We start from the raw sequence: 71607 nt of genomic DNA, 5'->3' as shown, positions 1-71607 counted from the left end.
ACTCCAAAAATGGGTATTTTAGGTTCAAATTGATTCCGGCGGAATTCCGGCGACATAACGGAAAATCTAACCCGGCAGAAGTGATCTTGGGCACATATAGAAGAGGTTTAGAATCAGAAATGAAAGATTCAGGATAGTTTTACAAAAACCCATAAACTATCCGCTCAGAAAACTCTACAGAAAAGCTATGGAAAAAGCGATCAGAGGTAAGGATTAGCGACTATACCTCGAAACCTTGAAGCAGCAACTGATTGATCGACGATCAAGCAAGGTTTGAACAAAATCTTCTTCTCCTTCTTCCTTGATGAACTCGCGGCCTTGAGAGAGAAAATGGAGGAGTTTTGTGTTTTTTTCTCACTTGCTTGCTATATATAGAAAATGGTAATTCGCGGGAAAATGAAAGTTTCGCGAATCCGATTTTTCCGGCGTCATTCTCCGTGAATTAATAGATATGTTTTGGCAAAAGAATTCCAAAACTATAAAGAGGTCTCCTTGTATTTTTGGCAACTAAAGCATAGTCGGTATAAAACTATTTTACCCGATAAGTTGCTTTTTGCATCGAATGTCGGAATGGAAAACTTCCTTCGGAAGAAAGATTGAAATCATCAAGAGAAATGGGTGTACGCGTGTGGAATATTCATTTGCAGCTCTGAATAGAAAAAGTCTTCATTGTCGAGAAATTCTAGGGTTTTGAAATACCAGGGTTTCGGTTTCGGCAAACTTCCGATGATTGGAATCGGACGTTCGTAGATCCTAGAGTTTCGCCTCGAAACGATTGTGACATATGGAAAAAGAGAAATTCTAACATTTCTCTGAAGATTTTTGGAATTAACTGCCATCGTGCCTAAAAGTGAAAATTAGCTATATACTAGGGTTTCTGACCTAGGTTTAAGCGTAAAACGTTCGTGCTATAACTTTTATCGATCATGATGCAATCCTTGAACTTTTCCTGAACTTTCTCCCTCATAAATATATTTCATTTAATAAACTTTCGTTCAGGTTTCCCTTCACATTACATCAACCCTAATCGTGAATAAGAAGTTTATTCACTTAGCATAAACTTAAAAACTCGGGCCTTACAATGACCAGTGTTATCAGTGTAAGGCCCAAGTTTTTCAGTTTATACCAAGTGAATAAATTCTTATTCACAAGTAGGTTGATGTATCGTGAAAGGAAACCTGAACTAGAGTTTACCAAATGAAATAAATTTATGAAGGAGAAAGTTCAGGAAAAGTTCAAGGATTGCATTATGATCGATAAAAGTTATAGCACGATCGTTACACGCTTAAACCTAGGTCAGAAACCCTAGTATATAGCTAATTTTCACTTTTAGGCACGATAGCAGTTAATTCCAAAAATCTTCAGAGTAATATTAGAACTTCTCTTTTTCTATATATCAAAATCGTTTCGAGGCGAAACTATAGGATCTACGAACGTCCGATTCCAATCATCGGAAGTTTGCCGAAACCGAATCCCTGGTATTTCAAAACCCTAGAATTACTCGACAATGAAGACTTTTTCTATTCCGAGCTTCAAATGAAGATTCTACACGCGTACACCCATTTCTCTTGATGATTTCAATCTTTCTTCAGAAGGAAGTTTTCTATTCCGACATCCGATGCAAAAAGCAACTTATCGGGTAAAATAGTTTTACACCGACTTTGCATCGACTATGCATTAGTTGCTAAAAATACAAGGAAATCTCATTTTAGTTTTGGAATTCTTTCGCCAAAACATATCTTATAATTCACGGAGAATGACGCCGGAAAAATCAGATTCGCGAAACTTTCATTTTCCCGCGAAATTCCATCTTCTACATATAGCTGATGGTGTGAAAAACGACTAGAAGGGGGGGGGGGTTGAATAGCGTTTTCAATATAAAAACTTTCCCTTTAAGATTTAAAGTAAATCTTTTCGGTTTCTCTAAGATAGATGGTGCAGCGGATAAAGATAGAGAGAAGAGAGAAGCACACAAGTATTTTATCCTGGTTCACTTGATAAATCCCTCAAGCTAATCCAGTCCACCCGTTAAGGTGATTTCTTCCTTCTTAGAATGAAGGCAATCCACTAATCAGATAATTGTTACAACTGCACTTGAAACCTACAAGTGACTAACAATACACTGACTTAGCTCACACTAAGATTCACTCTCTTAGTCTTCTCTAGGATCCGATCAACCTTGATCTCCTAAAGGAATCACCACTAAGATTCACTCTCTTAGTCTTCTTAAGGATACTGACCTACCTGGTCCCTTAAGGAAAATCAAACAACTGTTTGAGGTTGGTGTTTACAAAGGTTTGCTTCTAAATAAGCTGAGTGTAAACTAAATAAGAATAGATGAAGAAAGTAGATGCTTGAATCTTTTCTTGTATTGCAGCTCTTGATCTCTCTCTCTTAGCTTTCTTCTTTTCTTCAGCCTTTTATAGTCCAAGGTGCAAAGGATATTTCTGTTGAGAGAATATGACCGTTGGAGGGCATTTCTGGAACTTCCAGAACCTGCTGTGGCTGAACCTTGGTAGGTAGGCTTTTCAGAATAGTACACTGCTCTTGTACTTCTTGATAGAGACATTTGCCTTTAACCAATGACTTCTGATCAGAGTTATGCTTCGTGTTGGAACTTGTGAAGCTTGGTGATCAGAGTCAGAGGGATGCTTGGATCCTCTGACCTTCGTAACTTCTGCTTCTGGACCTTCAGAGCTTCTGGACCTTCAGAGCCTCTGGTCCCTCAGAGCTTCTGGACCTTCAGAGCCTCTGGTCCCTCAGAGCTTCTGGTCTTCAGATCTTCTGATCCTCAGATCTTCTGATCCTCTGATCTTCTGATCCTCTGATCCTCTGATCCTCAGATCCTCTGATCTTCAGATCCTCTGATCTTCAGATCCTCTGATCTTCAGATCCTCTGATCCTCAGATCCTCTGATCTTCAGATCCTCTGATCCTCAGATCCTCTGATCTTCAGAACTTCTGACGAATATATCTTCTGGTGTCAGAATCAGAACCTGTTTGTCAAAACACTCAAGACAAACATTAGAGTATCATAGTTGTTCATCCACAAATAAATACTTGTTATCATCAAAACATAGAGTTGTACCACATGACCAAATCTTGATCTTACAATCTCCCCCTTTTTGATGATGACAAAACCATGTATTTTGATGAACAACTCTAAACAAATAAACTGAATACACTCAGAGTATAAGGTATCAGAGTTAAAACTTATCCTGATGTGTATAGTTTATCTTGCTCCTTCTGAATCCAAGTCTCGTGCTTGATTCTGAGCTAAGCTCCCCCTGAATCTAATACTTAATATCAACGTTAGTAAAGTCTAGATTCTGAGCTAAATGATGTAGGAGTTGAGTTGTCAAGATACTATAAGTTCTCCCCCTTTTTGTCATAAGCAAAAAGAATGAAGGTGGAAAAAAAATAGTAAGAGTAAAAGACGAAATACTCCCCCTCAGAAGTAATACCAAGGGATACTTGGCTTCTGATTAGCATATCTTCTGATGAGAGCAGAAGTGTGGTTCTGGTGACATCTCCGTTCTGGACAAAATTTCATCTTCAGATACTTCAGAATGAGAAGCTAGGAACCTACTCTTCTTCTGATGACGCAAGTCAGAAGTTGTAGTAGCATCTTCTGATGTTGTTGCTTCTGGTTCGTCAAGTTCTGAGTCTTTGTTTCTTTCTGAAACGGTCATGCTCATCTCTGCAAGCTTTTTCAGCTAGCTTTGACTTGTCAGAGTCAAGCTTATCATTAATTCTAACATGAATAGCGTTCAGAATATCAACAGAGGGGTTCATATCAAAAACCAATGATTCCTTGACCAAATCTTGCTCTACTGATGCCTCCAAGATCAACTTCACCTTCAGGTTCAAGTTTTGGATCTTGGGACATATGCCTTTCTCCCGTCATGTGTTGCTTGCATCCACTGTCCAGGTTCCACGGTTGGAGTTTCGATGGACCTATTGAAGATATCTGCAACATATATAATCTTATCCCTAGGTACCCACTTTCTGGGTCCTTTCTTGTTAGTTAGCCCAGAAGTTCTGACAACTTTGGGTCTTTCAGCAGGATAATATACAGGAATTTTTGCATGATATTTAGACATGGAGAAAGATCCCTTTTTACGAGGGTTTTTAGCAACTTCAGCAGGTACAGGGTCAGGCAATATGGTACTAGAGGGAACAAAGCATTCATACAAAGATTTAGCTTTAGGCACAGAGGGCTCATTTCTAATTGGTTTAGAATAGCCAATGCCATGCATTCCATTTCTGCTTACGCCACAGATCATAGAAGCCATTAAGCTTCTATCTACGCTTTTAGCTAGGAATCTTTGAAAAGATTTTTCATACTTAGATTCATGCTTACTATCAGAGGCATCGCAGGCAATAACTTCTTCTAACTTAGCAATTTGATTCTTAAGCACAGAGTTAGAATTAACTAAAGCATGGTTATCATTTTTCAAATCAGATATGATTTTCTCATGTTCAGAAGAAGTTTCAGAGGCAGCAGAGAAATTCTTTTTCAACCTTTTATGCTTAGTCAAGAGAGAGTTATATTTATCCATAATTTCAGACAAAGCATCTTTAAGTTCAGAAGTTGAGAAAGAATCAAATACCTCATTTTCATCGTCAGAGTCTGGATCTCCTTCTGATTCTGAGTCAGAGTCAACAGCTTCCTTTGACTCTGCTCCTTTGTCTTTGACAATAGCCACGAGTCCTTGGACTTTACCATCAGAGTCAACATCCTCTGATTCTGATTCATCAAAAGTCACCATCAGACTTTTCTTTGGTTTGAAATGCTTCTTTGACTTTTCGTCCTTTGATGAACCTTTGTATTTGCTCTGCCTGTGCTTCCAGATGCAGTTGAACTTTCTGGATATCAGAGTCAGCTCATCTTCATCAGAATCTTCTGATGCTTCTTCGGATTCTTCTGTTCCAGCTTGGAGAGTCTTAGCCTTTTCAGATTTGGATTTCAAGGCAATAGACTTCTTCTTGTGATCTTGATGTTCAGCACGCTTTAATTCATGACACTTCAGTATGCTTATGAGTTCTTCCAAACTCATCTGCTCAACATCTCTAGTTAGCTCCAAGGAAGTTATCAAAGGCATCCAGCTTTCAGGAAGACCTCTAAGGATCCTCATGACATGATCCGCAGTGGTGTAGCTGTTGCTGAGGGGTCTTATTCCAGCTACGAGCAACTGAAATCTGGAAAACATATCCTCAATGGATTCGTCAGGTTCCATTTGGAAGGATTCATACTGCTTGATTAGAGACAACGCTTTTGTCTCTTTCACTTTCTTGTTTCCTTCATGAGACATCTGCAAGGATTCAAAGATGCCCTTGGCGGAATCACGATCAGTAATTTTCTCATATTCTTCATATGAAATGGCACTTTGCAGAATAGATCTTGATCTGTGATGATCTCTGAATTCCTTCTTTTGATCTTCACTCATCTTCTTCCTTGGGATCTTTACACCATGTTCATCGACAGGAGGGGTGTAGCCATCAACAACAAAATCCCAAAGATCAGGATCAAAGCCAAGAAAGAAGCTTTTGATTCTGTCTTTCCAGAAATCAAATCTCTGACCATCAAAGATAGGTGGTCTTGCACTGTATTGATATTTGCTTGTAGTAGTGGTGGCATCCATGAGTTTTTCACACTGGCCCGGATCTACTGAACACTGTTAAGTGTGGTAATCAGAACTTGCGCTCTGATACCAATTGATGGTGTGAAAAACGACTAGAAGGGGGGGGGGGGTTGAATAGCGTTTTCAATATAAAAACTTTCCCTTTAAGATTTAAAGTAAATCTTTTCGGTTTCTCTAAGATAGATGGTGCAGCGGATAAAGATAGAGAGAAGAGAGAAGCACACAAGTATTTTATCCTGGTTCACTTGATAAATCCCTCAAGCTAATCCAGTCCACCCGTTAAGGTGATTTCTTCCTTCTTAGAATGAAGGCAATCCACTAATCAGATAATTGTTACAACTGCACTTGAAACCTACAAGTGACTAACAATACACTGACTTAGCTCACACTAAGATTCACTCTCTTAGTCTTCTCTAGGATCCGATCAACCTTGATCTCCTAAAGGAATCACCACTAAGATTCACTCTCTTAGTCTTCTTAAGGATACTGACCTACCTGGTCCCTTAAGGAAAATCAAACAACTGTTTGAGGTTGGTGTTTACAAAGGTTTGCTTCTAAATAAGCTGAGTGTAAACTAAATAAGAATAGATGAAGAAAGTAGATGCTTGAATCTTTTCTTGTATTGCAGCTCTTGATCTCTCTCTCTTAGCTTTCTTCTTTTCTTCAGCCTTTTATAGTCCAAGGTGCAAAGGATATTTCTGTTGAGAGAATATGACCGTTGGAGGGCATTTCTGGAACTTCCAGAACCTGCTGTGGCTGAACCTTGGTAGGTAGGCTTTTCAGAATAGTACACTGCTCTTGTACTTCTTGATAGAGACATTTGCCTTTAACCAATGACTTCTGATCAGAGTTATGCTTCGTGTTGGAACTTGTGAAGCTTGGTGATCAGAGTCAGAGGGATGCTTGGATCCTCTGACCTTCGTAACTTCTGCTTCTGGACCTTCAGAGCTTCTGGACCTTCAGAGCCTCTGGTCCCTCAGAGCTTCTGGACCTTCAGAGCCTCTGGTCCCTCAGAGCTTCTGGTCTTCAGATCTTCTGATCCTCAGATCTTCTGATCCTCTGATCTTCTGATCCTCTGATCCTCTGATCCTCAGATCCTCTGATCTTCAGATCCTCTGATCTTCAGATCCTCTGATCTTCAGATCCTCTGATCCTCAGATCCTCTGATCTTCAGATCCTCTGATCCTCAGATCCTCTGATCTTCAGAACTTCTGACGAATATATCTTCTGGTGTCAGAATCAGAACCTGTTTGTCAAAACACTCAAGACAAACATTAGAGTATCATAGTTGTTCATCCACAAATAAATACTTGTTATCATCAAAACATAGAGTTGTACCACATGACCAAATCTTGATCTTACAATAGCAAGCAAGTGAGAAAAAAACACAAAACTCCTCCATTTTCTCTCTCAAGGCCGCGAGCTTCACAAGGAAGAAGGAGAAGAAGATTTTGTTCAATTCTTGCTTGATCGTTGATCAATCAGTTGCTACTTCAAGGTTTCGAGGTATAGTCGCTAATCCTTACCTCTGATCGCTTTTTCCATAGCTTTTCTGTATACTTTTCTGAGTTGATAGTTTATGGGTTTTTGCAAAACTATCCTGAATCTTTCATTTCTGATTCTAAACCTCTTCCTTATGCGCCCAAGATCACTTCTGCCGGGTTAGATTTTCCGTTATGTCGCCGGATTTCCGCCGGAATCGATTTGAGCCTAAAATACCCATTTTTTGAGTTTTTGGGGTAAAGCTTCAACCTTTAGGCTAAGAACTATCGACTTAGCTTAGTGCTAGTAGGATTAGTTGTCATAAACGTCGTTAGTAACGTCCCTGCAAAATTTTATTTTTGGGATTTCAGTTTTGAAAATCCTAAGTTAAAAATCATGACCAAAATACCCCTGCGACAGTTTTTGATCCGATAATTTTTCCGAGTTCAGAATACCCTTAGTTACTGCTAATGAAAGCATAGGAACCAAGTTTGATCGAAGAAAAATCGAGCCCCATAATTGTGAAAAGTGGCCGAACCTATTTAGGGGGGAGGAGGAAAATTTCCTTTTCCGAAAACTTGTCTTTCGCGCTAGATTATCGTACCTTAGAGTATAGATTACTTCGAGTAACCTTAGTAAGTATCGATAGCTTAGTTTTCGATAGATTCTGATAGTATTTCTGTGGTTTTGCTCTAAAGGTGATTTTGAGGAATTCCCAGAGGAGCAAGCCTTTGATTGTGAACAAGTGTTAGGAGATCGTTCTGGAGAATCTACAGGTGAGGGCATCTCACTGAATCTCTAGTTAATGCTTAGGGTCGATGTTTTCGACATTGTTTACTGTTTATGCACTGGATTGTGTGTGATTGGAAAATGTTTTCTGAGGCTTCGGCTGACAATGTAGATGTTTCATCTACTGAATGTTTTTGAGATCGACTTACATGCTATGTGCTATGTGGGTAATCTAGGATGTGTGGTGCATGCTTTATATGCTAAGTGCTAAGTGTTTATGATGAGATTTATTGATATATGACATGTTGTTGATTGTGATGGTGTAAATATGCTTTGCATTAGAAACTGAGATTCTGAATGGTGAGCATAGCGGGCAGGTCATGCCGATTTTTATTTTGAGAGTTTTGAGAAAGTTTGATAGGACGAATGAGATTCGGGCCTTGTTATGATGTTTATGGATCGAGACCTTCTCTGGAGTCATTTGGGGATTTGGAGATCCCGAGAACTTATAGGAGTTGAGATAAGACTAAAAGGATAGTATTTTGTAAAGAAAACTCATAAGACATTAAACAACCTCTAAATCTTTAATTAATGATAATAAGCTCGAAAGGAAGGCGTGGAAGTCAAATCGTAGTTTTGGAAAACGGGAAGTGTCGTCGGATCCCAGTATTGAGAAAGTTGAGAGGCGTCGAGTATGTAGATGTTGTGGTGCTGTTGGAGCAGCGTTTGTTGTTGTGCTGTTGGAGCAGCTATTGTTGTTGTGCTGTTGGAGCAGCTATATTGTTGGGCTATCCTGGGGATAAGTCCGGGGAATTGATAGTTCCCGAGTATGGGATACTCTTGTGCTGTTGGAGCAGCTATGTGTTGTTGTGAGGTGTGTCTTTTGGTCGCAGAATCGACCGTTACCTTAGGGTAAGCTTTTAGAGACTTTAATTTACCTAGAACACGTGGCGACGTGTCGAGTGAGATTCGGAGACGTTGTTTGACTAATCATTCTACATTCATGCAACATTAATGGGGTATTAACACAGGACGTACTCTGGACCTCGTCGGTTTCCAAAATGGTCATAAGACCCGGAATGCCGTGAAAGAGCGTTTATAGACGTCTCTTGTAGCAGACCGAAATGGCAGACCTACGGGTTTACTGCTGATCTGACTACCTTTGTGTGGTGTAAGAGGCACGCGGGCCGAAAGGGCTCCACCGTGGCTGGTGTTAGGGCTGATCCGTTTGATGTCCATCCCTTTCCGAAATGCATATTGGTTGACTGGGTTAACCTGCATATCATTTCACGCAACATGCATACTGACATAGTTGATGAGTGTGTTTGGTACTTGTTAATTCTATCTGAGACATGTTAAATGTTATTATTGTCGTTTATGTGATTGTCAATTATGCAACCCTAGGATGTTATCCCTAGCTATAAGCCTAAGTGGCTATTATATTATCTGTATCTATCCGTGTTATTATTTACATAATTCTTTGGAGTTGACCCTCGCGTCTTCTGTGTGTGCTTTGGCGAACAAACGCCCTTTGTCAGATGTCTTTGGCGGACTGGTTCACGACGGTTCACCCTTCGGGGGAAACTAGAGTTGGGATGCTGGAACAGGAGCGCATCGCGATAGCGAGCGGAGGACGGAGGATGTACCTAGACTTGGTCGTTCTGAATTCAGATTCGGACGACGATCACGCTAGCATGTAGGATTGAGTGTTAGTGTGAGCTCCTCGAGATGGGATTAGTGTAGGAGTAGAGTCTTAGCTCTGAACATCATTTGTTTCATTCGGGACAGGGTAGTTTCCCACCTATAGCTTTTTGTGTGGTTTCTTTACGGGAATCACAGAGAGTTGGTTGGACTTAGGAAGTCTTGTTTCAGGCCGATGGGCCAGCTTATTCTCATTTTGAGGGATAGTATTGCGGACACTTAACCTTTTCTTTTGGTTAGTACTTTTGCCTACGGGCGTTACATGTTTCTTCTTTCCGTCACTAGAGGTTACTCGTGACGAGGTGGTTACTTACAGCGGGGGCTGTTTATATATTGTATATTAGTCTGTTTATTGTTATTGTTGGGTTTTATTTATTCCAGTCTTGTCTTAGTTATTATCGAAAAAAAAATATTCACGTTTTTCCACATTAAGTTTACTTTTGGTTACTAAAGTGACGCCACCGAAATCGGGGTGTTACAATCAGACTCGACCCGGAGATCGACTCGGTCAGGGCACTGGGTCAATGGGTCACTGGTCTAACCATTGGGTCACTGGTTGAACCGTTTGACTCGGTTGACACTAAAAAAAATGAAAAAATTCATAATCCAAAGACAAGCTTTTAGCATCTCTATTTGTCTCAAATCCAAAGTTTCAGAAAAATGAATTTCAAAAGTTTAATTGAAAGTTAGAGCTACAATTTTTTTTTCGTTCATATGTGTTTGACGTGAGCCCACACATAATGCAGCATATATATTATTTTTAATAACTACAAATGGGCCATGATGGAAACTTTTGGCCCAACTTTTTTTTTACCCAACTTATACTAACCCTAATATTTTCCTTTACCCTCATTTACACTTCTCCAATATCTAACATAAGAAGCTGCAGCCGCACAACAGATATGAGACATTGATGTTGCAGGGTGAGAAAGGGGCAAGATAGAGGAAATGGAAAAGAGACAAGGCCAAAACCGATTCATGAAATCCAAAGAAGAATCAACACACTCCGCTTTGCTTCTGTAACCATTCAACATTTTCAACAACTTAGTAGTCTTATCCTTGGTACTCTCCCCACAACCCACCTGAAGAAGAACGAGTAGCTTCTGAAAGACCCCAACTTGAAGCGCCTCAATCAACACCCATTCTTCAGTTTTAGAATTTTGAGCAACACCCCTTCGATCTGTTCTTCGTTTTGGATCGTTTTGGAGTTATATTTTTTTTTTAAAAAGAATACCGGTCCAACCATAGCTCCGGGTCACCGGTTTTTATACTGACCCGGCCGGTTCAATCCGGTTCAAGGCGAGTCGATTGCATCCCCGATCCGTTGCTCGACTCGAACCGGTCAGGGGTCCGGTTTCCGGTTCAACCGATCAAACCGGCCGGTTCGAGCCGAGTCTGATAACACTGAGTATGACTCTAAATCCAAACACATAGTGTTCATTAAGAAGCACAAAAATTCTCCATGAAAAAAAAAGGAGCTTCAAATAGAACAATTATTAAAAGTTAAAAAACAAAAAAAAATTCAGTTTACTAAAAGCAAAAAAAATTTCAGTTTACTTAAAACAACCAAGCGTGGTCGTTCTGCCATTCCGTTCCATTCTTCCTCTCCTCTCTCAACCCTACCCTCTCCTCTCTCAACCGCCGCAACGATGACGACGCTGCGCGCCTCCATTTTCAGCCCCTCCGCGTCTGTAATTCCAGACCACGATTCAGGTACACACCACCGTAAACCAAAGCACGATACGCAGCACAACCTATAATTTTTTACAAAATTAATTACAATGGATTTATTGTTTTCTTTTGATTAGTCGAGAATGAGAAGGATTTTGCTTCACCGTTAAAGAAATTCAAAGTTGACAAGGATTTAGTAGGAGAAGAGCACACCACTGATTCCGGTACAAACCCTAAATCATATTTTCATGTTTTCTTTCTTTCTTATATATCTTGCCTGGTTTTGTTTTGTTTCTACATTCTTGTTTGGTGTAGATTCCGATCCTAAAGTAAACCCTAAATCATCTTGAGTGGCTGATTTGTCTGTTTTTGTTGCTGTAATTGTTGAAGAAGCTGCTGCCAATGAACTTATCTCCTTGGAGGCTTTCAAAATCTGGTGCAAAGTGTATGGAAAAGAATACCGTGACGAGAAGGAGAAACAATCGAGGTTCCAAAATTTCAAGAGGTCTCTTGAGACCGAGACCCCCTTCATCCCAGGTGCTCTGACTTTTCCGAGTTTGGCTGATCAAACCGAAAAAGAATTTCAGGAGTTTTGTGAAAAACATGACCTGCAGAAATATGACCAGCCGATGAATAATAGTATATCCATCAAACACATCATATATCTCAGAAACAAGTATCTAATCTCAGAAGGTACAAACCTGAATCATATTTTGAGTTTAATTAATTAATTAATTTCATGTTTTCTTTCTTTCTTTCTTATATATCTTCGCTGGTTTCCGTTCCAATGGTTTTCTTGTTTGTTTTCTGTTGATCAGTTGAGAATGAGAAGGAAGATTTAGTAGGAGAAGAAGACAACACTCCCGTTCCAATGTCACTAGGTTCCGGTACAATCCCTAAATCATATTTTAATTAATTTCATGTTTTCTTTCTTATATATCTTGCCTGGTTTTGTTTCTACATTCTTGTTTGGTGTAGATTCCGATCCAGTAAACCCTTAATCATCTTGAGTGAATTAATTTCATATATCTGGGCTGATTTGTCTGTTTTTGTTGCTGTAATTGTTGAAGAAGCTGCTGCTGCCAAGGAACTTGACTTCTTCGAGGCTTTCAAAATCTGGTGCAAAGTGTATGGAAAAGAATACGCTGACGAGAAGGAGAAACAATCGAGGTTCCAAATTTTCAAGAGGTCTCTTGAGACCGAGACCCCCTTCATCCCAGGTGCTCTGACTTTTCCGAGTTTGGCTGATCAAACCGAAAAAGAATTTCAGGAGTTTTGTGAAAAACATGACCTGCAGAAATATGACCAGCCGATGAATAATAGTATATCCATCAAACACATCATATATCTCAGAAACAAGTATCTAATCTCAGAAGGTACAAACCTGAATCATATTTTGAGTTTAATTAATTAATTAATTTCATGTTTTCTTTCTTTCTTTCTTATATATCTTCGCTGGTTTTGTTTCTTCTATGCTGATGAAGACAACACTCCCTTTCCAACCCATCTCTATTGATCCTGAAGGTAAACCTAAATCATATTGAGTTAAATTAATTATTTAATTTCATGTTTTCTTTCTTTCTTATATATCTTGGCTGGTTTGTCTGGTTTTGTGAAGTTCAATTCGTTGAAGAAAGCTCTTTTGAGGACCACCCGCAAGTCGTGCTAGGAGTTTTTCGGGTTTGGCTGATCGAACTGGAAAAGAATTTAATGAGTTTAGAGAATTTCATGCGTGTTGAGATTATGTCTAAGTAGCTGTTTGAATTTCAATTTTAAGTTGTAAGTTTGACCCTTTTTAATTAAGGTTGAATAAGTCCTTTTAATGTGAATCCAGCTGACACCCCAGAGCACAAATGGATCACCCTTTTTAGCTTGCCTCACTTAGTGTGATAAGAAGACTTTTGTGGTTGTTCTTAATAGTCATCGAACAAGTTATGATTTTAATTTTATTTTACATGTTGTGAGACCACCTATATACCTTTTACAGTTTGGTAGAATTGGAAAACAATGATTAGAAATCATTTGATTAGATTTGAGTGTGATTTTGTTTTATCATATATAACTAGCATACATTGGCTGTGTAAAAGAGCACTTGTAATATTTGCTCTGTTGATTGTTGCGACCAATCAATCATTTATAGAGCTGTACGTGTGGGTAGGAGGATCAATTTGACATGCATGACTGTCCATGTAAAACCGGTGGACTGAAATTTACATATAAGTTTTAGGGTTATAGAGGTTTTTTTATTGTATTTTTCATTTTTGAAACCATTGTTCATATCTGGAGATTAGTGTTGTGTTTCTTTTCAGTTCGGTCATCTAAAAGTACTTTCGGGTCTTATGTAACTTTGTGTTACTATGTTTGGCAAATTAAAAACCACATTTACCCAACCTATACCAATTTCCATCTCAACTCTCCAAATTGTCACTTTTACATTCATCCAACATACTTTCAACCCCAAACTCTATTTTGAAATCAAAGTATCTAAACATAAATCACATTACAACCAACCCACTTTGGTCCAAACTTTGTTTTGCAAATCTATATTCACTCGAACTCTGTTTTGCAAACACAACTTGAGCTTTTTTATGATGCATCTAGCAACCATGGAGGTTTTAACAACCAGGATTATGTTATTGATCTTTGGCGTAATACTATCAAATAGAGTTGAAAGAAATTCTGTAACCTGTTGTTTTTAGAGTTAACACTCAACACTTATATTATTAATATTTTTTTCAATTGTCTAACATCTGAATGTATTCTTAGAAGAAATCCTTGTATCCTGTGTCAGTTATTATTTCCATCATTATATATTGTTACATTATTGACGGTCATGGTAATCATAGTAAAATATTTTTTTTTTTGAACTTAATCATTGTAAAATATATTAGTCTAATTGAAATTTATAGTAACTATTAGGGGATTGTTATTCGGACTCCTCGATGGCTATTTAGACCCTGTTAAATTCGTAAAATCTGAAAAAGTCCTTTATAAAAAAAATTCCGCTCGCACTTTTAATGTGCGACCAAAACGCATTTGTAAATTGCGTCCATCACGCACTTCCAAGGTGCGCCCATCACGCACTTTCAACGTGCGTTTTGGTCGCACTTTCACTGTGCGAGCGGAACGCACATATTTTTATTTTTTCCTATTTAGTTTCTGGAAAGAATTTGGGACTGACACATCTTGGTTAAGGTAACAAGACCATTATGAGCTCAAATATGTAGTCAGAATCTTCAAATTCTTACTCCTAGTAGTTGCTTCACAATCAGGTGGGGTGCGGTTTGGAAAAGTAGACAGTTTTTTATGTCGGATGCTCAGGCGACGAACTGCAAAGTTGAAGAGAAAAATCAAATGACCGTAACTTAGCACCTTCTTCGAAGGTCCTAAGATTTGTGTAATTTAACCAAATTCCTTCATCTGATATTTTATTTTGAATTTTGAATTTTTTTTATTCCACCATAAATCTTTAAATATTCTGACTTGATTTACTGTGGAGTCTCATAATTTTTAAAAATCATCTGACATCAGTTCTGTACAATGTTGCAGCAATTCGCCATTTAAAAGTGTGTTTCCTTCGCACTTTAAAAGTGCGTTAACAACACACTTTTTAAGTGCGTGCACTTTAGAAGTGCGTGACGCACTTTAGAAGTGTAGGAGTAGTGTCGTAGCTCTGACCGTCATGCTTTCAGATTTGGGACAGGGTAGTTTCCTGCCGGTAGCTTTTTGTGTGGTTTCCTATGGTGATCACAGAGAGCTGGTTGGATTTAGGAGGTCTTTTCTTAGGCCGCTGGGCCAACTTGTTCTCAGTTTTTGAGGGATAGTGTTGCGGACACCGAACTTTACCTTGGTTTGTACATATTGCCTTCGGGCGTTACTTTCTTCCTGTCACCCGTCACTGGAGGTTACTTATGACGTGGTTTGTATTAGCGGGGCATGTATATATAGTTGTATATTAGTTTCTTTTATCTTTTGTTGAGGAGTTTATTGTTTTCTGTCTTTAGTTATATTGTCGAAAAAAAATAATTCACGTTTTTCCGCTTAAGTATTTCTTTTGGTTACTAAAGTGACGCCACCGAAATCGGGGTGTCACAAGGATTTAGGTTGTTTACTTCTTGATTTTATCTTAATTTATTTTTGATTTATTTTTAGAGTATTAATTAATTTTTATGGTATTTTTATTGAATTTCCGGATTTTTAATTAATTCAGGATTTTATGAGTTTTTATTGTGATTTGCTAGATTTTGATAGTTTTTATCTATATTTATTTTGTACCTTTTTATATTTTAGATTTGATTAGGATTTAGGTTGTTTATTTCCTGATTTTATCCTAATTTATCTTATTATTTATTTTTAGAGTATTAATAAATTTTTATGATATTTTTATTGAATTTTCGGATTTTTAATTAATTCAGGATTTTATGAGTTTTTATTGTGATTTGTTAGATTTTGATAGTTTTTATCTATATTTATTTAGTACCTTTTTATATTTTAGATTTGATTAGGATTTAGGTTGTTTATTTCATGATTTTATCTTAATTTATCTTATTATTTATTTTTGGAGTATTAATTAATTTTTATGGTATTTTTATTGAATTTTCGGATTTTTAATTAATTCTGAATTTTATGAGTTTTTATTGTGATTTGCTCGATTTTTGTAGTTTTTATCGATCTTTATTTATTACCTTGCTTCTCTCATGTGTGAGTTCTTTACATTTTTCGATTTCCTGCGCCTATTGGTTGATTTCTCTATCTTGATTTCTCTTCCATCGGTGGTTCTCCTTCCTCACTTGACTTCTCTCTTCCATATCTTTCTTCTCCATAAACTCCATCCCTCCAATCTTTTTCATTTTTTTCAAAAAAGATTGGTTCTTCGTCCTCATTCCCAGGTATAACTTCTGATTTCTATTTTACTTTATTTTATTTTACTTTACTTTACCTTTAACTTTCATTCACTCATGTTTGACTTCAAAGTCAATTTCGTTCATCACTTGCAGTGCCAATTTCAAATTCTTTTCTTCAGTTTTTTTTATAGATATTCCACCAAAAGAGATTCCAAAGGAAGCCATGGATGGTGAGTCCATTTTATATTCTATATGAAATTTTGCAATATTTTGATTTGTTTTTTATGTTTTCTGATTCTCCTTTGTATGTGTTTCTATTCTATATGTTCATTTTTCTTAATTTGCATCTAAAATCAGTGTCCTATGTTATAGGAGGTGAAACATTGATATGTGTTTTGTTTTGACTAACCTAATCATTGCCAGTGAAGTGGATTGAGGGAGTGAAAGAATTGAGGGGAGAGAAAGGAGAAGCTGAAGATTTTTTTCCTTGGAACTTTTTTATTTGGTAATTTTTTCTTTTTTCCTGCTTCTTGCACTGAGAAAATTAATTATTATTGTTGGTGCTTGCTGTTACAACTACAGAACTACATATCATGGATGAGATTTTACATCTTATCTTTGTTCGCTCAAGCTATACTATTGAGGTTAGGCTATTATAACTGTTGTTATCCTTTCTCATATGCTAAACGCCTAAACGAATGTTCCAACAATAAATTGATTTCCTTGGCTTCCATGGATTTTCGTACAAAAGCTGGTAGTCGGCAATCAGAAGCATGGTCATTACCACTCATATTAGAATCTAGAGACATGCTTAAAATGGTGGTGCGAGTGAGGGTGTTCCAGATGAAGTGGTTGAGAGGTGGTTGCTCTTTGACGGCGCTAAAGTGGATGAGCTTGCTCTGAGCGAAGACAGTGTTGTGGATACCGGTTTTGATGAAGAGGGAGTGGATTTTCTTTGTGCGACTTGAGCGAAAATAACTGGAACAAACCTTCACGCCAACGGTGGAGCAAGAGCGACAGCAAGTTCAACGGCGCAAGAGCTGCGGCGACGGTGGAGTAGGAGCAACGGCGGCGATGAGAGTGTGAGAGGAAATTTCAGAGAAAACTGAGACTTAGGGTTTTTGAGTGTGAATGGATTCAGAAGGAAGAGCATAGGTTTAGCTGTAAGGAGAAATAAGGTAAGGAGAAATCAGGGCACATGTGGCAAGTAGGGCCAAGGAGGAAGAGGTTAGGTTTGACACGTGTAAAATATCAAGTGAGAACTAATCTCAGAGTGACACGTCATTAACAAGGTCTTATCTTGCTCTCATTTCAAGTAAGCCACAAAACATGTGAGACCAGTACTCATGGAGGTTTTTCTCAGTCCATTATATGTATATATTCACCAGATAAGAGATAGAGATTGTGTGTTTGGTGTTGCACTGCTGTGATGCATATATAGTTTTACTGACTTAGTTCATCAATTCTATATCTATCTATCATCATTACATATATTAAAAGTCACTTTTCGAATGCAATATTAGATTTTATAATTAATCATTGTTCTACTATGGTTCAATCAATCAAACTTTAGTGTGATTGGAAGTCTTGCTTCATGAGTGTGTAATTATCACATTATGATTTAGTATCAGCATATGTTTTTGATTTGGTTATTGTACTTTCAACAAAAGTGCTGCATAAATCAAAGAGCACTCTAAAATGTCTATCAATCTCATTTCATGAGTTCTTGATTTTCTGTGACTTAGAATGCAGAGACTGCTGGAAGCTTCTGATTTGGAAGCAAGTTTCATTTTAATTAGAATGAGTTCATATTAATTCATGTTAAAGCTGGACAACAATCAGGAATAGCACCTAGGATTGCTGCTGATTTGGAAGCAAGTTTCATTTGATGTTTTAATTAGAAATAAATATTTTAATGATTTAAATTCTGAATGTGACACCTTCTTACTTCATGAAGTGCTTTTTCATATGATGCAGGTGAAAGGCACAGAGCCAAAGAACAGACTCTGATTGGAGTGAAAACATAATTTTCATATGATGTTAGGTACTGTGTGGAATTTGTGAGTGTGTTTGTGGATAATTTATAAGAAAAGCGGTGGTGATACTGAGGTAGAGAAATCTGAGAGAGATTTTGATGTAAATGGAGATTTTTCTTTCTTATGGGATTGGACTTTTAATCCTTATCCACGCAATTCGAAATTTCCATTATTAATACTATTATTTATGACACTTATGTCACTGACAAATAATAATTAGAATATGATGAAAAGTATATTCTTCATAATTGAGAATTAAGTAGTTGTTTTTAAGAGTCTTTTATGTATAACTCAGATGCAAACAGTATGCACTCAGCTATCACTTGAGCGCTAGAGAAAGTAAAGGGTGCATTACTATTCTGAATTTTTCTATTTGTGACAACGTGTTACTTCTTGAGGCTTGGCAAGATTGGTATTTCAATGTCCGGGGGTAACCGTTCATGAGTTTAGTTTTTTTTTCTGTTGGTGGCTAAATGTATTAGAAAGAGCCGTTGGTGCCTTGCTTTAGGAAGGTGTTGATAATGTAATTGGTGATTGACAATCATAAGGCTAAAAGCTTTTATAGGAGGAACATTTTAAATGAAAATACTTCTACATAAAAATAAATGTTAATAAGACTTCACTGGAATATTTTTTTGGTTAAAAAAAACATAATATAATATAGTTTGAAGTTAATTTTGTACTACATAATAATATAGTCCACTTTAATTTTTTTGTACAAATTATTATAGGAGTTAAATTCTCCTACGGGAAGGAATATTTTAACAACAAAGTACATTTATTGTTAAACCTAATAAAATATACATTTTATATAACTTATGTATTTTTTTCGTAACTTTTAAAATAATTTTAGGTGAAAATTTAGTAAAAGTTTTGTGAAAGTTTGAAGATTGTGTGATATTCGTCGTGGTTTTATTTTGTTAAGTGTTCATATTTATTTAGTCTCTTAATTTTAAAAGATAAAAAAATTGGAAATTTTCAAGTATATCAACTTTTTTTTTGGTATTTGCATCCGGTAACCGGTAACCCTTTGGATGCCGCCAAATTCGGGATTTAGTCACAGTTAAGGCTCCTCATCCCTTCCCCAAAGTGTATTGTGTGGGGATCGAACCCGATAGTTCTTCACACTGAGCTACCATATGAATATACATATCTAAATAATAAGAACAAAATTCGCCGTGCAAAGCACGGGTAAGAAACACTAGTATGACCAGTGTTATCAGACTCGACCCGAAGATCGACTCGGTCAGGGCACTGGGTCAATGGGTCACTGGTCTAACCATTGGGTCACTGGTTGAACCGTTTGACTCGGTTGACACTAAAAAAAATGAAAAAATTCATAATCCAAAGACAAGCTTTTAGCATCTCTATATGTCTCAAATCCAAAGTTTCAGAAAAATGAATTTCAAAAGTTTAATTTAAAGTTAGAGCTACAATTTTTTTTTCGTTCATATGTGTTTGACGTGAGCCCACACACAATGCAGAATATATATTATTTTTAATAACTACAAATGGGCCATGATGGAAACTTTTGGCCCAACTTTTTTTTTACCCAACTTATACTAACCCTAATATTTTCCTTTACCCTCATTTACACTTCTCCAATATCTAACATAAGAAGCTGCAGCCGCACAACAGATATGAGACATTGATGTTGCAGGGTGAGAAAGGGGCAAGATAGAGGAAATGGAAAAGAGACAAGGCCAAAACCGATTCATGAAATCCAAAGAAGAATCAACACACTCCGCTTTGCTTCTGTAACCATTCAACATTTTCAACAACTTAGTAGTCTTATCCTTGGTACTCTCCCCACAACCCACCTGAAGAAGAACGAGTAGCTTCTGAAAGACCCCAACTTGAAGCGCCTCAATCAACACCCATTCTTCAGTTTTAGAATTTTGAGCAACACCCCTTCGATCTGTTCTTCGTTTTGGATCGTTTTGGAGTTATATTTTTTTTTTAAAAAGAATACCGGTCCAACCATAGCTCCGGGTCACCGGTTTTTATACTGACCCGGCCGGTTCAATCCGGTTCAAGGCGAGTCGATTGCATCCCCGATCCGTTGCTCGACTCGAACCGGTCAGGGGTCCGGTTTCCGGTTCAACCGATCAAACCGGCCGGTTCGAGCCGAGTCTGATAACACTGAGTATGACTCTAAATCCAAACACATAGTGTTCATTAAGAAGCACAAAAATTCTCCATGAAAAAAAAAGGAGCTTCAAATAGAACAATTATTAAAAGTTAAAAAACAAAAAAAAATTCAGTTTACTAAAAGCAAAAAAATTTCAGTTTACTTAAAACAACCAAGCGTGGTCGTTCTGCCATTCCGTTCCATTCTTCCTCTCCTCTCTCAACCCTACCCTCTCCTCTCTCAACCGCCGCAACGATGACGACGCCGCGCGCCTCCATTTTCAGCCCCTCCGCGTCTGTAATTCCAGACCACGATTCAGGTACACACCACCGTAAACCAAAGCACGATACGCAGCACAACCTATAATTTTTTACAAAATTAATTACAATGGATTTATTGTTTTCTTTTGATTAGTCGAGAATGAGAAGGATTTTGCTTCACCGTTAAAGAAATTCAAAGTTGACAAGGATTTAGTAGGAGAAGAGCACACCACTGATTCCGGTACAAACCCTAAATCATATTTTCATGTTTTCTTTCTTTCTTATATATCTTGCCTGGTTTTGTTTTGTTTCTACATTCTTGTTTGGTGTAGATTCCGATCCTAAAGTAAACCCTAAATCATCTTGAGTGGCTGATTTGTCTGTTTTTGTTGCTGTAATTGTTGAAGAAGCTGCTGCCAATGAACTTATCTCCTTGGAGGCTTTCAAAATCTGGTGCAAAGTGTATGGAAAAGAATACCGTGACGAGAAGGAGAAACAATCGAGGTTCCAAAATTTCAAGAGGTCTCTTGAGACCGAGACCCCCTTCATCCCAGGTGCTCTGACTTTTCCGAGTTTGGCTGATCAAACCGAAAAGAATTTCAGGAGTTTTGTGAAAAACATGACCTGCAGAAATATGACCAGCCGATGAATAATAGTATATCCATCAAACACATCATATATCTCAGAAACAAGTATCTAATCTCAGAAGGTACAAACCTGAATCATATTTTGAGTTTAATTAATTAATTAATTTCATGTTTTCTTTCTTTCTTTCTTATATATCTTCGCTGGTTTCCGTTCCAATGGTTTTCTTGTTTGTTTTCTGTTGATCAGTTGAGAATGAGAAGGAAGATTTAGTAGGAGAAGAAGACAACACTCCCGTTCCAATGTCACTAGGTTCCGGTACAATCCCTAAATCATATTTTAATTAATTTCATGTTTTCTTTCTTATATATCTTGCCTGGTTTTGTTTCTACATTCTTGTTTGGTGTAGATTCCGATCCAGTAAACCCTTAATCATCTTGAGTGAATTAATTTCATATATCTGGGCTGATTTGTCTGTTTTTGTTGCTGTAATTGTTGAAGAAGCTGCTGCTGCCAAGGAACTTGACTTCTTCGAGGCTTTCAAAATCTGGTGCAAAGTGTATGGAAAAGAATACGCTGACGAGAAGGAGAAACAATCGAGGTTCCAAATTTTCAAGAGGTCTCTTGAGACCGAGACCCCCTTCATCCCAGGTGCTCTGACTTTTCCGAGTTTGGCTGATCAAACCGAAAAAGAATTTCAGGAGTTTTGTGAAAAACATGACCTGCAGAAATATGACCAGCCGATGAATAATAGTATATCCATCAAACACATCATATATCTCAGAAACAAGTATCTAATCTCAGAAGGTACAAACCTGAATCATATTTTGAGTTTAATTAATTAATTAATTTCATGTTTTCTTTCTTTCTTTCTTATATATCTTCGCTGGTTTTGTTTCTTCTATGCTGATGAAGACAACACTCCCTTTCCAACCCATCTCTATTGATCCTGAAGGTAAACCTAAATCATATTGAGTTAAATTAATTATTTAATTTCATGTTTTCTTTCTTTCTTATATATCTTGGCTGGTTTGTCTGGTTTTGTGAAGTTCAATTCGTTGAAGAAAGCTCTTTTGAGGACCACCCGCAAGTCGTGCTAGGAGTTTTTCGGGTTTGGCTGATCGAACTGGAAAAGAATTTAATGAGTTTAGAGAATTTCATGCGTGTTGAGATTATGTCTAAGTAGCTGTTTGAATTTCAATTTTAAGTTGTAAGTTTGACCCTTTTTAATTAAGGTTGAATAAGTCCTTTTAATGTGAATCCAGCTGACACCCCAGAGCACAAATGGATCACCCTTTTTAGCTTGCCTCACTTAGTGTGATAAGAAGACTTTTGTGGTTGTTCTTAATAGTCATCGAACAAGTTATGATTTTAATTTTATTTTACATGTTGTGAGACCACCTATATACCTTTTACAGTTTGGTAGAATTGGAAAACAATGATTAGAAATCATTTGATTAGATTTGAGTGTGATTTTGTTTTATCATATATAACTAGCATACATTGGCTGTGTAAAAGAGCACTTGTAATATTTGCTCTGTTGATTGTTGCGACCAATCAATCATTTATAGAGCTGTACGTGTGGGTAGGAGGATCAATTTGACATGCATGACTGTCCATGTAAAACCGGTGGACTGAAATTTACATATAAGTTTTAGGGTTATAGAGGTTTTTTTATTGTATTTTTCATTTTTGAAACCATTGTTCATATCTGGAGATTAGTGTTGTGTTTCTTTTCAGTTCGGTCATCTAAAAGTACTTTCGGGTCTTATGTAACTTTGTGTTACTATGTTTGGCAAATTAAAAACCACATTTACCCAACCTATACCAATTTCCATCTCAACTCTCCAAATTGTCACTTTTACATTCATCCAACATACTTTCAACCCCAAACTCTATTTTGAAATCAAAGTATCTAAACATAAATCACATTACAACCAACCCACTTTGGTCCAAACTTTGTTTTGCAAATCTATATTCACTCGAACTCTGTTTTGCAAACACAACTTGAGCTTTTTTATGATGCATCTAGCAACCATGGAGGTTTTAACAACCAGGATTATGTTATTGATCTTTGGCGTAATACTATCAAATAGAGTTGAAAGAAATTCTGTAACCTGTTGTTTTTAGAGTTAACACTCAACACTTATATTATTAATATTTTTTTCAATTGTCTAACATCTGAATGTATTCTTAGAAGAAATCCTTGTATCCTGTGTCAGTTATTATTTCCATCATTATATATTGTTACATTATTGACGGTCATGGTAATCATAGTAAAATATTTTTTTTTTTTTGAACTTAATCATAGTAAAATATATTAGTCTAATTGAAATTTATAGTAACTATTAGGGGATTGTTATTCGGACTCCTCGATGGCTATTTAGACCCTGTTAAATTCGTAAAATCTGAAAAAGTCCTTTATAAAAAAAATTCCGCTCGCACTTTTAATGTGCGACCAAAACGCATTTGTAAATTGCGTCCATCACGCACTTCCAAGGTGCGCCCATCACGCACTTTCAACGTGCGTTTTGGTCGCACTTTCACTGTGCGAGCGGAACGCACATATTTTTATTTTTTCCTATTTAGTTTCTGGAAAGAATTTGGGACTGACACATCTTGGTTAAGGTAACAAGACCATTATGAGCTCAAATATGTAGTCAGAATCTTCAAATTCTTACTCCTAGTAGTTGCTTCACAATCAGGTGGGGTGCGGTTTGGAAAAGTAGACAGTTTTTTATGTCGGATGCTCAGGCGACGAACTGCAAAGTTGAAGAGAAAAATCAAATGACCGTAACTTAGCACCTTCTTCGAAGGTCCTAAGATTTGTGTAATTTAACCAAATTCCTTCATCTGATATTTTATTTTGAATTTTGAATTTTTTTTATTCCACCATAAATCTTTAAATATTCTGACTTGATTTACTGTGGAGTCTCATAATTTTTAAAAATCATCTGACATCAGTTCTGTACAATGTTGCAGCAATTCGCCATTTAAAAGTGTGTTTCCTTCGCACTTTAAAAGTGCGTTAACAACACACTTTTTAAGTGCGTGCACTTTAGAAGTGCGTGACGCACTTTAGAAGTGTAGGAGTAGTGTCGTAGCTCTGACCGTCATGCTTTCAGATTTGGGACAGGGTAGTTTCCTGCCGGTAGCTTTTTGTGTGGTTTCCTATGGTGATCACAGAGAGCTGGTTGGATTTAGGAGGTCTTTTCTTAGGCCGCTGGGCCAACTTGTTCTCAGCTTTTGAGGGATAGTGTTGCGGACACCGAACTTTACCTTGGTTTGTACATATTGCCTTCGGGCGTTACTTTCTTCCTGTCACCCGTCACTGGAGGTTACTTATGACGTGGTTTGTATTAGCGGGGCATGTATATATAGTTGTATATTAGTTTCTTTTATCTTTTGTTGAGGAGTTTATTGTTTTCTGTCTTTAGTTATATTGTCGAAAAAAAATAATTCACGTTTTTCCGCTTAAGTATTTCTTTTGGTTACTAAAGTGACGCCACCGAAATCGGGGTGTCACAAGGATTTAGGTTGTTTACTTCTTGATTTTATCTTAATTTATTTTTGATTTATTTTTAGAGTATTAATTAATTTTTATGGTATTTTTATTGAATTTCCGGATTTTTAATTAATTCAGGATTTTATGAGTTTTTATTGTGATTTGCTAGATTTTGATAGTTTTTATCTATATTTATTTAGTACATTTTTAAATTTTAGATTTGATTAGTATTTAGGTTGTTTATTTCCTGATTTTATCTTAATTTATCTTATTATTTATTTTTAGAGTATTAATCAATTTTTATGATATTTTTATTGAATTTTCAGATTTTTTATTAATTCAGGATTTTATGAGTTTTTATTGTGATTTGCTAGATTTTGATAGTTTTATCTATATTTATTTAGTACCTTTTTATATTTTAGATTTGATTAGGATTTAGGTTGTTTATTTCATGATTTTATCTTAGTTTATCTTATTATTTATTTTTAGTTTATTAATTAATTTTTATGGTATTTTTATTGAATTTTCGGATTTTTAATTAATTTAGGATTTTATGAGTTTTTATTGTGATTTGCTAGATTTTGATAGTTTTTATCTATATTTATTTAGTACCTTTTTATATTTTAGATTTGATTAGGATTTAGGTTGTTTATTTCCTGATTTTATCCTAATTTATCTTATTATTTATTTTTAGAGTATTAATCAATTTTTATGATATTTTTATTGAATTTTCGGATTTTTAATTAATTCAGGATTTTATGAGTTTTTATTGTGATTTGCTAGATTTTGATAGTTTTTATCTTTATTTATTTAGTACATTTTTATATTTTAGATTTGATTAGGATTTAGGTTGTTTATTTCATGATTTTATCTTAGTTTATCTTATTATTTATTTTTAAAAGTATTAATTAATTTTTATGGTATTTTTATTGAATTTTCAGATTTTTAATTAATTCAGGATTTTATGAGTTTTTATTGTGATTTGCTAGATTTTGATAGTTTTTATCTACATTTATTTAGTACCTTTTTATATTTTAGATTTGATTAGGATTTAGGTTGTTTATTTCATGATTTTATCTTAGTTTATCTTATTATTTATTTTTAGAGTATTAATTAATTTTTATGGTATTTTTATTGAATTTTTGAATTTTTAATTAATTCAGGATTTTATGAGTTTTTATTGTGATTTGCTAGATTTTGATAGTTTTTATCTATATTTATTTAGTACCTTTTTATATTTTAGATTTGATTAGGATTTAGGTTGTTTATTTCATGATTTTATCTTAATTTATCTTATTATTTATTTTTAGAGTATTAATCAATTTTTATGATATTTTTATTGAATTTTCAGATTTTTTATTAATTCAGGATTTTATGAGTTTTTATTGTGATTTGCTAGATTTTGATAGTTTTATCTATATTTATTTAGTACCTTTTTATATTTTAGATTTGATTAGGATTTAGGTTGTTTATTTCATGATTTTATCTTAGTTTATCTTATTATTTATTTTTAGTTTATTAATTAATTTTTATGATATTTTTATTGAATTTTCAGATTTTTTATTAATTCAGGATTTTATGAGTTTTTATTGTGATTTTCTAGATTTTGATAGTTTTATCTATATTTATTTAGTACCTTTTTATATTTTAGATTTGATTAGGATTTAGGTTGTTTATTTCATGATTTTATCTTAGTTTATCTTATTATTTATTTTTAGTTTATTAATTAATTTTTATGGTATTTTTATTGAATTTTCGGATTTTTAATTAATTTAGGATTTTATGAGTTTTTATTGTGATTTGCTAGATTTTGATAGTTTTTATCTATATTTATTTTGTACCTTTTTATATTTTAGATTTGATTAGGATTTAGGTTGTTTATTTCCTGATTTTATCCTAATTTATCTTATTATTTATTTTTAGAGTATTAATAAATTTTTATGATATTTTTATTGAATTTTCGGATTTTTAATTAATTCAGGATTTTATGAGTTTTTATTGTGATTTGCTAGATTTTGATAGTTTTTATCTATATTTATTTAGTACCTTTTTATATTTTAGATTTGATTAGGATTTAGGTTGTTTATTTCATGATTTTATCTTAATTTATCTTATTATTTATTTTTGGAGTATTAATTAATTTTTATGGTATTTTTATTGAATTTTCGGATTTTTAATTAATTCTGAATTTTATGAGTTTTTATTGTGATTTGCTCGATTTTTGTAGTTTTTATCGATCTTTATTTATTACCTTGCTTCTCTCATGTGTGAGTTCTTTACATTTTTCGATTTCCTGCGCCTATTGGTTGATTTCTCTATCTTGATTTCTCTTCCATCGGTGGTTCTCCTTCCTCACTTGACTTCTCTCTTCCATATCTTTCTTCTCCATAAACTCCATCCCTCCAATCTTTTTCATTTTTTTCAAAAAAGATTGGTTCTTCGTCCTCATTCCCAGGTATAACTTCTGATTTCTATTTTACTTTATTTTATTTTACTTTACTTTACCTTTAACTTTCATTCACTCATGTTTGACTTCAAAGTCAATTTCGTTCATCACTTGCAGTGCCAATTTCAAATTCTTTTCTTCAGTTTTTTTTATAGATATTCCACCAAAAGAGATTCCAAAGGAAGCCATGGATGGTGAGTCCATTTTATATTCTATATGAAATTTTGCAATATTTTGATTTGTTTTTTATGTTTTCTGATTCTCCTTTGTATGTGTTTCTATTCTATATGTTCATTTTTCTTAATTTGCATCTAAAATCAGTGTCCTATGTTATAGGAGGTGAAACATTGATATGTGTTTTGTTTTGACTAACCTAATCATTGCCAGTGAAGTGGATTGAGGGAGTGAAAGAATTGAGGGGAGAGAAAGGAGAAGCTGAAGATTTTTTTCCTTGGAACTTTTTTATTTGGTAATTTTTTCTTTTTTCCTGCTTCTTGCACTGAGAAAATTAATTATTATTGTTGGTGCTTGCTGTTACAACTACAGAACTACATATCATGGATGAGATTTTACATCTTATCTTTGTTCGCTCAAGCTATACTATTGAGGTTAGGCTATTATAACTGTTGTTATCCTTTCTCATATGCTAAACGCCTAAACGAATGTTCCAACAATAAATTGATTTCCTTGGCTTCCATGGATTTTCGTACAAAAGCTGGTAGTCGGCAATCAGAAGCATGGTCATTACCACTCATATTAGAATCTAGAGACATGCTTAAAATGGTGGTGCGAGTGAGGGTGTTCCAGATGAAGTGGTTGAGAGGTGGTTGCTCTTTGACGGCGCTAAAGTGGATGAGCTTGCTCTGAGCGAAGACAGTGTTGTGGATACCGGTTTTGATGAAGAGGGAGTGGATTTTCTTTGTGCGACTTGAGCGAAAATAACTGGAACAAACCTTCACGCCAACGGTGGAGCAAGAGCGACAGCAAGTTCAACGGCGCAAGAGCTGCGGCGACGGTGGAGTAGGAGCAACGGCGGCGATGAGAGTGTGAGAGGAAATTTCAGAGAAAACTGAGACTTAGGGTTTTTGAGTGTGAATGGATTCAGAAGGAAGAGCATAGGTTTAGCTGTAAGGAGAAATAAGGTAAGGAGAAATCAGGGCACATGTGGCAAGTAGGGCCAAGGAGGAAGAGGTTAGGTTTGACACGTGTAAAATATCAAGTGAGAACTAATCTCAGAGTGACACGTCATTAACAAGGTCTTATCTTGCTCTCATTTCAAGTAAGCCACAAAACATGTGAGACCAGTACTCATGGAGGTTTTTCTCAGTCCATTATATGTATATATTCACCAGATAAGAGATAGAGATTGTGTGTTTGGTGTTGCACTGCTGTGATGCATATATAGTTTTACTGACTTAGTTCATCAATTCTATATCTATCTATCATCATTACATATATTAAAAGTCACTTTTCGAATGCAATATTAGATTTTATAATTAATCATTGTTCTACTATGGTTCAATCAATCAAACTTTAGTGTGACTGGAAGTCTTGCTTCATGAGTGTGTAATTATCACATTATGATTTAGTATCAGCATATGTTTTTGATTTGGTTATTGTACTTTCAACAAAAGTGCTGCATAAATCAAAGAGCACTCTAAAATGTCTATCAATCTCATTTCATGAGTTCTTGATTTTCTGTGACTTAGAATGCAGAGACTGCTGGAAGCTTCTGATTTGGAAGCAAGTTTCATTTTAATTAGAATGAGTTCATATTAATTCATGTTAAAGCTGGACAACAATCAGGAATAGCACCTAGGATTGCTGCTGATTTGGAAGCAAGTTTCATTTGATGTTTTAATTAGAAATAAATATTTTAATGATTTAAATTCTGAATGTGACACCTTCTTACTTCATGAAGTGCTTTTTCATATGATGCAGGTGAAAGGCACAGAGCCAAAGAACAGACTCTGATTGGAGTGAAAACATAATTTTCATATGATGTTAGGTACTGTGTGGAATTTGTGAGTGTGTTTGTGGATAATTTATAAGAAAAGCGGTGGTGATACTGAGGTAGAGAAATCTGAGAGAGATTTTGATGTAAATGGAGATTTTTCTTTCTTATGGGATTGGACTTTTAATCCTTATCCACGCAATTCGAAATTTCCATTATTAATACTATTATTTATGACACTTATGTCACTGACAAATAATAATTAGAATATGATGAAAAGTATATTCTTCATAATTGAGAATTAAGTAGTTGTTTTTAAGAGTCTTTTATGTATAACTCAGATGCAAACAGTATGCACTCAGCTATCACTTGAGCGCTAGAGAAAGTAAAGGGTGCATTACTGGACTGGGCGGGACATAAAGAAGATTATGTCCCGCCCAAGATGAACAATAAACCATTAAAGATAGCCATGGCGGGAAGTGTGACACAACGAGCTTCATCGCCCTCCCTTAGGTGATGGACCCACAAGCCAGCTGGAAGATTCCTTTGGATTTGTCTTATATGTATGGGGATTTGGGCCCTGATTGTCAGGCCCAAATATAGGAAAGATCCATATCATGACCACCCCCTCTATAAAAGGGGAGGTCATCCACTTGTACGAAACCAACTTTTTCAGCATTAAGGAGAATATTCCTTTTATGGTAGTTTTGCTATTTTAGTGCTCTGCTAGGGTTTACTTTTTGTCTTTCTCTTACGTAAGCTTGCCCTAGTACAGAACATTGGCGCCGTCTGTGGGGAAGACTCAGCTCTTCCGGTGACAGAAGGAGGAATCGCGAGCCATGGAGACTCGTTCATACGGCGTAGGTCGGCGCGATCATCGCCGGCGCGGTGGTGGTCGACACGGCGGTCGCGCCGGCGGACGAAACAACAACCGTCCCGTACTGGACGACCAAGAGCAGGAAGCTTCCTCGGAGGGGGTCCACTCAGTGGCGCCGTCGCCGGCGTCATTGGTGAATGCAGCTCCGGGAAGACCTTCAGATCTGATCGCTAAATCAGATCCAGGTGTTCGGCGGCGTTCAACGCCGCCTGACTACGTGAACTTGGAAGATCTTAAAACAACTGCTCCACGGAGAGCGCAAGAGGCAGTGACAGGTATCACGCCTGCGGCTTTGCAACAAATGTTAGATACCTTGCGGAAGGTGCAGTCCCAAAACGAGCAGTTGCAAGCCCAAGTTGAGTATCTTACTCAGCGGCAGAATTTTAAGCAAGAACAACGCCTGGAGGCGGAGGATGTAGTTGAATTCCAACCTTTTGTTCCAGCCATCACTAGGGTGGACATTCCAAAGCACCTGCAAACCATGGCATTAGACGCCTTTTCGGGCGAATCTGATCCTATGGAGCATCTTAGATACTTCAATACTAAAATGGTGATCGGCGGGGCGTCGGATGCGGTAAAATGTCGATTATTGCCTTCCACGTTCAAGGGCATGGCGATGCAGTGGTTCATTCGACAACCGCCCTTCTCCATTGATAATTTCACTGATCTGTCCACTAAGTTTCTGACTCAATTTTCCGCCAATAAAACCACAAAAGCAACAATGTTTGATCTTATCAGCATACATCAGCAACCAGGCGAGAAATTAAAAACCTACATGGCACGCTTCAGCAAGATGGCGGTGCAGTTGGAGGATGAAAATCCAGATGTCTGTTTGGCGTCATTCAAAAATGGCCTTCGGGCGGGAGATTTGAATAGAGACTTAACAAGGCGACCGGCGAAGGATATGATGGATCTTCGCGCTCGTGTTCAAGAGTTCATATTGATTGAGCAAGATGACCAGAAGAAACAAGAAAGAGAGGAAGGACGTAAGCAGTCTCAATCTGGCGGTGTTTCACAAGACAAATCTAAGGCGGGGAAGGAAACCAGGATAGCGCAAACCCCCCGTGTACCAAGACCGGGACCATACCACAACTCTAAACCTGGCTTTCAAAATACATGGCACAGAAATTCACAAGGTCCCGCTGCTGCCACAGCTGGTCAGCCTGGTGCTTCGCCAACGCCAATCCCACTTACTAAGTTGAATGCACCCTTAAGTACCATTTTAAGGGCGGTTGGACAGACCAACGTTGTGCAGTACCCACCACCCCCACGGCGGCCGCCAGCTAACGTGGACACCAATAGGTGGTGCGAGTACCACAGAGCGTTGGGGCATACGACAGATAATTGCTGGAATTTAAGGCGGGAAATTGATCGCTTGATTAAAGCTGGCCATTTGGCAAACTTTGTCAAAGACACAACAGCGCCGGAGGTAGCTAAAATCACTCAAGGGGACAAAGGTAAAGGTAAAGAGATAGTTGAAGAGTTGGGCGATCCTGTTGGGGAATGCTCATCTATTGCAGGAGGATTTGGCGGGGGTGCAATTTCAAGTAAGGCCAGAAAACGCTACGTGGCGGCAGTACACTCAGTACAGGAGTCGAACGAAGGCGAGTGTTGGGTGAATCATTCCCCTATTATATTCACCCCTCAGGATTTTGCGCATGTAATTCCCCATGACAACGATCCAATTGTGGTAACAATTAGGGTTAACAATTATGTGACAAAGAAAGTATTCTTAGACCAGGGATCTTCGGCAGATATCATCTATGGAGACGCCTTCGATCGCCTGGGACTAAAGGAATCAGATTTGAAACCATACAGGGGAACTTTGGTGGGATTCACAGGAGACCGTGTCAGTGTGCGGGGATACGTCGAAATTCCGACTGCCTTTGGAGAAGGAGAGTTTGTCAAGAAGTTTCAAGTAAAGTACTTAGTATTGGCGTGTAGAGCCAATTACAACGTACTCTTGGGGCGAGACACCCTCAACAAGGTCTGCGCGGTCATCTCAACTGCTCATTTAACTGTTAAATATCCCGCCTGCAACGGGAAGGTCGGGATATTGCGTGTAGACCAGAATGCAGCAAGGGAATGCTATTTGAGGAGCGTGGCGCTCTATGGGCGGAAGGCCGCCAAGGAGAGCCACCGAATTACAGAAATCTTCCCACAAGAAGGATTTAGCTTGGACCCAAGAGATGATGCTGATGATTTTCGCCCACAACCGCTGGAGGAAACCAAGCAGGTGCAAGTCAAGGACAAGTTTCTAAAGATTGGCAGTGGTTTGACAACAGAACAAGAGGACAGACTAATCACCCTCCTGGGTGATAATCTAGATCTCTTCGCATGGACCATCAATGATGTACCAGGGATTGATCCCAAGGTGATCACTCACAAACTAGCCATACGACCAGGGGCGACCCCGGTCATCCAACCAAGGCGAAGAATGAGTGAAGAAAAGAACAAGGCTGTACAAGTAGAGACTGAAAAATTGATCAAGGCCCGCTTCATCCGTGAGGTACAGTACCCAACGTGGCTCGCCAATGTTGTAATGGTCAAGAAGGCCAATGGGAAATGGCGAATGTGCACGGACTACACGAGCCTGAACAAAGTGTGTCCCAAAGATTCGTACCCACTTCCCAATGTTGACAAGCTTGTGGATGGAGCTTCAGGGAATGAACTTTTAAGTCTCATGGACGCTTATTCGGGCTATAATCAGATTATGATGCATCCCTCGGATGAGGAAAGTACAGCATTCATGACCAATCAGGCGAACTATTGTTACAAGACAATGCCTTTTGGTTTGAAGAATGCAGGAGCTACGTACCAACGGCTCATGGACAAAATTTTTTCAAAGCAAGTAGGCAGGAATATGGAGGTGTATGTGGATGACATGATTGTAAAATCCGCCAGGGCTAGTGATCATGGCGGCGACCTTAAAGAAGCGTTTGATCAGTTAAGAACATATCAAATGAAGTTAAACCCTGAGAAGTGTTCTTTTGGGATCCAGGGAGGAAAATTCTTGGGATTTATGTTAACATCAAGAGGAATAGAAGTAAACCCAGATAAGGGAAGGGCGATCTTGGAAATGAAAAGCCCAACAAGTATAAAGGAGGTTCAGCGTTTGACAGGGCGAATGGCCGCCTTGTCACGTTTCTTGCCAATGGCGGGTGACAAAGCGGCCCCGTTCTTCACATGTTTAAAAAAGAATTCAAAGTTTCAGTGGACAGAGGAATGCGAACAAGCTTTTACCAAATTGAAAGAAACATTGGCCACATTACCGGTACTCTCCAAGCCAACATCAGGCGTTCCATTAGTGCTCTATTTGGCGGTTACTGACAAGGCGGTAAGTACGGTTTTGCTCCAGGAAGAAGGAAAAAAGCAAAAAGTTATATATTTCGTGAGCCATACTTTACAGGGGGCAGAATTGCGGTACCAAAAAATTGAAAAGGCGGCTTTGGCGATTCTGAAAACTGCAAGGCGCCTCAGACCTTACTTCCAAAGTTTCCAAGTCAAAATTAAAACTGATGTTCCCTTAAGGCAAGTACTTCAGAAGCCTGATTTATCAGGGCGATTGGTTAGCTGGTCAGTTGAGCTGTCAGAGTATGACTTACAATATGAGCCAAGGGGCCAAGTCACAATCCAGAGTTTAATTGACTTCGTGGCGGAATTAACACCCACTGAAGGAGAGAAGACTCAAGGAGAATGGGTCCTGTCTGTGGATGGATCCTCTAATAACACTGGAAGTGGGGCGGGAATAACAATCGAAAGTCCAGATAAAATGATCATTGAACAGTCTCTCAAGTTCGAGTTCAAGGCGAGCAATAATCAATCTGAGTACGAGGCTCTGATTGCCGGCTTAAGGTTGGCCATTGAATTGGGAGTCCAGAAGTTATTTATCAAAGGAGATTCGCAGTTAGTGGTTAAACAAGTGAAAGGTGAGTACCAGGTGAAGGATCCGCAACTGTCCAAATATTTGGAAGTGGTGCGCAGATTGATGATGGAGGTCAAAGAAATCAAAATAGAACATGTCCCGAGGGGACAAAATGAGAGGGCTGATGTGTTGGCAAAGTTGGCAAGCACAGGGAAATTGGGCAACTACCAGACAGTCATTCAAGAAACCCTGCCTCGCCCGAGCATTGATTTGGTAGAAATAAAGTTGAAAGCTGTAAAGTCAGTCAGTGAGGGCGAGGTATCTTGGATGGAATCGATTAAAACCTTCTTAGAGAACCCACCAAAGGAGGATGATTTGAACACGAGAGCAAAACGAAGGGAAGCCAGTTTTTACACACTGGTGGGTGGAGAGTTGTATCGGCGAGGAATCATGTCTCCTATGCTCAAATGTGTCGATATCAAGGACGCCCTCGGAATAATGGCGGAAGTCCACGAAGGCGTGTGTTCTAGTCATATTGGCGGGCGATCCTTGGCAGTTAAGGTGATAAGAGCAGGATTCTATTGGCCAACGATGAAGAAGGATTGTTTGGAGTATGTTAAGAAATGTGAAAAATGTCAAGTCTTTTCTGACCTACACAAGGCTCCACCAGAAGAATTAACAACCATGATGTCGCCTTGGCCGTTCGCCATGTGGGGGACCGATATCTTAGGACCATTCCCTGTGGCGAAGGCACAAATGAAGTACATCATCGTGGCGGTTGATTACTTCACTAAGTGGATAGAGGCTGAGGCAGTAGCAACTATCACGGCCGCCAAGGTCAGGAGCTTCTTGTGGCGAAGGATTATTTGTAGATTTGGGGTTCCCAGGGCATTAGTAATGGATAACGGAACACAATTCACAAGTAGTGTTACCCGAGAATTTTGTACAGAAATGGGAATCGAGATGCGATTTGCCTCTGTAGAACATCCACAGACCAATGGGCAGGCTGAATCGGCTAACAAAGTTATCCTGAAGGGTTTAAAGAAGAAACTGGATGAAGCAAAAGGGCTTTGGGCGGAGGAACTACCAGGCGTTCTTTGGGCATACAACACCACGGAGCAGTCAAGCACAAAGGAAACCCCGTATCGTCTAACTTATGGAACTGACGCCATGCTCCCAGTGGAAATTGAAAACCAAAATTGGCGAGTGGCTCGGTTTAATGAAAATGACAACGGAGAAAACTTAATAGCAAATCTAATTATGCTGCCCGAGGAACAACGAGAGGCCCACATAAGAAATGAGGCGGGAAAAGTGAAGGTGGCAAGAAAGTTCTCAACAAAAGTGGTGCCAAGAAAAATGAGGGTAGGAGACTTAGTGCTCCGAAAAAATACAATACCCGATAAACACAACAAACTCTCACCCAACTGGGGCGGGCCTTACAGGATTATTGGCGATGTTGGAGGAGGAGCTTATAAGTTGGAACAACTAAGCGGTCAAAAGGTTCCACGAACATGGAACGCCTCTCATCTAAAGCAGTATTTTAGTTAGTAGAAACAACAAATGTAAATGAAGTCGCACTCTTTTTCCCTTTCTTTGGAAAGGTTTTTAATGAGGCGACAATTGTAATGAAGGGACAATTGTTCCCATACGAAGGAAAATTAATGAAAAGATCATTTCAACAGAATCGTATGTTTTTTGAATTTTTATTACGAGTTCATGCAATGCAAATCGTATCAAGGTATGCAAATACCGCGAGTAAACCTTTCGGAATAAGAAAGTATCGCCTTCAAAAGTTAAAAGCCTTGGCAATTCTAGTGGCCACTAGAAACCAAGCCTCGTCGAAAAATCGGCTAAGGTATATAACAACGAAAGTTGGGAACAACTAAAAACAACGAATGAACTTAAGATGATATCCATTTAAAGTAGAGAAAAGGGGGCGATGCCCATACATGATTTGGAATGAAAATAAAACGGGGCAATGCCCAAAGAAAAATTTCAACTTCATAAAATAAAAACAAATTCAAGCCAGGTTCTCGTTGTTGGCGTTGTTGCCCTGGCTTGTCCCAGCTTGAGGATCTTCCTTCCCTTGATCCTCATTCCTGTGCTGCTCATTCCCATCCTCGCCATCTTCTTCAGGCTCACTCTCATCATTGAATTGGGGAAGGAGATCGAGGCTAATGTCATCATCACCAACTACTTGACCATCCTTGATCTCCTTCAGCCACCCAATGCGGGAAAGATCAAAGCCCGGCTCAACTACACTGATCTGCTCTTTGGCCGCCAGAAAGCCTTGAGCATATTGGAGAGAAGCACGCCCTAGGATGGAAGCATTCAGGCGATCATGTTTCTTCTCCAACTTTTGATATTTGGCTTGAATGGCAGTGTGCTTGTCATTTATGGCTTCTTTAAGAGACTTGGTCTTTTGAAGAAGCAGGTCCGAAGCAGCCAAGTCTTCAGTTAATTTAGCACACTTCTCCTCAGCAGATTTCAGCTTGTTGTTGGCGGTCTCAGCATCAGTTTTAGCCCGTTCATAGGCTGTCTTGTAATCAGCTGCCTTCTTCTCAAAACGGTTTTTGGCTGAGATCAACTCTTTCACACACTGAGCCATTCCCGCTACAGTACTGGCGGCAGAAAGCGCGTGATGGATCGCCATGGAAGCAATGTTGGGGGGACCCTGACCGGAAATGTCCTTGTGAATCCGGTTGTCAAAAGTACGGGTCATGAATTCCAGCCCATTGAAGTGAGGATCCGACAAGCTCAGCAAGGGGGGAGGAGCTTCGCCACCGATGGCTGAACTAGGGCCAGCCTGGCCAAATGGAGTTGATGGGCGGTTGATCAGCGTGCTTGAATCTTGTTGAGGGGGCGGGACATTGTCATGTCCCTTCTTTTTCTCAGCTGGACGACTTTTTGAATCAAGAGTTGATTGGTGGAGAGGCTTACCACCAGCAGCACCTGAAGTTTTTTGACGTTTAGGGTCCCTGACGTTGTCAGAACCCGAGGTACCTTCATTCTTCTTCTTCTGCTCAGTTTCGGCGGCCCTCTTTTTCGCCGCCGCAGCAGACTGGGCGAGGTACTCCTTCATCTTGAGTGGGTTCGCGTCAACCTTGCCTTTTCCCATCGTAGCTGTACGGAAAACATCAATTAGACGAGATACATGAACAAAAAGAAAAAGAAGTTACGTACAAAGATTATAAACTTACTAAAAAATTGATTTAAAGTGCCGGATTTCGACGCCTCAATCAAGTCGTGACCGGAAATTACTGGTAGTGTGCGGAGGTAATCGGCGACGCCTTGTTCAGATTCATCCAAGGCGTCGTATGAAACAGATATTTTTCGGCGAGGGTTCTTTGTCCAGTAAAAAGGGAAGAGGGGGTTATTGTCAGAATCTCGGAACAAGTTCTTTATTTCGGGCGACTCCACAACTTTAAAGTATTTCTTCTGCCATACTTTGTAATGGCTTTTAAGGGCGGTAAACCGACTCATGTTCTTACGGGCTAATAGTGGAACCCATTTCACAGAAGTAGGTTTAGTGGTGACTGATTTATAGAAAAGGAAGAACAAGGGATAGGTTGGAGTGAAACTCAAGTGTTCACAAAGAATTTCAAAGCAGCGGAGGAAACCCCAGGCGTTGGGCTGGAGTTGGCAAGGCGCCACATTCAGAAAAGAAAGAACGTGACATATAAACGGCGAGAAAGGAAGTTTAATGTTTAAATCTAAGAAGAAATAGCCATAAACAAAGAAAAAATCGGGCGATCCATCGTCTGGTTCTTTACGCAACAGAACACAGTCATCTTCGCCACATGGGAGGACATTCAACAGATGATCTTCATTATTTGAGGTGGCGGGATCTATCTTCGTGAACCCTTGAGCAGAAATTCGAAGCGAACTAATGCTCCCAACGCTGCTCCAGATAGAATGCAACAGACATTTATCTTCAACTAAATGCACGTCAGAGCGCCATTCAGGTGAAGATAAATCTCCATTAGAGGAGAGAATTGAGTCTACAGAGCCGGCGGGACCGGAATCATCATGGGTAGAAGGCGAGGAATGAATTTCAATTATAGAGGGGGCGACAACTTCCTCCTCCGTGGAGGGTGAAGAAAGTTCTAGGGAAGGAAGGCTAGCGTTTGGTAAAGACATGCGAGGCAGTTTCATAAAAAGAAGATGAACAGAGTTGAAAGAAGAAAGAAGATGAACAGAGTCAGAGAAAAAAGAAGTAAACGAAGAGTCTCAAGAAAGAGAAAAACTAACCAGAGGGAGAACCGTGAATTTGAGAAAGGAGAACGTCGGCGATAGGGGAGCACCGCGCAATGACGACGGCCGGAGGAAGAAAAGGTTCACCGGAGTTCAAAGAAGAGAATGAAAGCTGCGGTGAAAAGGGTTTTCAGAGCAAAAGTTTTAAGAAAGTGAAAAATGAAAAGTGAAAAGGGGATTTTATAGAGAGAAAGGAAGAGAGAGAATGAGTGGGGGAAGATCGTGGGATCGTGGGATTTGAAATTCGAAAAGTTAGGAAGCGAAAAGACATTACTCCTCGAGACGCGCAACTGAAGATTGCATTTATAACAAATGATGACGAAATCCCGGAAAATAAGGATACGTGCGTCAGTTGAAAAGACGTGGTTGACGGTTATGATTAATGGCGACATATCTTTGAAACGGCAACAAAGGTGGCGAAGCGTGAAAATGGCGATGTAACAACGAAGGTAAAATGGCGATGTAACAACGAAGGTAAAATGGCGATGTAACAACGAAGGTAAAATGGCGATGAACGAATAAACAATAGAGGCGAACTACTAGGTAACATGATGAAGACATTTCGACTCTTTACTCGAGTCTCATGTCTTGGGGGCATGTGGACTGGGCGGGACATAAAGAAGATTATGTCCCGCCCAAGATGAACAATAAACCATTAAAGATAGCCATGGCGGGAAGTGTGACACAACGAGCTTCATCGCCCTCCCTTAGGTGATGGACCCACAAGCCAGCTGGAAGATTCCTTTGGATTTGTCTTATATGTATGGGGATTTGGGCCCTGATTGTCAGGCCCAAATATAGGAAAGATCCATATCATGACCACCCCCTCTATAAAAGGGGAGGTCATCCACTTGTACGAAACCAACTTTTTCAGCATTAAGGAGAATATTCCTTTTATGGTAGTTTTGCTATTTTAGTGCTCTGCTAGGGTTTACTTTTTGTCTTTCTCTTACGTAAGCTTGCCCTAGTACAGAACAATTACTATTCTGAATTTTTCTATTTGTGACAACGTGTTACTTCTTGAGGCTTGGCAAGATTGGTATTTCAATGTCCGGGGGTAACCGTTCATGAGTTTAGTTTTTTTTTCTGTTGGTGGCTAAATGTATTAGAAAGAGCCGTTGGTGCCTTGCTTTAGGAAGGTGTTGATAATGTAATTGGTGATTGACAATCATAAGGCTAAAAGCTTTTATAGGAGGAACATTTTAAATGAAAATACTTCTACATAAAAATAAATGTTAATAAGACTTCACTGGAATATTTTTTTGGTTAAAAAAAACATAATATAATATAGTTTGAAGTTAATTTTGTACTACATAATAATATAGTCCACTTTAATTTTTTTGTACAAATTATTATAGGAGTTAAATTCTCCTACGGGAAGGAATATTTTAACAACAAAGTACATTTATTGTTAAACCTAATAAAATATACATTTTATATAACTTATGTATTTTTTTTCGTAACTTTTAAAATAATTTTAGGTGAAAATTTAGTAAAAGTTTTGTGAAAGTTTGAAGATTGTGTGATATTCGTCGTGGTTTTATTTTGTTAAGTGTTCATATTTATTTAGTCTCTTAATTTTAAAAGATAAAAAAATTGGAAATTTTCAAGTATATCAACTTTTTTTTTGGTATTTGCATCCGGTAACCGGTAACCCTTTGGATGCCGCCAAATTCGGGATTTAGTCACAATTAAGGCTCCTCATCCCTTCCCCAAAGTGTATTGTGTGGGGATCGAACCCGATAGTTCTTCACACTGAGCTACCATATGAATATACATATCTAAATAATAAGAACAAAATTCGCCGTGCAAAGCACGGGTAAGAAACACTAGTATGACCAGTGTTATCAGACTCGACCCGAAGATCGACTCGGTCAGGGCACTGGGTCAATGGGTCACTGGTCTAACCATTGGGTCACTGGTTGAACCGTTTGACTCGGTTGACACTAAAAAAAATGAAAAAATTCATAATCCAAAGACAAGCTTTTAGCATCTCTATATGTCTCAAATCCAAAGTTTCAGAAAAATGAATTTCAAAAGTTTAATTTAAAGTTAGAGCTACAATTTTTTTTTCGTTCATATGTGTTTGACGTGAGCCCACACACAATGCAGAATATATATTATTTTTAATAACTACAAATGGGCCATGATGGAAACTTTTGGCCCAACTTTTTTTTTACCCAACTTATACTAACCCTAATATTTTCCTTTACCCTCATTTACACTTCTCCAATATCTAACATAAGAAGCTGCAGCCGCACAACAGATATGAGACATTGATGTTGCAGGGTGAGAAAGGGGCAAGATAGAGGAAATGGAAAAGAGACAAGGCCAAAACCGATTCATGAAATCCAAAGAAGAATCAACACACTCCGCTTTGCTTCTGTAACCATTCAACATTTTCAACAACTTAGTAGTCTTATCCTTGGTACTCTCCCCACAACCCACCTGAAGAAGAACGAGTAGCTTCTGAAAGACCCCAACTTGAAGCGCCTCAATCAACACCCATTCTTCAGTTTTAGAATTTTGAGCAACACCCCTTCGATCTGTTCTTCGTTTTGGATCGTTTTGGAGTTATATTTTTTTTTTAAAAAGAATACCGGTCCAACCATAGCTCCGGGTCACCGGTTTTTATACTGACCCGGCCGGTTCAATCCGGTTCAAGGCGAGTCGATTGCATCCCCGATCCGTTGCTCGACTCGAACCGGTCAGGGGTCCGGTTTCCGGTTCAACCGATCAAACCGGCCGGTTCGAGCCGAGTCTGATAACACTGAGTATGACTCTAAATCCAAACACATAGTGTTCATTAAGAAGCACAAAAATTCTCCATGAAAAAAAAAGGAGCTTCAAATAGAACAATTATTAAAAGTTAAAAAACAAAAAAAAATTCAGTTTACTAAAAGCAAAAAAAATTTCAGTTTACTTAAAACAACCAAGCGTGGTCGTTCTGCCATTCCGTTCCATTCTTCCTCTCCTCTCTCAACCCTACCCTCTCCTCTCTCAACCGCCGCAACGATGACGACGCCGCGCGCCTCCATTTTCAGCCCCTCCGCGTCTGTAATTCCAGACCACGATTCAGGTACACACCACCGTAAACCAAAGCACGATACGCAGCACAACCTATAATTTTTTACAAAATTAATTACAATGGATTTATTGTTTTCTTTTGATTAGTCGAGAATGAGAAGGATTTTGCTTCACCGTTAAAGAAATTCAAAGTTGACAAGGATTTAGTAGGAGAAGAGCACACCACTGATTCCGGTACAAACCCTAAATCATATTTTCATGTTTTCTTTCTTTCTTATATATCTTGCCTGGTTTTGTTTTGTTTCTACATTCTTGTTTGGTGTAGATTCCGATCCTAAAGTAAACCCTAAATCATCTTGAGTGGCTGATTTGTCGGTTTTTGTTGCTGTAATTGTTGAAGAAGCTGCTGCCAATGAACTTATCTCCTTGGAGGCTTTCAAAATCTGGTGCAAAGTGTATGGAAAAGAATACCGTGACGAGAAGGAGAAACAATCGAGGTTCCAAAATTTCAAGAGGTCTCTTGAGACCGAGACCCCCTTCATCCCAGGTGCTCTGACTTTTCCGAGTTTGGCTGATCAAACCGAAAAAGAATTTCAGGAGTTTTGTGAAAAACATGACCTGCAGAAATATGACCAGCCGATGAATAATAGTATATCCATCAAACACATCATATATCTCAGAAACAAGTATCTAATCTCAGAAGGTACAAACCTGAATCATATTTTGAGTTTAATTAATTAATTAATTTCATGTTTTCTTTCTTTCTTTCTTATATATCTTCGCTGGTTTCCGTTCCAATGGTTTTCTTGTTTGTTTTCTGTTGATCAGTTGAGAATGAGAAGGAAGATTTAGTAGGAGAAGAAGACAACACTCCCGTTCCAATGTCACTAGGTTCCGGTACAATCCCTAAATCATATTTTAATTAATTTCATGTTTTCTTTCTTATATATCTTGCCTGGTTTTGTTTCTACATTCTTGTTTGGTGTAGATTCCGATCCAGTAAACCCTTAATCATCTTGAGTGAATTAATTTCATATATCTGGGCTGATTTGTCTGTTTTTGTTGCTGTAATTGTTGAAGAAGCTGCTGCTGCCAAGGAACTTGACTTCTTCGAGGCTTTCAAAATCTGGTGCAAAGTGTATGGAAAAGAATACGCTGACGAGAAGGAGAAACAATCGAGGTTCCAAAATTTCAAGAGGTCTCTTGAGACCGAGACCCCCTTCATCCCAGGTGCTCTGACTTTTCCGAGTTTGGCTGATCAAACCGAAAAAGAATTTCAGGAGTTTTGTGAAAAACATGACCTGCAGAAATATGACCAGCCGATGAATAATAGTATATCCATCAAACACATCATATATCTCAGAAACAAGTATCTAATCTCAGAAGGTACAAACCTGAATCATATTTTGAGTTTAATTAATTAATTAATTTCATGTTTTCTTTCTTTCTTTCTTATATATCTTCGCTGGTTTCCGTTCCAATGGTTTTCTTGTTTGTTTTCTGTTGATCAGTTGAGAATGAGAAGGAAGATTTAGTAGGAGAAGAAGACAACACTCCCGTTCCAATGTCACTAGGATCCGGTACAATCCCTAAATCATATTTTAATTAATTTCATGTTTTCTTTCTTATATATCTTGCCTGGTTTTGTTTCTACATTCTTGTTTGGTGTAGATTCCGATCCAGTAAACCCTTAATCATCTTGAGTTAATTAATTTCATATATCTGGGCTGATTTGTCTGTTTTTGTTGCTGTAATTGTTGAAGAAGCTGCTGCTGCCAAGGAACTTGACTTCTTCGAGGCTTTCAAAATCTGGTGCAAAGTGTATGGAAAAGAATACGCTGACGAGAAGGAGAAACAATCGAGGTTCCAAATTTTCAAGAGGTCTCTTGAGACCGAGACCCCCTTCATCCCAGGTGCTCTGACTTTTCCGAGTTTGGCTGATCAAACCGAAAAAGAATTTCAGGAGTTTTGTGAAAAACATGACCTGCAGAAATATGACCAGCCGATGAATAATAGTATATCCATCAAACACATCATATATCTCAGAAACAAGTATCTAATCTCAGAAGGTACAAACCTGAATCATATTTTGAGTTTAATTAATTAATTAATTTCATGTTTTCTTTCTTTCTTTCTTATATATCTTCGCTGGTTTTGTTTCTTCTATGCTGATGAAGACAACACTCCCTTTCCAACCCATCTCTATTGATCCTGAAGGTAAACCTAAATCATATTGAGTTAAATTAATTATTTAATTTCATGTTTTATTTCTTTCTTATATATCTTGGCTGGTTTGTCTGGTTTTGTGAAGTTCAATTCGTTGAAGAAAGCTCTTTTGAGGACCACCCGCAAGTCGTGCTAGGAGTTTTTCGGGTTTGGCTGATCGAACTGGAAAAGAATTTAATGAGTTTAGAGAATTTCATGCGTGTTGAGATTATGTCTAAGTAGCTGTTTGAATTTCAATTTTAAGTTGTAAGTTTGACCCTTTTTAATTAAGGTTGAATAAGTCCTTTTAATGTGAATCCAGCTGACACCCCAGAGCACAAATGGATCACCCTTTTTAGCTTGCCTCACTTAGTGTGATAAGAAGACTTTTGTGGTTGTTCTTAATAGTCATCGAACAAGTTATGATTTTAATTTTATTTTACATGTTGTGAGACCACCTATATACCTTTTACAGTTTGGTAGAATTGGAAAACAATGATTAGAAATCATTTGATTAGATTTGAGTGTGATTTTGTTTTATCATATATAACTAGCATACATTGGCTGTGTAAAAGAGCACTTGTAATATTTGCTCTGTTGATTGTTGCGACCAATCAATCATTTATAGAGCTGTACGTGTGGGTAGGAGGATCAATTTGACATGCATGACTGTCCATGTAAAACCGGTGGACTGAAATTTACATATAAGTTTTAGGGTTATAGAGGTTTTTTTATTGTATTTTTCATTTTTGAAACCATTGTTCATATCTGGAGATTAGTGTTGTGTTTCTTTTCAGTTCGGTCATCTAAAAGTACTTTCGGGTCTTATGTAACTTTGTGTTACTATGTTTGGCAAATTAAAAACCACATTTACCCAACCTATACCAATTTCCATCTCAACTCTCCAAATTGTCACTTTTACATTCATCCAACATACTTTCAACCCCAAACTCTATTTTGAAATCAAAGTATCTAAACATAAATCACATTACAACCAACCCACTTTGGTCCAAACTTTGTTTTGCAAATCTATATTCACTCGAACTCTGTTTTGCAAACACAACTTGAGCTTTTTTATGATGCATCTAGCAACCATGGAGGTTTTAACAACCAGGATTATGTTATTGATCTTTGGCGTAATACTATCAAATAGAGGATTATGTTATTGATCTTTGGCGTAATACTATCAAATAGAGTTGAAAGAAATTCTGTAACCTGTTGTTTTTAGAGTTAACACTCAACACTTATATTATTAATATTTTTTTCAATTGTCTAACATCTGAATGTATTCTTAGAAGAAATCCTTGTATCCTGTGTCAGTTATTATTTCCATCATTATATTTTGTTACATTATTGACGGTCATGGTAATCATAGTAAAATATTTTTTTTTTTGAACTTAATCATAGTAAAATATATTAGTCTAATTGAAATTTATAGTAACTATTAGGGGATTGTTATTCGGACTCCTCGATGGCTATTTAGATAGGCGACCAAAACGCATTTGTAAATTGCGTCCATCACGCACTTCCAAGGTGCGCCCATCACGCACTTTCAACGTGCGTTTTGGTCGCACTTTCACTGTGCGAGCGGAACGCACATATTTTTATTTTTTCCTATTTAGTTTCTGGAAAGAATTTGGGACTGACACATCTTGGTTAAGGTAACAAGACCATTATGAGCTCAAATATGTAGTCAGAATCTTCAAATTCTTACTCCTAGTAGTTGCTTCACAATCAGGTGGGGTGCGGTTTGGAAAAGTAGACAGTTTTTTATGTCGGATGCTCAGGCGACCAACTGCAAAGTTGAAGAGAAAAATCAAATGACCGTAACTTAGCACCTTCTTCGAAGGTCCTAAGATTTGTGTAATTTAACCAAATTCCTTCATCTGATATTTTATTTTGAATTTTTTTTATTCCACCATAAATCTTCAAATATTCTGACTTGATTTACTGTGGAGTCTCATAATTTTTAAAAATCATCTGACATCAGTTCTGTACAATGTTGCAGCAATTCGCCATTTAAAAGTGTGTTTCCTTCGCACTTTAAAAGTGCGTTAACAACACACTTTTTAAGTGCGTGCACTTTAGAAGTGCGTGACGCACTTTAGAAGTGCGTTTATTTGCAGAAAACAATTAAAAGCGACATAAACAACTCCCTACCGTTAGAAATTTGAAAATCGACAGAAAATTGAGGTTGTGGTGGTGGTGGCGGTGGTGGCGGCAACGGTGGTGGTGGCGGCGGCCGTGGGTGCGGCGGTGGTTGTGCGTGGTGGTGGTGGGTTGAAGAAAGAGGAAAGAGGTAAGGAGAGAGGAGAGAGAACGTGAGGATGAGGGGTGGGTGGGTTTTTTTATATTTTTTTCATTAAGGGTATTTTAGTATTTTTTGCACTTTTTAAAGGGTTTAAATAGCTGGGGGGGAGGGTCTGAATAACAATTCCCTAATTATTAAGCTTCTAGGATAGTTAATTGATTTTATCGTCATGATCAAAATCAGTTTTCTTTAATTAAATTAATAACCAAAACTTTTGATCCATGTAATGAATGTATTTGCAAGAGAATATTCTCGTTTTCAAAGAATGCAGTGGAAATCACAAGGGTGCCACAAGTGGTGAATTTGGATTTCCTTAAGGGATTTTGCCTAGGTTTCTGACCTGGGTTCGATCTCCTTTGAGGTAAAAAATAATACATTTGTGGTCAGGGATATCACTACCGTATCCCGAGCTAGATTAATCATGTGGCCCCCTTTCTCCCGTGGAGACTGGTGGCGCAAGGAAAAAAAAAGAATGCAGTGAAACCTAATATTTGTCACGTCACTCTCTTTTTACTAGTGTTTTTTATCCGTGTGTTGCACGGAGAATATATCTATTGTATTTAGTACATAAATCAATACCTTGATTATTAAAAATATAATAAAGTAAAATGAAATAGAAGAATCTGAAATGATGAGCAAAGTAGACAAAAAGTCTTAAATTGAAACCCTTGTTGCATATATTGAAATTCGTTCAATTGAATAACTAATAAAAAAACTGTTTAACCAAATCTCAAATTCTGCAAAACATATCAGGAGTTGGTTTAATGATGACTAATAAACAATAACTGATTTAATCTACCATGATAAAAAGAGAAAAGATTCTTCATGAACGTGATAATGCGAGTTTGTTTTCACACTGTAAGTTAAACTAATCTTGATTCAGATCAACAGGAACTCGTTAGAGAGGATTGCTATTGTATTTTTAAGCAAACTATATTTTTAAGCAATACTTTTAACATGATGTTATTCCTAAAGTAGAGAATTTTATCAAAATTTATTTTTCTATTAATTTTTACATGAAAGTATTTTCATGTTCGTTCTTCCTCGCGATATCTTGTAACCGTGTAGTTTAAACAGAAAAATAAATATAGACTATGTAGATATTAGTGTTTTCTAATCTCCCCGCACGACATCATCAAATTATCATACTTTTAAATATATTGCTTCTAATTTTCTATAAAAAATAAAGAAAAAAAATACTAATTTATATTAAAAATTAATTTTTAAATGAGTTTAAAACCACACAGGGATCAAACCTTATATTTATGGAAGTTCATTTTAGCCATTGCTATTCAGTATTCACTATTCACTATGTTTGCTATTTATCACCTTTCTCTATAATAAAGGCGTTTATAATAATAAAAGAAAAAGATAAATTAGTCGAGGCAAGCCTTGTATGACCAAACAATAATCTCTTACACTGCCTTTCATTTTGCTATGTGGCAGCCACATAAACATAACTTTCACTCATTTTATGTTTTCGATTTTTACTATCACCATGATACAAATAGAGTGGATTAAGTGTTTCCCCTCTCTAACACGATATTTGCTTCATCCTATTATTTATATCCTATCATGATCATCCCTCACTAAATTTCAAACTATATTTTAGATGATGTTACCAAATAATAATACTCACAGAAGTTACATTTTATTCTCAAAATTATAATTTATAACATTGCTTCATAATATTTGATGATAACGTTCAATTTGCCCCCGTCATTGTAGTTGCTTTTCGTCAAATTGAATCATTTTCCTGTTTCTTTCTTCGCCGATCGAGAAGATTCCGGCGTGGAAACCGGCGATTGATCCGTTCGTTTTTGGCACTTTCAGCAAGGGTTTCTTGATTCCTTCTTCAATTTCTGCATCGACGCTGGATTTATCACCGTCGCATTTGCACACTGATTCTTGTCCTGCGCTTCAGACTTTTGCCATCGCTGTTCAACCTGTTGCCGTCGCCATGCCAGAAGAAATTCTTGAAGCTTCGCCTTCATCAATTTCTGTCATGGAAGAAGCTGTGTTTGATTTGTCTTCTCCAGAAGTTTCTGAGATTTCGCCTCCCTTATGTTTCGAAGCCATTGCTTCAGATTCTCCAACCAGCGATCCTGCCGTAGCATCCTCCTTTGTTTCGCATCTTTCGTTCTTTGCCGATCGGGATGTTCAATTACCGGCGTGGAAACCAGCCACCAATGCTTATGTTTTTGGAGATTTCAGTGAGGGTGTGATCAATCTTGGAGCATATTCGAGTCTCATGAAGAATTCTATCACAGAGGTAATTCAAATCCTTCTTTCAATCAAAGAATCTCAATTGTATTGGCTAGGATTAAGGAATTTTTCTTTTGGTTGGAAGAATGATTTGAACCTATTGCTTGAGATTGATGGTCTTTGGATTTGCACACCAAGTGTTTGTGGAAATTACTCTGAGATAGTAAATCTCCCTAAGAAACTTCCATTTGATCCTGGAGGATTTAGGGATTGTTCACGAGCTGTTTGTGAAAATGACACAATGATAGGATATTCTTTTGAGTCAATTTTACATTTTTACTTGACTCCGGTGGATCCAGGAGCTGCACACAAGGTGTTTGCGTAAATGCTCCAATGATTGATAGATGCTCATTAAGCAGTTTGGAGCAGGTTCAGTTCGAGTTGTTTGGTAAACGAATAGGTGGAGCTTCAAATTTGAGCATATATCGGGATGCATTGGTGCTTGTCTGTTGTAACAGTTGCAGTGAAGAACTTGGGCTCTTGAGATTGTTGATTGTGAATGTGGGAGATATGTTTTTATGCGTTGAAGATGTCAAGTTTTCATTAGAAGTGCCTATTTCTCCTTATTTCCGAACTGATTTATTTTACTCCATTGCTACCACTGCTGAGATAGTGATAGAGTTGTTGATTGCTGAATTTTGTGCTGGATATGTTTCATTATGTCCTTGTGAGATGTTCAAGGGAATAAAATGGAAGGAAATCACGGTCAAGATAACATCCATATTTCTTGCTATTGCCCTTGAAGGCTTGAATGGTGAAGTTTGTTGTGCTGCCACATCATTTCTCAGAGTATTTGCATGATGCGTACTTGGAAGCAATAAAGAAAATTCAGCAAGTAGTGCAGCAATGTCTTAATACTGCAGACTTCCCAGAATTAATTTTTCCTCCCTGGAACCAAGGTTCAAGATGGATCAAGCACTATGTTGGTTATACTGATTGGATTCTGTTTAGAGGATAAGAGAAGGCTGTCAGTTTATGAGTACATGAAGTGGAGATTCTACAAATTCAGAAATTCATGCATACCATTAAGAGTTGCAGACTCTAAAGATTGCTATTGCTTATATACTGGATTTGATTTTCATCATTACATTTTGGGTAGTTCTATTCTCAAGCTGGATGTGCTATTGCATACTGATCCGCTGTCGCACACGGGTCAAAACGAGTAAAAACTGTAGTTCAGGGAAGCGACACTCGGTTATCGTATCACAAGGACTCTTATCAATGTTTGCTATTATTAGAATCAAGAGTTAAAACAAATTTGGGGGGGGGGGGGGGTTTATGATTGTTCAGAGAGCATAAAATAGAGAACAGAAAACAGTATAACAGATTATAAACAGTTATGGAAGATAGATCAATCTACTGATTCGGTTCCAACTTATCATTGATTGTTAACATGACAATTCCCTAAGCAGGTTCAATTCCTTTTCAACTATAGCATTGATTTTAACAACCTAAGTGGCTCAACACTAACTGATTCATGTTCTTGTTTGTCAGATAAGTATTGAATTGGAAAACCTAAGCGGCTCAAAACTATCTGATTACAGCACATGCGATTTAACAAATAAGCTAAGTTAAACGCAATTCAAATATTAAGAACATGAATCAATTGAAATAAATACAATCTTTCCTATAACAACTCAGATTAAGCAAATGAGAAACATACGAAAGATTGCAAAGGAAACGAATTTAAACTGAACATTAACAATCTCAAAGTTGTGATGGAACCTGAATACAGCAGATCAATCTATGAAACTTTAGTTCTTCATGGCTTCCATCCTAACTCTTAAGAGTTCTAAGAACATAAACATAAGGTGGTACAAAGAGAGAAAAGAGCTAGTTCAGAATGAAGGAAAATATGATGCTCTTATTTGATACAAAGATAAGCTATTTATAGGCCCCAAAGTCCACTCCAAAGTCCAACCGAATTTTCATTGAATGTCCAGCCAAGTGTAGTGCTTTTCCAGCCAAGGATTCCACTCCATGTCTCCATTAAGTCCCAGCCGAATTAGTCTTGATTGTCCAGCCAAGTTTAGTGCTTTTGTTTGCTGGAAAAATGTATTGAATTGGTTGGAATTGGCCCATGTGCTTGATGGAATGTTGGCTGGAATTGGCTTCTTAATTTATTCGAATCTCAAGTGCTTGTCCAGCCAATATTCCTTCCATTATTCCTACCATGTTTGCTGCCATGTTTGCTGGAAAAGTGCTTCTCCTTGGCTGGAAAAACTGCTTGAAAATTCATGGGGACCATTGGCTTTTATAATTTATTCTGCAAAAACAAGTAGTGTAGGCAAAAATTATTTTAAAGCTCAACTATGGACCAAAGTTAAGAAACATGGTAAAAAGTTAATCTTAGGTGAGAAAAGCTTTCAACATGTTATCTTACAAAGCAAGAAAGTATGTGCCAAAATGCACTGATCAAATTCCCCCACACTTGAACTTTTGCACTCCGAGCAAAACCCAGAATCAAAGATTGATATAAGGAAACAAAGCATGATGCAAAGTCACAAGCAATTTTTACATATTCTAAGATTCAAGGAGTATAGCAATTATGGACAACATCTAATAAAAATTGTAATGGACAAGATGGTAATCCGACTGAAAAGTGCATCAAAAGTGACAGAACCTCACGGAAAATATATATATAAGGTACACTCAATCACTCATGAGGGTTTGTGTTTGCACTCAAAGCACATCATCAAATTAGCACTGCCATAGGCTTGACAAGACTCTAACATCCACAAAGATAGAGGAATTCAACACAACGAAGCACATGCACGCACAGATCAAAAGGTCTTTATTAAGGTTGTAATGGGGCCAAGGTGTAGGTGGGATGATCCTAAGGGTACTAGGCTAAAAAAAAAAAAAAAAAGAGAGAGGGAAGGAAGCATGAAATTCATGTTAAGATAAGCATGAGGGTTAAATTTGCTCAACAAATCTTCACACAGAACAACATTTTTATTTTCTTTTTTGTTTTCTTCATTTTTTTTCTTTTTTTTCTTCCATTTTTTTTTTTTTGAATTTAGCATAGTAACATAACCAGAAATTCCCTTTCACAGATCATTCAATTGAGCACCCCCATACTTATCCAAAATTTATAATTCAAGCTCATTCAAAGGGTGGATAAAACAAAGGCTTAGTAGGCTTGTAATGAGTTTATAAACAAAGAATGGGGTAAATAGGCTCAAAGGGGCTTATCAAAGGTTAAATCATCATGGTAGGCTCATTTGGCTAAAAGTAGCTTAAAAAAAACAAATGCCTAGATCATTTCATGTACATGCATGTGAACAAGTGCTTCAAGAGTCAAGTCAAGTTCTAGAAGTAACCAACAAGATGAGTGAATCACACAAGAAACAATGAATTTTTTGAAGGTTCAAAAGCTCACAGGGTTTCATGTTCAATCATAAAGATGCACAATCCATCCAGTATCAAGCCAACTTATCACAATACTCTTTAAAAAGGAACAACAAGTTGTCAAAAATATGCCATACATCTCTAGACTTAGAACACAAAAAACTACTCATAACAGTTGCATGCATACCAAAACAAAAACAAACAACAAAATAAATCAAAACAAACAAGGTCAGCATGTTCTCCCCCCCACACTTAAATCAGACATTGTCCGCAATGGATCAATAAGCATAAAGTGAGAATAAGGAAGGAGTGCACCCGAGGGTTCAAGGCGTAGCAGCTTGATGATAGGAAGGCTCTTCCAGGGAGAGCTCTTCAACAGTTTCCACTTCTGGTGGTAAATTTGCATGAAACAGCTTCAGCCGCTGCCCATTGACCTTAAAAACTTTGTCAGTACCTGCACTTTTAATTTCTACTGCACCATGAGGGAAAACATTAGTAACAACAAAAGGGCCAATCCATTTGGATCGAAGTTTCCCCGCCATAAGCTTAAGGCGGGAATTAAACAGTAAAACTTGTTGGCCCACAGAGAATTCCTTCCTAGAAATCATTTTATCATGGAAATGCTTAGTTTTCTCTTTATAAATCCTAGAGCTTTCATAAGCCCCTAGTCTCAATTCTTCAAGCTGCTGTAATTGGAGTTTTCTTTCAATACCTGCTTGTTGCATCTCCAAATTACAACTTTTCACTGCCCAATAAGCACGGTGTTCTATCTCTACAGGAAGGTGACAAGCTTTACCAAAAACAAGTCGATAAGGAGACATCCCAATGGGTGTCTTGAAAGCTGTTCTTTGAGCCCAAAGTGCGTCTTCTAGACGGCGGCTCCAGTCCTTCCTGTTTGGTTGCACCATTTTTTCTAACACCCGTTTGATCTCTCTGTTTGAGATCTCAGCTTGCCCATTACTTTGGGGGTGATATGCAGTAGAGATTCGGTGCACAACTCCATACTTCCGGAGCAAAGATTCCATGGTGCGGTTACAGAAATGAGTGCCTTGGTCACTTATGATAGCTCGCGGTATTCCAAACCTGCAAAATATATTAGACCGGACAAAATCTGCAACAACTCTAGAATCATTAGTCCTAGTGGGAATAGCTTCCACCCACTTTGACACATAATCAACAGCAAGTAAAATGTAGAGGAACCCAAATGACACAGGAAAGGGACCCATGAAGTCAATTCCCCATACATCAAAGACCTCACAAAAGAGCATAGGTTGCTGAGGCATTTCACTCTTACGAGTGATGGCTGTACCTGCTATCTGGCACTCTTTACAAGTGCGGTAGGTCTCATAAGCATCTTTAAAAATAGTAGGCCAAAGTGTCCCCCCACTTCAGATGCATGAGAAAAATTCAAAACAGATTCAATCTCGTAGTCAGGGACACATCTCCTTATCACCTGATCACTGCCAAATTTCCAAAGATATGGATCATCCCAAACATAGTACTTGGAGTCACTCTTGAGTTTGTTAATCTGTGATCTAGATGCACCTGTGGGAAAAACACCAGCAACAAGATAATTAACAATGTCAGCAAACCAGGGGGTAATTCCATGCACAAGTAAAAGCTGTTCATCAGGAAAGTCATCCTGAATAGGAAAATGATCTTCATTCTTCTCTATTCTGCTTAAATGATCAGCTACTAAGTTCTCAGCTCCACTTTTGTCTTTAATCTCGACATTGAACTCTTGGAGCAACAACATCCACCGAATCAATCTCGGTTTTGCATCAGGCTTCTTCAACAAGTACTTTAATGCTGCATGGTCAGTAAAAACAACAACCTTGGAACCTAGCAAATATGATCTGAATTTATCAAGAGCAAAAACAATGGCTAGAAGTTCCTTTTCAGTGGTGGTGTAATTTGACTGTGCAGAATCCAAAGTCCTAGAAGCATAGGAAATAACATGGGCAGATTTGTTAATTCTTTGTGCAAGGATAGCCCCAACAGCATAATTAGAAGCATCGCACATGAGCTCAAAGGGTAGGGTCCAGTCAGGGGGCTGAATGATGGGAGAGGAGGTTAATGCTTTCTTCAAGAAGTCAAACGCTTGCTTGCATTTGTCATCAAAGTTGAAAGGGACGTCATTTTTCAACAAGTTTGACAGCGGAAGGGCTATCTTGCTGAAATCCTTAATGAACCGCCTGTAAAAACCTGCATGACCAAGAAAAGAACGAATCTCGCGAATGCAAGAAGGGTAAGGTAATGTAGAAATCACATCAAGCTTAGCAGGATCAACAGAAATTCCTTTTTCAGAAATAATGTGACCAAGAACAATTCCCTGCTCAACCATAAAATGACATTTTTCATAATTTAAAACAAGGTCAGTTTCGATGCATCTCTGTAAAACCAAGCTCAGACTTCTCAAACAATCATCAAAAGAAGAACCATAAACAGTGAAATCATCCATAAAAACTTCCATGCACTTTTCAATAAAATCAGCAAAAATGCTAATCATGCACCTTTGGAAGGTGCCAGGGGCATTGCAAAGACCAAAAGGCATCCTCCTGTAAGCAAAAGTACCAAATGGACAAGTAAAGGTGGTCTTCTCTTGATCTTCCGGTGCAATATGAATCTGAAAGTAACCTGAAAAACCGTCAAGAAAACAGTAATGTGATTTCCCTGCAAGTCTTTCAAGCATTTGGTCAATGAATGGTAAAGGAAAGTGATCCTTTCTAGTAGCCTGGTTCAATCTCCTGTAATCAATACAAACTCTCCAACTGTTCTGAATTCTAGTGGGAACAAGTTCATTTTTTTCATTTTTCACCACTGTGAGTCCAGATTTCTTAGGTACTACCTGTATTGGGCTTACCCATTTGCTGTCAGAGATGGGGTAAATGATACCTGCTTGCAATAGTTTGGTTACCTCTTTCTTCACAACATCAAGAATCAAAGGATTAAGCCTCCTTTGGGGCTGCCTCACTGTTTTTGCACCATCTTCAAGTAAAATCCGGTGCATGCACATGGAAGGGCTAATTCCTGGAATGTCAGCTAATGTCCAACCAATTGCCTTTCTGTGTTTCTTCAAAACCTGCAAAAGTTTATTTTCCTGCTCTAAATCAAGGTTAGAAGAAATAATAACAGGGAGTTTCTCATCACTCTCCAAATAAGCATATTTCAGATTATCCGGGAGCTGCTTCAGCTCTAAGGATGGGGGCAGCTCGATGGATGGAGTGTTTGGGGAAGCTGGGATGTCAAGAGCTTCAGCGGCATAAACATCTTCACTAACAAGAACTTCACCTGTAGCTAACATATCACCCTGCAAAGCAGCATCAATCTCAGCACAAACAACACAAATGTTAGTGTCAGTACAATCAACACATGAGTAAGTATCATCAAAACCAGATAAGGATGGCCATTCAGGTGAAAATAATTCAGAAAAAGTGTCATCAACTAATTCAGAGATTACTCCAATATGAAAGACAGAATGATCTTCCAAGGGATGTTTCATGGCATCATCAATGTTGAATTTTGCAATAATGTCACCAAATTCCATGGACATGGTTCCATTGTCAACATCAATTTTTGTTTTTGCTGTTTTCATGAATGGTCTGCCTAAAATGATGGGAGCCCTGCTGGATTTAGTTTCTCCTTCCATGTCCAGAATGTAAAAATCTGCAGGAAAGATTAATTCATTAACTTGAACAAGAACATCTTCCACCACTCCTTTAGGCCGAGCGTTACTCCTGTTTGCCAGCTGGACAATTAAACCTGTATGCTGCAAAGGGCCAGGATGAAGGATGTTATAAATAGAAGTAGGCATAACGTTAATGCCAGCTCCTAAATCAAGCATGCAGTTCTCATATTTATTATCCCCGATGGTACAAGGGATAGCAAAAGTGCCTGGATCTTTCTGTTTCTGTGGCAAAACCTGAGTGAGGGATGAAACATTCTGCTCGCCTGTAACCTTTTCAGATGAAGGTTTGGGCTGAATAAAAGGCAGAGATATTTCTTCCCAAACTTACTCTATCACTTCCTTTCAATTTTCTCTTGTTTGTACACAAATCTTTCAGAAACTCTGCATACTTTGGAATCTGCTTAATGACATCAAGAAGCGGAATGTTAACTGCAACTTTCCTGAATACATCTAGAATTTCTTTTTCTTTATCCCCTTCGTCAAACCTTTTATTTTTCTGAATTCTGTTTGGAAAGGGAACTGGTGGTGCATATTTCTCAGGAACATCATCAGTTTCTACCACAGATGAAGAAGGTTCAGATGTTACCTCAGGAATTTTTTTGGTGGTTGTTTCTGCAACTTTACCGGATCTCAGGGTAATTGCACTCACATTAGCAGGACCAGTTGGATTGACAACTGTTTGTGCAGGAAGTTGGCTTGATCCTTGGGACTGCATAGTATTTATTTGAGTAGCAAGCTGTCCAATCTGTGTATTGATGATCTGGATGCTAGAGTCTGTTCTCTGTTGGAACTGGAGATTGTTGACAGCCATTTGTTTGACAATGTTCTCTAAGGAAGGTCCAGATCCAGAGGGTGCAGGAGTAGCCACTCGTTGTGGATTCTGTTGGTGGTTGGACTGTTGGTTTCCATATCTCAGGTTTGAATGGTTCTTCCAACTGGGATGGTATCTGTTTGTTGACAGGTCAGGATTGTTGTAAAGATTTGCTGCATAGGCCTGAGGGATCTCAGCACCTGATTCATTTTGTAAGACAGGACAAATGTCAGTTGGATGCTCAGGAGAAGTACAAATACCACATACCCATTTTGTGTGAGCTGTTCCAGCTGGCTGAGATGTGCCTGCTACCAGTTTTTTCACCAGAGAGGTAAGCTCATCAATTCTGGTTTCTACAGCTTTGTTGGAAGAAACCTGAATTTCATGCACACCCTTGGTTTGGACAGAACTGCTTCGAGTGGTGAACTGTTGGGAGTTGAGAGACACCTTTTCAATCAAGGCCTTGGCAGCAGCTGGGGTTTTATCAACAAGTGCTCCACCACTAGCAGCATCAAGAATGCTTCTATCCATTGGTAACAATCCCTCATAAAAATACTGGATGAGTAATTGTTCACTGATCTGGTGTTGAGGGCAGCTTGCAACTAACTTCTTAAATCTCTCCCAGTATTCAGCTAATGACTCATTTTCCTGCCTAATACCACATATATCTTTTCTGATTGAGGATACTCTGGAGGCAGGGAAATATCTTTCAAGGAACACTCTTTTGAGGGCATTCCAGCTTGTGATGGAGTTTGGCTCAAGGTAATATATCCAGTCTTTTGCTGCACCTTGTAATGAGAATGGAAAGGCTCTGAGTTTGATGTGGTCTTCAGTGATTCCTTCAGGCCTTGATGGTGTGGAGCACACGACCTGGAATTCCTTCAGATGCTTATGAGGATCCTCACCTGCAAGACCATTAAACTTTGGCAACAAGTGTATCAAACCAGATTTTAGTTCAAAAGGTGCCTCAGTACCAGGATATTCAATGCATAAGCCATTATAATTCACATCAGGGGCTGCAAGTTGCCTTAAAGTTTGCTCAGCCATATCTATCAAATTTTCAGGATCAGAATCAATTAAGTGTGGTGAACTATTGCTACCCTGGACTGTTCTATGTTGTTTGTGCAATGTTCTTTCAATCTCAGGATCAAAATCAAAGAGTTTGGAACAAGAAGACCTAGTAGCCAGGGCTAATGTACAGCAATGCAGTAATACAACAACAATTCAGCAGCACTACACAATAATACAGAAACAATTACAAAAATGCCAACAATGTCCTTAACCGACAAAGACAAACACAATGAGGGAAAACGATTCAAAAAAAATCAGAAAAATCTAAAAACTCAAATTTGATCTAATAAGAGGAAATGTGATTTTTGAGAATTTTTTGAAGGTTTTTGGAGACCATGAAAACAGTAAAAAATTCTTTAAAAATAGTAAACGATGGAATTTGGAAAATGGGGATCAAAGTCCCGTAATGGGACTAATGACCGGAGAATTTTTTCACATGAGGTGGTTAAAACAGATCTCCAATCGGACACAATTTTTTTTCAAAAACCGGCTAACCTAAAAATAGCAAAAATCTGACAGCAAACTGACTTGCAGAAGGAAACTATGGCCTAAGCTAGGAACATTAAACCTATGACTCTAACTTAGTTAACAATAACAAGAGTCCCCGGCAACGGCGCCAATTTGATCCGCTGTCGCACACGGGTCAAAACGAGTAAAAACTGTAGTTCAGGGAAGCGACACTCGGTTATCCGCTGTCGCACACTCAAAGTTGTGATGGAACCTGAATACAGCAGATCAATCTATGAAACTTTAGTTCTTCATGGCTTCCATCCTAACTCTTAAGAGTTCTAAGAACATAAACATAAGGTGGTACAAAGAGAGAAAAGAGCTAGTTCAGAATGAAGGAAAATATGATGCTCTTATTTGATACAAAGATAAGCTATTTATAGGCCCCAAAGTCCACTCCAAAGTCCAACCGAATTTTCATTGAATGTCCAGCCAAGTGTAGTGCTTTTCCAGCCAAGGATTCCACTCCATGTCTCCATTAAGTCCCAGCCGAATTAGTCTTGATTGTCCAGCCAAGTTTAGTGCTTTTGTTTGCTGGAAAAATGTATTGAATTGGTTGGAATTGGCCCATGTGCTTGATGGAATGTTGGCTGGAATTGGCTTCTTAATTTATTCGAATCTCAAGTGCTTGTCCAGCCAATATTCCTTCCATTATTCCTACCATGTTTGCTGCCATGTTTGCTGGAAAAGTGCTTCTCCTTGGCTGGAAAAACTGCTTGAAAATTCATGGGGACCATTGGCTTTTATAATTTATTCTGCAAAAACAAGTAGTGTAGGCAAAAATTATTTTAAAGCTCAACTATGGACCAAAGTTAAGAAACATGGTAAAAAGTTAATCTTAGGTGAGAAAAGCTTTCAACATGTTATCTTACAAAACAAGAAAGTATGTGCCAAAATGCACTGATCACATACCACATTCAGCTTGCGGGGGATATTAGAAATATAAGAATCACATTTAGTGATTAGGAATAGTTAGTTGATAGTTTGTTAGTAGTGAAATAGTTAGTTAGGAAGTTGAGCTATAAATAGTATACTCATTGTATTTTTCCATTATCAATTTTAATAATGAATGAATATTGGAATCAATTTTCCTATTCTCCCTTTTGCTATGTTTGGGATCCCATTGAAGAAATCCATGTGATTTCTAACAATAAATAGGAATTGGTATAATTTATGAGATAAGAGAACTGCAGAGTATCCATAAAGCCACAAAGCTAAAGCTCCCTAACTACTTTTAGAGTTCAAATCACTTCAAAGTTAATTTGGCACCAATTCCATGTTTTGGGCTGCCAACATGAAATCTTGATTGATCTCATTAAGCATTTCCAGTTCAAATTTTCTTTTGTTACAGGCGACAACATTGTCCAACCATCTTATTGAAGAATTCACCAAACCTTCAAGACATGCATGTAAAGCTAGTAAGAACTCTGCATAATGTAAAAGTATATTATAAATGTCTCTTATTATTTTCTAATTCACTCATTGTATAATCTTTAAAAATCACTAAAGCTCTCATCGGAGAACAGTGTGAAGAAAGGGATTGCAAGAAATAGGGTCGGCCCAACACTAAATGAGGCCTAAAACGAACTTTAAAGTAAAACATTTTTATCTAATTTTTTTTAAGGGTTAATCATCATATTGGTCCCTGTCTTTGTCCCGCTGTCTGAAGTAAATCCCTCATCAAAAATTTTACAAATCTGGGTCCTCTCGTTTGCAATTTGTGTGGAGCAGGTCCTCGCCGGAGCCCGGAGCTCCGGCGAATGATGACTTGGATCTCTAACTGAGATAAAAATGCTTACGTGGATAGCTGGATCAACCCTGATTTATGTGATCAGTGATAAAAGTACAATGAATATAAGAAATGAGATTGAAACTTGTAAGAAAGAAAAGGACAACGCGAAGATCTCACCGCGAAGCAGCGATGCCATGGCGTTGAAAGCGGAAAGAAGAGCAAGGTGGGTGACGTGAAGTTCTTATTTCTTAAAAATAAGAACCAGTTTATATAAGCAACTTTGCTTTATGAGTTCTTAGCATAAAAAAATATTTTTTCTCTTTCATCCAAATAGCTTTATTACTTTATAAGTTTTGTTTTATTGCTTTATGAAAATAAAAAGTATAAATAAGGCTTAAATGCACTTTTGGACCCCCAAGTTTACATTTTTTGCGATTGTTGACCCTGATCTTATTTTTCTACAAAACGAGACCCTCTCTAGTAAAATTGCATGCAGAAGATGGCTGATCTTTTTGCCTCTCAGGGGAGCTTGTTAAGGAGATATAGGGGAAGCCCAAAGTATGAGACCATGTACCGATGAGCCATCACCGAAAACTACCAAGACATTTTGACACTACATCTTTTACCAAAAACCTTAAATCATTCAGTTTATGGTCACATCTTTTATAAAGTCTTCACCTCACTCATATTTAACCAATGTGAGAGTCCAACTCGCACTTGAATTTTTAACATTTTCCGTCCAAGTGCGAGTCACCACCACATTACCATGCTCCTCCTCTATCGAAGCTATCCACACTTGCACCGGTGTTCGCTTCATCGCGTCAGCGAGGCATTCCACGTAATCTTACTTCCAGGAAGACTTTCTATACAAGGAGTTGTCACTATGGCTACACCAATCATCGACTATGAAATCACTTGTTCGGGAGATAGGAGGAGCCCAAAGCATGAGACCAGGCACCAATGGACCAACACTGAAGGCCACCAAAAGATTTGGACTATACATCTTTACCCAAAACCTTAAGGCCATAGGTTTATGAGTCACATCTCTTATAAAATCTTCACCTACCCATATTTTACCAATGTGAGACTCCAACTCACACTTGTATTCTCAACATTATTCCCTTCAAGTGCGAGTCACCACCACATCACCTTGCTTCCTTTTTGCGGAAGCTATTCACACTTGCACCATCGTTCGCTTCGCTGCGTCAACGGAACACGTAACCTGAACTCACCTTTAGGAAGGCTTACGATACAAGGAGTTGTCAATATGACTACACCAACCATTGGCTTTGATACCACTTGTTGGGTAGACAGGGGAGGCCAAAGTATGAAACCATGCACCAATGGGCCAACACCGAAGACCACAAGAGACTTGGACACCACATATTTACCCAAAAATCTAAGGCGTTGGTTTTATGGGTCACATTTCTTATAAATTGTTCACTTCACCCATTTTTAAACAATGTGGGACTTTAAGTCACACTTTAGTTCTCAATCAGAAAAGAGCATCTCATCAACAAAGCTGGACATGCCAAATTGTGGGGGGGGGGGGGGGATTATGTTCTGGTTGGCTTCTCAACCACAGGCTTGAGGCATCTAGCCGATAAAAAGGCATGCACCGAAGCATCCGCCATAAGGTCGGGCTGAATGGCTCCGGAAGAAACATTCGGGCAGTGTTTTCTCGGCTACAAAAGGACCAAGACCAACAAGTCAAGGTAGGGAGGCTAAAGACACACTCTCCAACAAAATTGGCAAATAGACATAGTCTCTAACAAAATGGAATCACGCATCAACTACTTGCAAAAAAAAAAACATAACTGGCACTAGTAAGAAAACCGATTTGCTTACCACAAGTGACCAAACAAATGAAAGGTCTCGAATCAAGAGACATGCAAGATGAAAGTAAAAAAAAAAAATAGTATCCCGTCAACAAATCATGACATGTCAATTCATGACACACCGAGCTGGGGGACTCCCGTTCCGTCCGACTTCTCAGCCACCAACCTAAGGACGTCTTAGCCGGCCAAAAGGCATGCACTGAAGAATCCACCACAAGGTCGAGCTGAATGGCATAAAAAGAAAAATTCCGCCCGATAGAATGTAACGCCCCGATTTCTCGAGGGTCACACAGTAACCAAACATCACTATTTTCACAATAAATTTTCGCCGTTCATTTATTAATCTTGATTTAATGACAAAATCCAATTATTTCGAAACTTAACCTTCACGAGTAAATTTGCGGAATAAATACGACAAACGTTTATGAATAAAATAACTCTTTAAATAAAAGATAACCTTAAAGCCAATAGTACAATAAACGAATCCTTGGGCGAAAGCCCTACAATAAATAAAATCCCAAAAACAAGAAAAATAAATGATAGTCCGATACGGTCTCTCAAACCCACAGAAAGGAAAGTCCTAGTCCAGATCCCGTTCAGGATCAGCAGCTTCTACTTCTCGCGCCCTCTTCTTGGCCCGCTCTAGCTTGATCACACTCTTCCGAGGTCCCACCCTAAAGCAACTTGGACGCCCAGGAATGCGCTGCGCCTGGACTTCCGGCTTGGCCTCAGGTGGTGGAGACTCCACTGCCTCCTCCTCTTCTTGCAAGCGTGACTCCCCTGTCGTATCCTCCGAAGGATCTTCCTCCGTGTCCTCCGAAGGGTCTTCTTCTTCTTTGTCTTTCTGAAACCTAGCTGGAGGATGCAGACACATCACTGACCCATCCTTGAGAATCTGACTTCTTATGAGCGTTCCAGTCCTGTTTCTTTCCAAGAGTACCGCACCGCCGACATAGATCCTCCGAACTCCGGAATTGTCGGTCTCCCAGAGCCGGTCTTCCTCTGGATTATCCAGAACGATCTCCCACCTCGTGATAGTCTCCACTATCGTAGAGGCCGGCATCTACCCCCCCCCCAAATAAACATATAACAAACAACAGGGTCAGGTCTAACAAAAAAAAAACATGATAATAATAAGATCAACAGCAACATAATATAAGTACATTATATGTCTTTTATGAGAAAAAGTCAGTTAGTCAGTTACTAACGAAACCTCACATCACACAACCCACCAAACCTGCCTTGGCCAATCACATACATCCGTAGATGTACAATCACGTGAAGCTGCAATACTTCACAAAAATCTCACGGTGACCGCAGTCGACCAAATCACGAGGATCCACTGATCCACAAATCTCCCTCGCGTGCAAGCCCATCGTTCTCATGGACCATAGTTGGACTGGGCGAGCCCCTAGAGGGGCAGCGCCCAGTGTGTGGCCCGCCCCAAGGCAGGGACCTGGCCTTAGTTTGGGCCTCAGCTCCGGAGGCCCAATTGGCCCAATAGGTAGTACCCAAACTCTATAAATAGGAGGTAGTTACCAATTGTAAAGGACTTTTGGCTCATTCAATGAAATCACACATGAAGTTCAGCATTCTTTCTCCCATTCTCACTCTCTCTCTAGCACAATTCACCACCTTCTAGGTACTACACCTATCCTCAATGTTCACTCCTAGAACATTTGGCGCCGTCTGTGGGGACTGTAAACTTTCTACTCCCATTCACGTGGATTGATTGTGCAAGAAGTTATCTCTGATTGCGATCAGGCGACTCTCTGGTTTTCTGATTTTGATTCTGTGATTTTGATTCTGTAACCGGTGTTCGTCTTCCGATCGAGTTTATGTCATTCCTGGTTTAGATGGAGACTCGACGCAGGAGGCAGCATCATTCACCAGTGCGACAGCGAATTTCGCCGCCTCGACGGCCTCATCGAGTTGTCCTGGATTCTCCGATACGAACGGCGGGAGTACAACCGCCTTCTCCTCCTCCATCACCACCACCTCCTCCATCGCCTTCGCAGGTCGGATCTCTGGACCGCTCACCAGAGAATTCACCTGCTCCAGAGCAACAACCGACGGTGACACAGGAGCAATGGCGCCATATGATGCGCAGCATTGGAAACATTATGTAGCGGAATGAACATCTGCAAGCTCAGTTAGATTTCTACCGCCGCAGACAACAAGATGATGGAAGCAGGGAAGCGGATTCAGTAGCTGAATTCCGTCCGTTCTCGGAGGACGTTGAGAGTGTAGCAATTCCGGATAATATGAAAACGTTAGTTCTGGATTCCTACAGTGGAGATTCTGATCCGAAAGATCATCTGCTGTATTTCAACACTAAAATGGTGATAATTGCGGCATCGGATGCGGTGAAGTGCAGGATGTTTCCGTCGACATTCAAATCAACGGCGATGGCATGGTTCACGACCTTGCCGCGCGGATCGATTTCGAATTTCAGAGACTTTTCATCCAAATTTCTGGTGCAATTCTCGGCGAATAAGAATCAGCCGATAACGATCAATGACCTATACAACATTCGCCAGCAAGATGGAGAGTCACTGAAGGAGTACATGGCCCGATACAGTGCTGCATCGGTTAAGGTAGAAGACGAGGAACCTCGAGCCTGCGCTCTAGCATTCAAGAATGGTTTATTGCCAGGAGGTTTGAACAGCAAGTTGACATGCAAGCCGGCACGTTCGATGGAAGAGATGCGTGCTCGCGCTAGCACTTATATCCTAGATGAAGAGGACGATGCTTTCAAAAGGAAGCGCGCGAGACTAGAAAAAGGCGACGCGTTCGCGAAAAAAGATAAGAATGGCGAGGATAAGGGGGATGGCAAACAGCAGAGACAAGATATGGGGAAGGCGGTATTCAAACCAGCCAAGGAACAGTTGTATCCACGGCGTGATGATTATGAACAACGCCGGCCTTGGCAATCCAAGTCCCATCGCCAGCGGGAGGAGACTGATATGGTGATGAATACAGATTTATCGGATATGCTCCGAGGGGCGAGGGACGCAAATCTAGTGGACGAGCCGGAGGCTCCAAAGTATCAGCCACGGGATGCCAATTCCAAGAAGTGGTGTGAATTCCATAGGTCCGCTGGGCACTATACGGACGATTGTTGGACTTTGCAGCGGGAGATTGATAAGTTGATACGAGCAGGATACCAAGGAAATCGCCAAGGCCCGTGGCGCAACAATGGCGATCAAAACAAAGCATATAAGCAAGAGGAGAAAGGAGCGGACAATAAGGGCAAGAAGAGGCAAGAGTCGGCGGCTATCGCCACAAAGGGGGCTGATGATACGTTCGCTCAACACTCAGGACCGCCCGTCGGGACCATAATCACCATCGCCGGAGGATTTGGTGGCGGTGGTGACACACATGCGGCGAGAAAGCGCCATGTTCGCGCGGTTAATTCGGTTCATGAAGTTGCATTTGGATTTGTGCACCCTGACATAACAATTTCGATGGCCGACTTTGAGGGGATAAAACCCCACAAAGATGACCCGATAGTAGTGCAATTAAGGTTGCAAAGTTTCAACGTCAGAAGGGTACTCCTGGATCAGGGTAGTTCGGCGGATATCATCTATGGTGACGCATTCGACAAGATGGGACTAACTGACAATGACTTGACTCCGTATGCGGGCACCCTGGTGGGTTTTGCAGGTGAGCAAGTAATGGTGCGCGGATACATCGATCTAGACACAATATTCGGAGAAGATGAGTGTGCCAAGGTTTTGAAGGTAAGGTACCTGGTTCTCCAGGTGGTGGCATCATACAATGTCATCATTGGGCGAAATACATTGAATCGTCTCTGTGCCGTAATTTCAACAGCTCACTTGGCGGTCAAGTATCCACTAAGCAATGGAAAGGTTGGCAAGCTGAAGGTTGACCAGAAGATGGCGAGGGAATGTTACAATAATTGCCTCAACCTGTATGGCAAAAAGAGTGCGTTGGTCGGGCACAGATGTTATGAAATTGAGACTTCGGATGAAAATCTTGACCCACGAGGCGAGGGGCGGGTGAACAGGCCCACGCCAATTGAGGAAACAAAGGCGCTAACGTTTGGCGATCGCACTCTAAAGATCGGGACTAGGTTGTCGAGCGAACAAGAGGCATGTCTGACAAAGTTGCTGGGAGAGAACTTGGACTTGTTTGCTTGGAGCTGTAAAGATATGCCTGGAATCGACCCAAATTTCATATGCCATCGGTTAGCGTTGAATCCAAGCGTCAAGCCAGTTTCACAACTCAGGCGGCGCTTGGGCGGAGACAAGGGAAAAGCAGTCCAACAAGAGGTAGACAAGTTGCTGACGGCGGAGTTCATCAGAGAAGTGAAGTATCCGACGTGGTTGGTGTAAGACCTGAATTTTCAGAACAAGCTAGTTTCCGACTCACGCGTAGGATCAGTGTAAGCGTGACAGGAGTTTGATATTTGAGGAAGATTAATGAAGAAGAAAGTTCAGGAATTGCTTGAGGAATGTTGCGTAGTTGTTTTCGGAGTTAGTGCGAGTCGTCTGCACACTTGCCTTAGGGCGAGCGTGTCCAGAATAGGCTATTTCGCTCTTAAAGCAACGTTTTGAGTGAGATTTCGAACTCTCGGAAAATTTAAAGATTCTCTTTATTTTTCCATCGACCAGCGTTTCATTTCGGAACTCTGGACTGTACGCATGATAGGTTTCACTTTTCGGATGTCCGCCGACGCTAATTTCCTTGCTTCGAAACCCTATTTTCGAGCAATGGATGAAGATTTTTCTATTCGGGACTTCTAACGAAGATTCCGTCCGCGTTGCCAGACTTGTTTCGACATTTCCAATCTTTCTTCTGTTGGAAGTTTTGTCGTCTGAGCATCACAGCAAAAAGTAGTTTTTCGGGGCAGATTAACCGACACCGCTTTTGAGTTTTTCGATATCGTTTTTCCCAAATCTTAGATGTTTGTTTTGAGTTCTGGATTTCTGACGCTAGAATCTCTCTTAGAATTCCACGGTGATCGTGCTGCAAAAATCAGAATCGCGAAATTTTCATTTTCCCGCGATTTCGCCCGCCTATAAATAGGCGAAAAAGCTAATATCCTCTTCATTTTCACCATTTTGGCCGAGATTGTGGAGAGCTTGGGGGGAGAAGGAGATTTCGCGAAACCTTGACCAATCTTCGTGCAGTTCGTCCCTACTTATAGGTATCGAGGTAACTATCATGAATCCTGCCTCTGATTGTTGTTTCTGTTGCGTTTCTGAAGCCGTTTCTGTGCTCTAAGTTTTGAGCTTTTTCTAAAATTGTCCGATTTCTCTGATTTCTCGATTGGGTTATGTTCCTTATGTTCCCAAGAGTCTAAAACCTCTGTCAGTAAACTCTGATTGCGATTCAGTTGTCCAGGATCTGAAAAATTGACTCAAAACTCTTTTTGTCTCACATTTCGAAACTTTATTGTCGTAAAGCTGAAATCTGACTTCGTGCCTTTAGGATTTGTTGTCACGGATGTCATGAGGATCGTTGCTGTCAAATTTGTTTTCAGAACTGATAACTTTGAAGTTTTGAGCCTTTATTTTGGACCAAAATGCCCCTGCGTAGTCGTATTTCGGCCCGATTGTCCGAAAATTGTTCTGACAGTTTCTTTGCCTTAGTTTTACTCTAAAATTACCTTGTAAACTGATTTGATCGAAGAAAAAGAGCCGAAGCCCTTTTCTCCTTATGGCCGTGGGTTTTCCTAAGGGGAGGGGAGTTTTTCGTTTTCGAAAACTTGTCCTTTCGTACCTGTTTGTCGTATTCTGAAGCTTTGATGCTTTGTCTATCGTTTATGTATTGTATTGCGATCGAACTAATCGATTTTGTGTGGATTCTGCTTTGTTTTTCCTCCGAGGTTCAGTTGAAGGAACTTTGGAAGTTTCAAGGCATTCCTGTGAAGGAGATTTGATTTGCGAAGCTGGATCAGCTCGAGGTTAGGGCAACTTACATATATATTAGCTATGAATGCATGATAGGCGTCGATAAATTCGACTTATGTTTTATCTGATGTTGTTTTTGATGATGAGTTGGTGTTATGATGTTTTTCCATACTTGTGATGTTGTGCTTTTGTTGGATTGAGCGTTTTGACGCAACTTCGGAGTGGAGATTCATTGATCTGGTGATCTTTGATATTTCGGGTTGGATGAACAACCCTAGGCAAGTCCAAATGTGGGGTTTGAGACTTAGCCATATGTTGGAATTCTTAGACTTTCCCCGGGAAATGTATTTTGGGTGATTGATCTTTGAAAACTTAGAATGATAGAGCTTTGAAAAACTAAAGACTTGGGAAACCTAGATTTTGAGAAATAAACTCATAACCTGACTAATCTGAATTGAAATCATTTTTATTAATGTTTAAGTATAGGAAAACTGAAGGGGAAAATATTTACGAAAGACGGGGAAAAGTCGACCTTTGCTGAGAGTTATCGGAATTGGGGAAAGCCACTAAGGTGAGCTATGGTGATGATTGAAGTCACCGAGTACTTTAGTACTCTTGGGGAGTGTTGTGGAGCCGTGTTGTATTGACCGACACCCAGTGCTCTTGTTGTTTGGGCTGTGTTGTACTGACCGACACTAGACCCTTGTGTTTTCTTGTTGGAGTTGTGTTGTATTGACCGACACTTACTCCGAGTTGTGTTGTATTGACCGACACTAACTCATTGGGTTTGGTTGAGATTGGGTTGTGAGCTAGACACTTTCGTGGTAAGGGCGATTCGTTGTTTGGCTAACCACGTTGCATTCAATCGGGTGAATAACGGGAATGGTTCACCTGTGCATATCATGGTGAATAACGGGAATGGTTCACCTTGCATTAATGATGAATAACGGGAATGGTTCATCATTCGGTGAATAACGGGAATGGTTCACCAAGGATGAATAACGGGAATGGTTCATCCAGGATGGATTTCATCCAGGATGGATAACGGGAATGGTCCATCCATAGTGAAAATGCTTCACTTGTGGCGAACGGGAACGCGTCACAAATCCGGATTCATATTGTGCATTTCACGCATACATTCATGCTGACTGAGACTGTGTGCCGTTTGTTTATTGAAGTAGTGTTAGAGCCATAACATGCTAGGATTACTTATATGCTTATATAACAACTTATTTATATATATATATATATACCCTGTCACATGTTGAGTGTATATCTACTTATTGCTGTGAGTTGACCCTAGCGCCTTGGCTTTGTTTGTATGTTTGTCTTTGGGCGGTCGGCCTGCTGCCAGATGTCGATGGCCGACTGGTTCTCGACGGTCTCTCCCTCGGGGGGGATCAGATATGAGTTGCTGGATAGGGATGCCCCCACCGCTTGGGTGATCGATGTGGCTGGTCACCGGGCGACGTATAGGGGAAGGGTCATGGAGGACCGGACGGATGAGCGAGGACGCCTGACGAGCGGAGTGTTACGGCGTATGGAGCTGAGTTTTGACTTGCCGCCCTCAGTTCATTGTGGACCAGGCACTGGACATGCACCACCTGCACCACCTCCGACTTCACCTACTGTTGAGGAGGACCCAGAGGAGATCGAGCCTGCTGCTGCTTCTACACCTGTTGTGCCACCTCCGGCTACTGCCATCGCTTCTACCGACGTGGCGTTGTCCTCTAGGCTCGTACAGCCGAGGAGGGAGTCTGTTGTCCCATCTGTCTCACGTCTCTTATCTTTCTCTTCACCGCACGGCTACCGTGTGGACCCCTTGATGAGGGTGGAGGAGGAGGATGTTCTCACAGGAGAGGTGGATGTGGAGACCGGCTCGACTAGGGCGGTGCGCAGGACAGTGAGGAGGGAGGTTATGGATTTGGACACCGAGATGATTACGGTGGATTCCGACTCTGACTCCGAGAGCAGTGGGGAGAGCTACTCGCCGAGCAGCGTTGAGGAGGAGGATGATTGGTGAGCTGAGCTGGGAGGGTAGGTTAGGATTAGTGACATTTTTTGTGTAGAGCTCTGATCGTCAGTTTCTTTTTGGGACAGGGTAGGTTCCGATGTGTGGCTTTTTGTGTGGTTCTTTTGAGGAGGATCACAGAGAGTCTGTCGGAGTATAGGGGTCTTCCTTTCAGGCCATTTTTGAGTGCCGACTTTCTCTTGGATAACTGTATTTGGATACTTTTACTCACAGTTCTGGTTTGTATATTTGCCTGCGGGCGTACTACTTTGGAGTCACTGCGGCTTCGCGTGACATGGAGTGCAGCCGAGGCTGTACAGATGTATATATATTTGTATATCGGTTAGTTTAGTTGTTGGGTATTGTCTCTACTTCTTTATCGCTTTGATTTAAAGGAAAGAAAAAAAAATTACCTGTTTTCCGCGTAAAGTTTAATTTTGGTTACTAAGGTGACACCTGGAAGTCGGGGTGTTACATTGTGGTATCAGAGCTTAGTCGAGTCTTTTGGGAGTCTTTGGGGAATAGGTCTTCTGTGCTAGGTTGTGTGACTCTGCAAAGAGTGAAAATTGATTGTCTGCAGGACGATTTTTCGTTCTAATTGATTGCATGGTTGTTTAACCATATGTTATAGTTTGGTGCTATTCTACGAGTAGGACTAATAGTTTTCTTGGGGGTAACAGACGATGGTGAACACGAATCAGCTAGCAGAGATGATGGCCACTATGGCCCAGGCAATGACTAACCAAGCGAATGACAATGCTTTGAGACGTGCTGCGGAGGAAGCGCGTGATCAACACCAGCGTCAGAGGGAGGCGACCCTGGATCAGAACAGAGGGTTGAATGACTTCAGGAGACAGGATCCGCCTAAGTTTTCGGGAGGTACTGACCCGGACAAAGCGGAACTCTGGATAGAGGAGATTGAGAAGATCTTTGGAGTGTTACAGACTGCTGAGGGAGCCAAGGTGGGGCTGGCAACCTATCTGTTGTTGGGAGATGCTGAATACTGGTGGAGAGGCGCCAGAGGAATGATGGAGGCAAATCATGTGGAGGTAAACTGGAATTCTTTTCGAACTGCTTTTCTCGAGAAGTATTTCCCAGACAGTGCTCGTGACGAGCGTGAATCACAGTTTCTGACTCTGAAACAAGGAAGCATGACCATTCCGGAGTATGCTGCCAAGTTAGAGTCTCTGGCAAAGTACTTTCGGTTTTTCCGTGATCAAGTTGATGAACCCTACATGTGCAAGAGATTTGTGAGGGGATTGAGGCCCGATATTGAAGATTCGGTGAGACCATTGGGGATCATGAGATTCCAGGCATTGGTTGAGAAGGCAACTGAGGTGGAATTGATGAAGAATCGGAGATACAACAGGGCTGGAACAGGAGGACCGGTGAGGTCGACACCACAGAGTTTTCAGGGAAAAGGGAGGTTTCAGGCGAGGAAGCCATATCAACGTCCTGCGGGGAGAGGGTTTACCCCGGGATCTTACAAGCCGATGGCTGCTGCTACTTCAGGAGGGTCGGGAAGCCGTACCCCAAACCGTGAAGTGACTTGTTTCCGGTGTGGAGGAACCGGGCACTATGCAAACAATTGCACGAGGCCACCAAGATGCTACAATTGCAACAAATCTGGGCATCTGGCTACGGAATGCAAGGCACCGAAGGTTGAACCGTCTGTGAATGCTGTTAGTGGGAAGCGCCCAGTGGCTAAGGGAAGAGTGTATACAATGGATGGAGAAGAAGCTGAAGGAGCTGATGGGTTGATCAGAGGGGAATGTGAAATTGACGGTAATCTTCTAACTGTACTCTTTGATTCTGGTGCAACTCATTCATTTATCTCTAAGGATTGCGTATCAAGACTACATCTGCCTATTACTACTTTGAGTTTTGATCTTATGGTAACTACACCTGCTAGGACTCTAATTGCTAATGCCGCATGCATGCACTGTTCAGTAGTATATAAAGATAGAACTTTTCATGCCAACCTAGTATGTCTACCCCTTAAAAACCTAGATGTAATCCTCGGGATGGATTGGTTATCCCACTACCATTGTCTTTTGGACTGTAGTCGAAAGAAAGTGGTGTTCCCAGACTCGGATCTTTTCGAGTACCTTTCTATTAACCACATTAGTGCGTCGTTGAGCGAGGGCACTCAGAAGTACTTTTCATTGCTAAGTCTGGAGGGGAAGAAGGAATCGGATATTCAAGGTATTCCGGTGGTTCGAGATTTTGTGGATGTTTTTCCTGGAGATGTACCTGGACTGCCGCCTGTACGCGATGTGGAGTTTGTGATCGACATTGTACCCGGAACTGGACCGATTTCGATTGCACCTTACCGTATGGCACCTGCGGAGTTAGCGGAGTTGAAATCTCAGTTGGAGGATCTTTCGGCAAAAGGATTCATTCGACCAAGTGTTTCACCGTGGGGAGCGCCGGTGTTGTTAGTTAAGAAGAAAGACGGAAGGTCGAGGTTGTGTGTGGACTATCGACAACTGAACAAGGCGACGATCAAGAACAGATACCCGTTGCCGATGATAGATGATTTGATGGATCAATTACGAGGGGCTGCTGTATTTTCGAAGATAGATTTGAAATCAGGCTATCATCAGATCAGAGTGAAGACTGAGGATATACCGAAGACTGCATTCAGAACACGCTACGGACACTACGAGTACTTAGTGATGCCGTTTGGAGTGACAAATGCACCTGCTGTCTTCATGGATTACATGAACCGCATCTTTCATGAATTCCTAGATCGGTTTGTGGTGGTGTTTATTGATGATATACTGATATACTCGAAGGATGCAACGGAACATGAAGGACATTTGCGCCAAGTTCTACAAGTGTTGAGAGAAAAGAAGCTGTATGCGAACCCTTCCAAGTGTGAATTCTGGCTGAAGGAAGTTAATTTCTTAGGCCACGTTATCTCA

At 39.2% G+C, this 71607-nt stretch overlaps 3 protein-coding genes and 1 long non-coding RNA gene across 17 annotated transcripts; 3 read left to right on the top strand and 1 right to left on the bottom strand.

The window, feature by feature from the left end:
• The first annotated feature begins 11139 nt into the window (after positions 1-11139).
• LOC130714609 (uncharacterized) lies at positions 11140-13196 on the top strand. 6 transcript variants are annotated; one of them, XM_057564519.1, is made up of 7 exons: positions 11140-11269; positions 11365-11451; positions 11621-11920; positions 12046-12108; positions 12298-12603; positions 12712-12751; positions 12846-13196. In XM_057564519.1, the coding sequence occupies exons 1-6, from the start codon at positions 11206-11208 to the stop codon at positions 12741-12743; spliced, it is 852 nt and encodes a 283-aa protein (XP_057420502.1). In that variant the 5' UTR covers positions 11140-11205; the 3' UTR covers positions 12744-12751; positions 12846-13196. The 6 variants fall into 6 exon arrangements, with proteins under 6 accessions (XP_057420502.1, XP_057420499.1, XP_057420503.1 ...); XM_057564516.1 differs by having other exon boundaries at positions 12046-12114; XM_057564520.1 differs by having other exon boundaries at positions 11618-11920; positions 12301-12603.
• Positions 13197-20396: 7200 nt separating this feature from the next.
• On the top strand, positions 20397-22483 carry LOC130714873 (uncharacterized). 5 transcript variants are annotated; one of them, XR_009011470.1, is made up of 7 exons: positions 20397-20557; positions 20653-20739; positions 20909-21207; positions 21333-21401; positions 21585-21890; positions 21999-22038; positions 22133-22483. It is a non-coding gene; the product is annotated as an uncharacterized LOC130714873 (long non-coding RNA). The 5 variants fall into 5 exon arrangements; XR_009011473.1 differs by having other exon boundaries at positions 20906-21207; positions 21333-21395; positions 21588-21890; XR_009011472.1 differs by having other exon boundaries at positions 20906-21207; positions 21333-21395.
• An 18419-nt stretch (positions 22484-40902) lies between these two features.
• On the top strand, positions 40903-43673 carry LOC130713531 (uncharacterized). 5 transcript variants are annotated; one of them, XM_057563300.1, is made up of 9 exons: positions 40903-41063; positions 41159-41245; positions 41415-41714; positions 41840-41908; positions 42092-42397; positions 42523-42591; positions 42775-43080; positions 43189-43228; positions 43323-43673. In XM_057563300.1, the coding sequence occupies exons 1-8, from the start codon at positions 41000-41002 to the stop codon at positions 43218-43220; spliced, it is 1233 nt and encodes a 410-aa protein (XP_057419283.1). In that variant the 5' UTR covers positions 40903-40999; the 3' UTR covers positions 43221-43228; positions 43323-43673. The 5 variants fall into 5 exon arrangements, with proteins under 5 accessions (XP_057419283.1, XP_057419285.1, XP_057419282.1 ...); XM_057563302.1 differs by having other exon boundaries at positions 41412-41714; positions 41840-41902; XM_057563299.1 differs by having other exon boundaries at positions 41412-41714; positions 42095-42397.
• Positions 43674-55163: 11490 nt separating this feature from the next.
• On the bottom strand, positions 55164-56689 carry LOC130712899 (uncharacterized). Its single transcript, XM_057562715.1, has 2 exons — positions 55221-56689; positions 55164-55170 (listed from the first exon to the last, which is right to left on the bottom strand). The coding sequence occupies exons 1-2, from the start codon at positions 56687-56689 to the stop codon at positions 55164-55166; spliced, it is 1476 nt and encodes a 491-aa protein (XP_057418698.1).
• Between the last annotated feature and the right edge of the window lie 14918 nt (positions 56690-71607).

This window comes from Lotus japonicus, chromosome 4, assembly GCF_012489685.1.
Source record: "Lotus japonicus ecotype B-129 chromosome 4, LjGifu_v1.2".
In the NCBI taxonomy this organism is placed as follows: Eukaryota; Viridiplantae; Streptophyta; class Magnoliopsida; order Fabales; family Fabaceae; genus Lotus; species Lotus japonicus.
The sequence above is the reverse complement of the archived record's forward strand: the minus strand, read 5'-3'. Positions and strand labels throughout refer to the sequence as shown.

Excerpts from the sequence above, each read along its gene's own strand:
- LOC130714609 (XM_057564515.1), top strand. The coding sequence starts at position 11,206 with ATGACGACGCTGCGCGCCTCCATTTTCAGCCCCTCCGCGTCTGTAATT. Across the intron at positions 11,921-12,045 it reads CAAGTATCTAATCTCAGAAG|TTGAGAATGAGAAGGAAGAT; the intron begins GTACAAACCTGA and ends TCTGTTGATCAG. Across the intron at positions 12,604-12,711 it reads CAAGTATCTAATCTCAGAAG|ACAACACTCCCTTTCCAACC; the intron begins GTACAAACCTGA and ends ATGCTGATGAAG.
- LOC130712899 (XM_057562715.1), bottom strand. The coding sequence starts at position 56,689 with ATGGCTGAGCAAACTTTAAGGCAACTTGCAGCCCCTGATGTGAATTAT.
- LOC130713531 (XM_057563298.1), top strand. The coding sequence starts at position 41,000 with ATGACGACGCCGCGCGCCTCCATTTTCAGCCCCTCCGCGTCTGTAATT. Across the intron at positions 41,064-41,158 it reads AATTCCAGACCACGATTCAG|TCGAGAATGAGAAGGATTTT; the intron begins GTACACACCACC and ends TCTTTTGATTAG. Across the intron at positions 43,081-43,188 it reads CAAGTATCTAATCTCAGAAG|ACAACACTCCCTTTCCAACC; the intron begins GTACAAACCTGA and ends ATGCTGATGAAG.